The sequence below is a fragment of the Thermobia domestica genome, chromosome 4 (assembly GCF_964235325.1).
Source record: "Thermobia domestica chromosome 4, izTheDome1.hap1.1, whole genome shotgun sequence".
In the NCBI taxonomy this organism is placed as follows: domain Eukaryota; kingdom Metazoa; phylum Arthropoda; class Insecta; order Zygentoma; family Lepismatidae; genus Thermobia; species Thermobia domestica.
The window spans coordinates 220,805,047-220,877,135 of NC_137457.1; the positions used below are offsets into that span (position 1 = coordinate 220,805,047).

The 72,089-nt window shown below is 35.7% G+C and overlaps 1 protein-coding gene across 1 annotated transcript; it reads right to left on the reverse strand.

The window, feature by feature from the left end:
* Positions 1-368: 368 nt before the first annotated feature.
* On the reverse strand, positions 369-40,971 carry LOC145683446 (dehydrogenase/reductase SDR family member 11-like). Its single transcript, XM_081754785.1, has 6 exons — positions 40,799-40,971; positions 26,823-26,994; positions 25,478-25,607; positions 19,553-19,682; positions 8,868-9,020; positions 369-538 (listed from the first exon to the last, which is right to left on the reverse strand). Exons 1-6 carry the CDS (start codon positions 40,928-40,930, stop codon positions 497-499), a joined length of 759 nt encoding a protein of 252 aa, XP_081610911.1. The 5' UTR covers positions 40,931-40,971; the 3' UTR covers positions 369-496.
* Positions 40,972-72,089: the final 31,118 nt, after the last annotated feature.

Below are 72,089 nucleotides of genomic sequence, written 5' to 3' on the forward strand. Positions count from 1 at the left end.
ATTAATCCGTTGTCTTTTATATATTTTCTGTTTTATTTAATCTTTTAACTTAAGACCGTTTTTTATTTTTTCTAGCGTTTGCTGTGTTATTTTATTACATTGAGCTGAATTGACAATTCTTAGAAGCTTCGTTTTAACTACTATATTATTTGAAAGACGATTTTTATGGAAAGGATGTGTTAGTCATTGGCGTTTTCGTGACGGAAATAAATAGCCTGGGAGGTGACTAGGTCAATCATTAAAAAAAAAGTAGTTTTGTAAAGAAAATAAGTTAATTTTCATCATCCTCGGGGTCTTCTTTCACATAACTTTAGGAATTAGTTTCTATACATAAGAATTAAACTAAAAGAAATGAAAATTTGTAATTGACAAATTTATTAAATCTAGCAAGATAGAGAAGTACATCAAAATATTTTTACACACAAGTCTTGCAAGTAAGCTCTTTAATTTCTTAATCTCTATCGTACAAAATTTGGTATTTATTTTGATGCAGCAATTACATTGCATCACATGTTGGACGGACAATTATGTCATGAACCTGTAAATAAAATAAATATAATAAATATATACGGTACAGTATATATAAAGAATTAATTTCCATCTAATAGCATTACTGTAAAAACAATAACCAGAATCTGAAATATTTTTTCAATGTTTCTTAGCTATAATCTCTATGTGTAATAGAAGCCTGACTTACTGCCTGATCAACGGCCAGGCCAAGTCACTTAAACTAGAAACTTGAAATCTAGACAATATTTAAAATTTGAGAAGTAAAGTACTACTACTAAAGAAAGATTTTTGGAAATTCGACGAGAAAGAGGTTGAAATGGAGTTAGGAATTATTGTATTAAAATGTTCAAATCCCTGAATCTCTAAAGGGTAGCGGAATGAAACTTGGTATATGGACTTCTCATTTAGACTCGAATTAGACATGTGTTTGAGCGTTTACTGATATTTGACTTACAAGGGAAGAAAAGGGGTTTAACGGAAAAGGGAAGGAGATTACAAAATAAAATGTCAATATCTCCGGATGTCTCAAAATCAGAAACAAGATATTTAATATTTGAACATAACGTTTAAAGTAATTAGACACACTTTTTTTTTAAATATATTTTTGACGTGTAAAGGAAGGAAATGGTGAAGAAAAAGATATTGTAGTTACATGCATAATAATACGTCTACATCTTCGGATTCTCTGAAAATTATGGCCAAAAAATTTAGGATTTGGACTTCACTTTTAAAATTATTAAATACATTTTAGTTTATTTTCATTTTTGGTCAAGAAGGATGGAAAAGAAAGAGGGAAGAAAAGGATTGCAATTATTATAATAAGAAACCATAACTTGAAAATTGTGGAAGTTAGAAACAAAATTTAGGAAGTTACAAAATTTAGTATTTCGACTTATTCAAAATAATAAGATATGTGTTTCAGTTGTTTTTGATATTTTCCCTAGAAGGAAAGAAAAATCCGGTAGGAAAAAGGATTGAGGGATTACAAGATATTTCTGTAAATAAAAGATGAAGTCCTGATTGACTGACTAACTGATTGATCAACACGCAGGTCAAACATCAAACTTGAAACTTGAAGTTTTGACAGTATATAAGTTTTGTGATGTTAGGTACTCTAGGAACTGTTTTGGGAATTGGACGAGAAAGGGTGAAATAGGAGTAGCAATTATTATTATGGATATTTATCTGCCCATATCTAAGATTACAGACATTAAATTTGGTATATGGACTGGCAATATTGTTTCAATCTTACATCATAGCAGAAAAACGGGTAAATATTTTGAAATGAATTTTTGAACAGTGGTAGTACCTACCTTGGGCTGAGTTTTATCATGTCACTTAAAAAAAAAAGAAAGAAAAAAGAAAAGAAAGAAAACTGTGTATTTGAAGTAGGGCAGTTCAAAATGTATGTCAAAAATAGAATATCTCAGAAACTACCCAAGTTAGAGACACGAAACTCGATATAAAAACTTATTTAAAATAAGCGCAAACATGTCACAGCATTTTGGAAGATTCAGCTTTTAAGAAGACGAATATAATATTTGTATTTTTTCTACTTTATCTGTTGAATTCGACATTGTCTCATTATCTCGGAAAAACTGGCCAAATGGTTTGGAACAATTGTGATCATAGTTAGCCTGTCCTTCGGCCGAATTTTATTATGATACTTTATTAAAGTGTGTATCTTAAAAGGAGGGAGGAGCTTCAAATTGTACATCAAAAATAAAGTACGTACATCTCACGAGCCCCTTATGCTATAGAGATACCGGTACAGCTTCCTATACACTTCTCATTGAAAGCAACTGGACACCTGCTTGCAATATTTTTGAAGATTTTATTTGAAGGGAAGAGTTATATGAACAATTTATATGTTGTTTCTCAATATACATAAAACTGCAACATCACAGAAAAAAGTGAATCGTTTAAAATAAATTTGTGAACATAGCTAATACTCAGCTCAAGACTGTTTTTTATTGTTACTTTCATTAAAGTCAGGGGCGGATCCAAGGCGATCGTCCCTCCCCCTAGAAGAGGAAACTTTCTTGTTTTATATATAAATGAAACCCATCCCAGAGCTTGAAGCTCTTAAAAGTGGCTCTAAGTAGCAGTATTACAACCGACCTCCCCCCTCCCAGAAATTCGTCCTGGATCCGCCCATGACTAAAGTGCATGTCCAAGGGGGCAATAAGGATTGAAAATGTACGCCAAAATAGAAACTTTTATGTTAGGAAGACGAAACTGGTATATAAACTCGTCATTAAAAATGCGTAACCATTTATTCCATTATTTTCGAAAATTCTGTCTCTGCTCTGCGAGGGGCTAATTTCTAAAATATCTTATTTTCTCATTTTGTTTTCATCATTTGAAGTGAATTCGACCGTAGTTAGCACTTCAGTCGATCTGGGATTTTATAATTTCACTTTCTGTGAAATGTGTATCCTGAACTGAAAGGGATTCAAATTTCTTGAAATAATAATTAAGTAAAAATGCATTCTCCTGTGCAAAGAACAGGTAATTTAGCTAGTTTTATATATAAATATGAGTGTTTGTTTGTACACAAATACAAATTGTTCACCTGACATATCGTCGACAGCGTCACAAACTGTCGTATCTCTGTTTTCTTAACTTTTCAGAAGAGCGATTTTTAGACTTTTACACAACTTTGAACAGCCATAACGCAAAATCTATTTTACCGAAAGGAGTGAAAATTTACTAAGTTGTAACTTAAATCATAAGAAATCATTGTAGAAAGTTTTGTGAAATTTGTCTGTAAAACCTTGCGGAAAATTTGGCGGGAAAAAGATACGACAGTTTGTGACGATGATAATCATCTCTTGTATGAAAGATACGACGCATATTTTTTGTACTGAGAAATACATTAATAGATGAACAATCGGAATATGCTGCACTTTTATTGAAAAAAACTTCATGTTTATTACACAAAATAACTTAACAAACGCTTCCTGAGATTCTTGAGGGTAAAACGAAATTCCTGAGAACACACAAGGAACACAAAATTAAGAGCGTACTAACCACAACATAAAATAACGCTATCAAGTTATTGCCAGAATACAAAATCTTGCAAAATCTTGCATATTACACGCTTTGATATCGCACTTGACAACGATGACTAATGTGGTAAGTTTCTGTAAAATTGAACATGTTCAGGGTTTCGAATGATTGGAGTTTAGCCCAGACACAATTATAACAAATCCTCGTAGTTCTCTGGAGATAATTTTTGGGAAGTCTGCAAAGTAGGAACTTCTATCTTGATGGATTCGATCTGCGTTCTTTTCAGAAGAATAGTTCTGTAAGTGTCCTCCAAGTGACTTCTCTTAAACTGAATGCAGTTTGGAGAGTCTTTGTGCACTTTCACTTCGCGTATTTCCGTCCAATTGATTGGATATCCATTTTCGTCACGTCTATCTGACAGAATACGGAGACATTGGGACAGAGATCTAAAGTCTCGTAAATCGCTTCTGTCAACACAATGAACGGTATATGGGTTATTATTCCTTGCCAGTTTAACAATCGGTTGAAGTTGCGAAGGTACATAAATACTGCCACAGTGCTTAATAGATGTGCTTATAGCACTGCGGACTGAATCTCCCTCATTTTGTCCATGCCGAGATTCAAAGAATCGGAGAGAGATTTCTCTGATGTTCTTACGTGTTTGCACTGCATACCGCTTCATAACAACCAAAAAGAACTTCTACTAGGTCCATTCTGTATTTCTCTTAACTCATTCGTTACCGATTTTAACGCGCCTGCCGTATAAAGACTTCTAATATTACATGTTCCAAATTTCATGTCCATTTTCTTTTGCTGAAGTCGTGACAAGCTATCAGTCCTGGTCCGAGGCTTTTGTAAATGTTTCTGAACAAGTGTCTTTTTCTTACAGGATGAGGTTGTTAGCCTCACCCAAACCCCCAAGCTGGAGGGCCACTCCTTGTCTGTCCGCGACTGCTTATTCAGTATCTTCGCAACTAAACTCTATATCTAAAGACCTTTTTCTCGATCCGCAACCTGAGGACGCCCCATGCCGTGTATATATATATATATATATATATATATATATATATATATATATATATATATATATATATATATATATATATATACATGGCGGCCCAAAAGTAGATATACCTCCTCCCCTCTGCATTGACCAAGTATAACATTCTAGCTTATAAGTTTATTTGCTTCGGCTGTTCCGAGCTTCAGATATAAGTAAAAATAGATTAAGAACAAATGATAAAGAAACTAAGTCTACCTGATGGATAACAATAAGAAATAATATCATAAGCAATAAGTTGATCTGTACGGGACTACCTACTTTTGGACCACCTTGTATATATAAACAGATTGCTTTGAATATAGACGTATCTGTCCAGTTGCGAAAGATTTGTTGCTCACAAACTGTCGTGACTAAAGATACGAATGCTTGTAAAAATGGTTTATATGCTTCATCTTGAGATACAACACAGTGACGTCATCACTACCGTCAAAACAACGCATATTACAGGTGTGTCGTTTTGTGAAATTGTAGGAGTCAGTGTATGCAAGTACATAGTAAAATATCTCAAATTTCGTTTTTTTTTTTTTTTTGTTTTTTTTTGTGTGTGTGTAGATACGACACTTTGTGACTCTGTCGACGATATTTTCATAACTTCAGGGAAAAGATCGTAAACTTTTTAGAATTTTGTTATGCATATCCTAATGGTTTCACAATTTATGTGAAAAATTTACTACCGGTATATCAGAAGTTTCTCAAATTATGTAGATGAAACTCAACATATAAATTATACATTATAAATAATTGGATATGTGTCTTAGCGTTTTCCAAAATTCTGCTTTTGAAGCGGTAATGGAGGGAACAATTTCTATACTTTTTCTCCACATCATCATCGGAAGACGGATGAATCGTTTGAATGTAATTTTGTACAATACTTAGCACGTCAATGAAGCTGACTTATTATCATTTTCAATTTCATTGAAATACACATCCTTAAAGGGAAAAGGCGGTTCAAATATAGGCCTACCTTTCAAATATTTTCCATAAACCTGATTGTTTCTGTGTAAAGTTGGAAGTTAGTGTAACCATAAATGTTATATTTATACAAACAAAATATCTCATATTAGGTGTTCGGCTGTAGTGCACTTAACTTTTTCCCTCGTGGTGTGAAAATTACTTTCATTCCGTTCATCAATTTTTAATTTTAATTTTTCTCTTCCTTTGTTTTGGCTTCGTTATACATTTTGAAAACCATTTTCTTTTCTCGAATAGTCTTCCAAATGTTTTTATTTTTCTTTTTTAATTATTAATCATATTGATATTCATCTTCTTTCCCATTTCTGAAACACTATTGTCTTATTGCCTTTCCAAAGATCCGAGAACACTTTACTACTCTTTACCTCTTTTACTATCTATAGGAACAAATTCTGATCAAATCCTTCTTCAATACTTTTTCTCAGCAAAAGAAAACTAGTTAAAAACAACACATTTATCGCCATGTAACTATTCAGTAAATAAGACTATGCTACTCGTTACAATTATTAGGTTGGGACGAATGAAGTGTTTATCCCGAAGCATGTAACTTCCAAAGCACAAAAGTAAAAAGTAAAAGCAATACCTGGTTAATAATAATACAGTAGAGCGTCGATTATCCGAACGTCGGTCAACCGAACGACCGCTTAACCGGACTGTGTACTCGCTCGCCCCTGTTACTCTCCCACCCTACCGTCCATCATTCCCCTCACTCCCAAACCAAGTTTTCCACAGTAATCGCCGCACTGAGCCATCGCTGGCGGAACATTGCTTTTAATGGGGCCTTCATAAGGCGCTGCTGACCTGCCAAGCCGCCAGTCACAGTGTTTCAACAATCAGAACACTTCTTTTTATGAATAAATTTACTGTACAGTACTTCTTTTTGGCAAATAAACATGTACAGTTCGATTATCCGAACAAACCAGTTTTCCGAACATGTCCCCCAATTACTTCGGATAATCGACGCTCTACTGTAGTTACGTTCTGCAACCAAATATTTTGCCATTCCTCAGCCAATGATTGGATTCCGTGGCTAAAGAAATCCACAATCTGCGATGCGAAGAAATCTGGAGCCGCAGATTGCACCGGCAGATCACCAGAATTCAGAGATGGTATTTCACCCCCAAGAAGTGATCGAGAAACTGGAGGAGATTGTAGCAGTGGGAGAACACTGTGGGTAAGGAAAGTTTCATACTGCAACTCATGGACAGTTTGTATGTAACTATCTTTGAGCAACATTTAGGCATGAACTTGTGTAGCCTCTTCCAAAGAACTCTTTAGGTGACGTATGCACAGCCGCACGAGTGACATCACACTACAGACTGGCAACACTGCTACCCAGTCGAAGAGCCTACTAAGCAGTGATAATGTACGAGCAGCAGGAGCGACTTGTTCACTTTGAACTCTACGACAGAAGGAGGAATTTCTCCTACCATGGGAAAAAAAACAAACACAGACACATGTGCTTCATTGCTTGATATACGTATAAGAATATTTATTTTGAAAGAACAGTGGATGATTATTTAAGCAATCTTCATACTGAATATACTTGGTATTTGTAAATAAGTATTGAGCCTCAGCCAAATAAATATTATCAATTTTAATTCAATGGTTTTGACTTATCCACTTAGTTTATTATTGCATGGCGTTAGTTGTTAGCTTTCCTTGCAGATGGTTTATCTGTATTTCTCAGTAAGTTACGAGGAAGCGCATTCATGCTATCTGCTACCTTGGCTGACAACGGGTGGAATTTTGACTTGTTATGAGGGTTTGTTCGTCCCCGTATCGTTTAATTTCTGCTGTTATTTTATGATCCTTTTAATTAAATGAATTGGTGAATACACACTGTCGGTCAACATGAAGATCTCAAGTCTTTTCAAACATTTCTGTATATTTGCGGGTAAAGTTCCAGTGCATTTCATGGAATTCAGCATTGAAACGATCCGAAGTGATGGTCTCACCTCGACGGAGAAAGACATGACGGATCATTCCCATCATAGTTAACCATACCAGCAACAATATCCTCTTAAGCTTACAGAAACAGTCCTGGGCTTTGACAAAGATCCAACCACTGTCCTGACTCCTTACAGTTGTTTAAGTAAATATATTTTTTTTAAATAATCAAACCTCTCCCAGTTGTGTGTTGTGCATGGTACATGTATATTTTCATACGACCCTGTTCAATAAAGTACTGCCTCCTAACTGTCGGGTACCCCAGCTTGTTTGCTGGGCATGTACAAAGCTGTGACTTGGAGGCATGGCACGAGTTCATCCCTGTGTTATGTTTCTGAAGTGAGTTTACCACCAGAAATAAAAGGAACTATTCATTCACATCAATTATATATTTTTACGAGGTCATATATATTGAGTTGTGTAATGTTTTCCCTTGCAAGTGGACCTTCAGACGACAAAACAGGAAGAAATCCAAAGAAGCCAAGTACGGACTATAGGGAGGCTGAGGAACGACTTATCATCCTCTTTTTATAATTTTCTGGTGTGTTATCATGGCTGTGTGAGGTTTGGAATTATCATGATGAAGTTTGATGGAATTAATTGTCTTGGCGCCGTCATGGTTAGAGCTTGATGGCGATAATTTTGTTGGCGTCATCAAGGAACGAACATACAGTACATTTTTTGTTACTATTTGTTTAATTCCTCATATCTCATTTGATTTTAAGTTTACAATTTCACTACCATTCACAAAAAATACACGACTATAATTAAAGTTCATGTTTTACCTTGTTCCTTAGTTTAAATTCATTACATTTCCTTTCGAATATTTTCCAGACATAGTTCTGTATGACCCACAAGAATATGATGAAGGGGTAAATACTGTGAAGGAAACATGACTTACTCTTAAGGAAGAAAAAGTTGTATGGTGAAACTACCACAACAGACTTTCGTTGGTCTGTATAGGCCAGCTGATTACAGAGTTATAGCACTGAATACGACGACAGACCCACTCTGAAGAAAAAAGATGTGATTTTTAGGGTGAGGTGGCGAAGGCAGCCACCATCAGTATGATCATACACACTGGTGAGTCAATATTAAGTCAACGATGCATGTTTATAGGTGTATGTTTTTCTTTTACTCAAAACTACAAATTTACTAATAAGAAACTATCAGACAGTTGCATATTTGTTGTTTACAACTTGAATTAAGTTTTCAGAAATTTCTACATTGAATTACACTAAAATGTAATAGCTACGAGTGTATTATATAGAAGAGGTAATCGCCGAACACTCTGATCTTTAGAATAATAATACTTATTAACAATAGTAACTTCGTTGTAATTGACTTTAATATCATTTACCTGGACTCTAGAATGAACTGATAGTACGTAAATTACAGAATCTGCCATATCTTGTGCTTCCATCGGATGCATTTTTGCATTTAGAGCTGGATCTGGCAATTCTTTCATGAATTCATCTGCCATTTCTGTTCTAACAAGCCCTGGACTGATCAACTGCAAATAGAAAGGTTGTATGTTAACACAGTGTCCAAGGTTTTAGGTTTAATACGCGTTTGATGCCAAGTGCCTTAAGTTGAAAATAATAATAAAAAAAATAACGAAAAAGTAAACTAATGCCTTTATTCACTTCTATATATGAATATATTTTTATTTTTATTTTATTTATTCTACTTTTTTGGTAAACAATAAGATATAAGACAAACTACATACTTATGGTTTTAGTTACCAATATAAGAGAAATATGAATTGTTTATGAGATCTTGAATTTCAAATTACTCTCCTGGAAATTGCTCCAAAAATCCCATTTTTTTCAGATGGCAAGATAATAAACTAATTTCATTGTTTACAAGTAATGTCAAGCATAAGACAGGATTGTCAGAACTCTGCTTTTATGTTTAAAAAAATCTGGAGTGCACGGATTTTTCAAGGATGTAAAGGGAATAAGTCGCAGACCAATCATTTTTATACTTTAATTCGCTTTGAGTAGAATATGTAATAACGTTTATTGTGGGATTCAATTTTAAACTACCCAGCCTTCCCGCTGTTCTAGCGGTATCTCACTTATGGTGCACGTGATTCCTGGTTCCTTTTCCGATGGGAGATCATTAATAGACCCTATTTGAACTTAACCCTCGGAAGACCAAGCTACTGCGCGTTTCACGTTGGACCAAAGGGGGGGGGGGTAAAATGTGCACTGTAATTTTCTTTTGAATCGTGGTTTTATTGGCTTGAAAATTTGTTTTATTAAGAAATAATTATAAATACAGCGTTTCAAATATACGGTATATATATATATATATATATATATATATATATATATATATATATATATATATATATATATATATATATATATATATATATATATATATATAAAGGTTGTTCCAATTACATTGATAGTAGTCAATATTACAGAAAACGTAAAATTCATATAAGTTTTGCAATAAGATACTATAGGGAGGGGGATAAAGTCCTAGGTATTTCGTAGCATCACCAGATGTACAGTGGTACCAACCCAATATAAAGTTATGTTTTTAACGGCACTAGGTCAGATCATTATGTATTTCAAATCAGCATCAGCATGTCAAACGAAAACTTAAAATACCACATTTATGTTCAGTGTTCTAAACTAAAGACGTTGTAGTATCACAAAGATCCAAAATTTGGAAGCGTCTATCACACATACAGCACAACAGCGATGTACAGGGTAGTGCACGTCGAAAGTACCTTAGCGTTGAATTCCATGGTCATGGTATGACTTGTTTTGATTGAACAGGAACGAAGTTACAAGGTCATGAAAATCAGATTTTTTTGTAAGGTCTTTTTTCTGAAAACTGCTTAGATAGGTATAATATTTAGTTACTTGTATCGTTTGCAATTGGTAAACAAATCATTTTGCCGTTCGATGTCTCAACCTGATTCGGAGATATGATAAACATTGATAAAGTTTGCGGCACTGCTCAAATTATGTAACTGTGACAACTTATCGTAATTACAGCTACTAAAAGTTATTGCAATAATGCTGTAAAAGAGAATGAAAACAACAATCATTTGAAATTGTCACGCCTCGTCACCTCGTGAGCCGGTTACGCCCCGTCAGTCCTCGATGAGTTCATCTTCGAGACGTGTGACTCCGAACTAGTCTGGAGGACGACAGTGTAGAATTGCGCAACGATGTATTTCTTAAATGAGGGTCGCCACCGGAGATATTCCGGAAAATCTTCTAGAGTAAAAAAAATGCATCTGGTTCGTGAGAACGAGTGAATGCAAGCGTAAGAAGACGCGATCTAGTTGATTTCTTATTAAGAATATAGACATAGTAAATCCAAAATACCTTAAACAACTGTAATAATTACAATGTTTGCCAATAAATAACAGTAGGATAATTTAGGTTAATCATTTATGTTATAAAACACAACAGGTACATAAACGAACAGAAGTTAACACAATCTATTAAATTCGCAATGTATATATATATATATATATATATATATATATATATATATATATATATATATATATATATATCGTTACTGTATATCCATATTATCCAACATTAAACGAAGCTTACAACTCTATCCAGGCATCTAGATGTACATGCACATGCTAATCCAGCATAATGAACGTGGAACTAGAAATGTAAACCAGTAGCTTCAAGTATATGTGATAGAAGTAAGCTCAGCATGCATTAGAACATTTATAAATAAAGTAGATTAGGTTTCGTAGGTATAACACACAGCGTTTGGTAACTAGTTGGGATGTAACAAATCAACCTATTATTCGCCGTAAGCGATGTTCTAAATATAAGCAGCATAAATAGTACGTGAATATATATATATATATAGTTTATTATTAGCTTAAGCTTTGTAATTAAATATTATATTTATTATTTGTCACTCACGTTTCTACTTATTTATCCTCCACTTATTTGTTTAATTATAATTGTTTACTTCGTAACTCATATTTTTATAATCACCGTAATTATATATATATCTTTTCCTTTATTTATTCATAACATTTCATTTGCATCCATAATTGATGATGAATTCATTTCGAAGATTTGCTTTAGCTAACTGATTGTATTCACGTGAAAAGGAGTTACCGTATTTTGCTTATATAGAACATTGACCAGGGTTAAAGTTCATGCATGGAATGGCTATATCTGCAACTTTATTTTACGTAAGATTTGATTGCTGAGACAATTATGCATGATCTACTAAGGATTAATGTTATCTGACACGTTCACTAATATTAATATGCATTAATATGAAGGTTATAACTGTGAATAATATGGACACAACGTTTTCCAACATAATTCAAGGTGTAAGAACTAGAATTTTGAAGATAATTTAGGTTAGTTTAAATTACGGTGCAACACATGTTCGCTGAATTGTCACAGGGGATCAACCCCTGAATTGATTTATGCAGAATTTCATTGTTCCATTATTCAGTAACCTCTTAAAACACAAAAGTACTATTAGGCTTAAGAAGAAGTAAATATAATTTTACCTTGTTGTAATTTCTTAGCCTGTTAACTTACGTAGTGTAATTTTCAGATAAAATATTATTTAATAAAATTGGTTTTGAGATTTGTTTTACTAATTTACCAAATTGGAATTCAAATTAAACATATTTACACAGATAATATCACTAAACAGCGAACTCGTTGTTCATCGATTCAGAGAATTTGTTTTCGTTATTTTTCTGTTTCAGAATAAATTTAAAATCTTTACGGTCCAGACCAAACTTCCAAGTTGACTATATACGTCCATATACTGTGTACTTGTGCAGGTTAATTATGATACATACATAACATTATGAAACATACATGAAGATGTAAAAGAAACATTATTTTAATTTATACAACAATAAACAAGAAACTAACAAACCATTACGAGTACTGTAATGCAAATTATAGAGGAGCATTACAAAATATTTTCCACAAATATGCCATTTTTAGCAGTGTTGCGAACTTCTGGCTTCAGTACAGGTCGTTCACATATATCTAATATTTTGTTTTGTTCCTCGTGCGGGAGTATGAACCTTCCATATACACGTGCTACCTTAATATTGTTCACAGTTGGAATATCACTACCGTTTGACATTATCCATTCCGAGTCACTCGTATTGTAAACTTCACCATCACAACCGACAATGTGCTCAGTGTCAAATACGTTCCTCTCAGTTTCACGTACCGCTTCTTCGAAGCTAGTTTCTTCTTTGCCTTCACTCAAATCAGACAGTTCATCTGCTATTTCTCTTTATGACAAGTATTTACTCATTCTTTTGCTATATAACGCACTCAAAAGTTCTCAAAACTACTCGCGGCCTGCAAAACTGTTCTACAAGCTAGTATTATTCTTCCAAAGCTAACAGCAAAGATGTAGAGAGTCATTTGTCACTTACATATCAAAACATTTGCCACCTAAAGGTTAAAACTAAACAAAAAAAGTCATAAAATTCAAGGTCCGTAGTTGGACCGAGGAGGGGTCATTTTGTGTCCATCGACGGATTTCCACTTTATATTCAGAAATACAACGGTAAGAAAAATATTTAGCCCATGAAAAGTAATATTTAAAATACTCACTGACACAAAATACAAGTATGGGGAAATGGGTCCCAAAATTAAAGATTTAAATACTCAAATTTAAAAAGTGTGGATATTTTATATCCCACTCCTGGTCTTCCGAAGGTTAATGCAGTTGTTACGATTCCGCCTTAAACTGTAGGTCTATCTCCCGTATAGCTTCGGCGCTGGAAAGTGATACTAAATTTCATTAACAAAAGCAAGTAAAACCATCCAGATGGCTGGCTAAATTGATGTCTTACATGCACTGGCCAAAATGGTTTGCGAAGGAATCACAACACTCAAAAACGATAGAGGAACTTTGAAATTTCCGATGTATTTAGTTCTGAGGTTCTTATTTTTATCATCACAACGCTTCTATGGTGAGTCGTCCGCACAAACAAGCGCAGGAGTGACGTCGCGCTACACGAGGCGCAACTTGCAACAAGACTTCAAATCATCTTGTCGTTTGGGAATGCTAGTAATATGGCTTTAACGGCCAGTGAGTGGAGATGGGCTGCTGTGGTGTATTTATAGTATTGAATAGGAACAATGGGAATACAACAAAATTTAGCTATATGTATCTATTGGTAAAAATATACTCATATTTACATTTATTTATCAGGGAAAACCCAAAGAAAGTATATATGTATTCATTATAATACATTTTTTAAATAAAGTACAAATTAACGTCGTTGTTTTTTATATGTAGCATGTAGCATGAAGAGCCATAAGCAGGATGAGGAACACAACATGCAGTAGCTGAACCTTTCGGTGTAACTCGCAGTGTCGTTTACAGACTCTAGAAACGCTTTCAAAAGACAAAAACAATACGTATGGTGCAAGGACAACATCAGCAAGAGCCGACCGTTACTTGTTATTATAACACAACCAGCGAACGAGTGCGGGCGGCCGATTTTGGAACTAAAATGCAAGCAGCAGTGTTTCTAACCGGACTACTTGTAATCAATCTATCACAGTTCTTTCTGTCTTGTTCGTAATAAACCACTTCACGCATATGCTCAAGTCAGGGGCGGAGCGATCGGGGTCTTGAGTAAGAAAATTTTTTTGCATTGACATCATATTCGGATGTACTTCAAAAGTTTGGTGAGAGAGAGAACTGATAATCTTTCACCGCCACACTCCTATAATTAAAAAAAAATATTTCTGCCACATTTTGAAAACTTTCAAATAAAGTTTTCAAAATGTGGCAGAAATATCGTTTTTTAAAAAATACTAAACCATGCTAAATAATGACAGGGATTAGACAAAGTTATTTTTATGTATAATCTCAATCAGGGGTGGACCCAGGACCCCTGGGGAGACAGTTAGAAGTGTTGAATTGACGGCGGAGGGGGAGCGATTAAAATGGGGTGCCTGATAATTGAAGGTTCCTTATAACTCCAGTAAAATTCAGACAAAATCTCTGAATTAAGTAAAAAAGAAAACATACAAAATACATTTTCAGAGTAACTCTTACAGCCATTACGTTATTCTAAGATTAATGTTACTTCTGAAATTGATCAGAGCGAATATGTATTTGAATAACAAAACCACTTTCATAAGTTTTTCAAAGTGTCAAGTTTGAAAAGAACGAGGTTTATCTTCCATTGTTATCTCATTGCTCAAAGATACCGGTGATGAAGTAATTGGCTGGAAATCAATCGGCCGTTCCTTACATCAATTTATAAAGAAGATGAGTGCCAATGTTAGATATGTCAGTTCAGTATTTTTTTTAAAAAGCCACCCAATCTCTTGCAACCATGCGTAGCGCATTTTAATACTTACACTTGAAATAAAAATACAACTGAATAAAGACGATTGACTTTGCCTTTGAATTTCATATGTGAATAACAAAATAGGACTTTTAAGATAGAGGACAGGGAGGAGCAGGTTTTATTAAACAAGACCGTACATCTGATATGTTTGAACTATAGGCAACTTGTGTTTACGGGCTAAACTCAGTCCTCTGAAGTCAATCGACAAATACCTTTAAGATGTTCAACAGAATAACGTATCACCATAAAACAAATATAACACTAGGCTCCAAAGTTTCAAAATTATATTGTGTGTGAAAACAGTTAGTAGATTTAATTCTTTGTAACCTGATATCTAAAACCTGAGAGAAATACAGAGTTAGTCCAGAGGTAATTTCTTTCCTCATAAATAAAATTTATTGTGTGCTGAAGCAATGATACTTACTCTTACACTACCCATACGCTGATGTTTTATCAATACTTTTATTCGAACTCTACCAAAGGGTTGGATTTCTATAATGATCCTAAAAGAAGGGTGCACTGAACCAAATTGTGCAAATCAATCCCTAAAGGCAAGCTATCCAATTCAATAAATCTTTAAAAAATGAAAGAAAAATTTCTTCACCTCCTTTTCCCTCTAAGGGTTCACATTTCTCGAACAAAAAAAATGAAATTTCTTTATTTTAGCGTCCCATGATTAGCTATGTTGTTTATGCTAGAGGAGACAGTTGATTAATGAAAGGAAAGGATTGTAAAATTAAATTCTGTTCTCTCAGTGGGAATCAAACCCAGAACCACATACAATAAAAGCACATGCGCTGGCCAATAGACCAGCGGAAAGGACTTTCACAGTTCTCGAGAGGAAACGTTTCGAGATTCCTCCCTGGCTAAAACTCGAAAAAATAATTTATTTGTCAATCGATAAACATACACTTAAACAGCAGCATCATGAGCCTTAACCTTAGCTTGATTTAAACTTACAGTTACAAGATATTGTGCAAAACTCTACGCTATTAACCCAAAATTAATCTTTTAGTCACTGACATTGTCATTCCTGCGTTTTACAGGCTGCTACTGTTTTATAATGAAATCGAATAAAACGTAATCATTTTTTATACAATCTGCTTAATACACGGTAGAAGCTCACTGAATTTCAACTGTGCTATGTTGTTCTTAAATTGGTAATTTCCATTCATAAATTACTATTCACAATACATCTGCATTACTTCAGGAATGGTTCACTACAATACATACATAAGTTGCGACGTTTTTTATTAAGCGTAAAGAGATTAGACTATGCATAACATCTAAACTGCAACTTTAAAAAACCGTTGGATACACTGCAAAGTGAAACTCTCCGCTCCCCTGTCCCACCGCGCTTGCCAAGAAACTGATGTAAACACAAAAGCAGCGCCATCCTCCCAAAACCGCACAGCTATCCTGGTCAGGTTATACCGACTCGCAGAAAGAGGTAGCGAAGTTCAACCGATTTCCAACGTGGGCTTGTAGTGGACACAGGACCAGAGTGTCAACCCAAACCACGAATAATTGGCTGGGGAAAGGAGGTCTTTATAAGCGAAGTTGATGGTGTGTGTCCCTTTGGTAACCCAACAGTGTAGAAATAGAAATTGGTATGTTGAACATCATGAATGAGGCACGTAGAGCGGACTACTATTCAGCTCACAATCAGGCGATCAAAGCATTCTTATCTAGAGGGAACGTTGATCTCGAAATTATCCATATGTGAAGGAGATATTCGCAATATAGAGGTGGTGGAAAGATAGTGTAGACAGGAATCAGTACCGGATGACGCACATCACTGCAGATTATACGGAACAGTACTTTAGCAGCCTCAGATCTCACGTTATTTCTATGCCTGCTGCAATTGGCAATTGTTTCATTATTATGGACAATAGTGCAAGACTTCAACAAGCATGCAAATATGATGCTGCACGCAAAGGATATCGAACCAGCGTCTTCTCCAAACCAAGTTCCATTGAACGCTTGTGGGACACACTCGACAAAAATATTGCTGTTATACCAGTACCGCCTGCGACTCTGCAACATTGGAAATGTCCCTACTGGAAGGGTGGAGATATGTCTCACAGGCTAGTATCGACAACCTAATCTAATCCACGCCAAACATATGCACAGCAGTTGTAGCGGTTCGGGGAGGTCACATACTTTATTACAGGCATGTTTTGTTATGCAAATGTCCATTTCTTTCATGTTACTGTGATGCTTTTTATTATTATTATTCAAAGTATAAATCGCTCCTAGAGCTCATTTGTGTTGAGTCTCCAGCTCAGGTGCATTGCAGTGATCACGGCAACAATTCCAATAATCCTCACAATCAAATATCAACAATTTTCATTTCCCTCTGTCGTTTTTGTATTTACTGGCTTGTTCTCTTAATTGTTTTATAACAGAGCCTTGAAGCAATAACATTAATATATCTGTACATCTACACGACATTTTTCTTCTCTATATACTTACAATACTTTTAGAACTTTTATATTGCACACACCAACCCTGATCATGCGAAAATGATCTCAATCGTTAGTACATCGTTGGTGCACGTTTATGCAACGAAAAATCTCGTTTGTGTATAAAAGGGAGTGAGATATTTTGGCGTATCTCTTTTGGGCGCCGGCTTCCGATTGTCCGCGATAGGTCTCGGTTGGATTTTAGGCTTTTGGAAGGACTGACACGGTTGGAGACACTTACAATATCCATAGCTCTTTAGCCTACAATTAAAAACCCAAAAGTATAAACTTACCTATTGACGTATACAAAGAGGAATAGGGGACATACTTCAAGATTTGTCATAATGAAACATAAGTTACAGCAGTGTCTCTCTATGAAACTCTGAAAAATGACATGATATTTCAATTCTTTTCCAATTTGGCGAGAGCAAATGCGGCATATTTTAAGGCTAGACCCAAGAGCAGAGAAACTAATCGAAACAATTTTGGTACCAATCAGTAGATTTGGGGAAGCTGCTGCCTGAATAGAGATACGCAAAAATTACACACTCCATTTCGTACACAAACGATGTAACAACAATTTAACGCCATTGGTGTTGTGGGCGGCTGGCATGTAAACTAGATACTCCAATATCTCACACTTCCTGTTGTTTACAAATGTTCACAAAGGATACACTAATGATTGAGACAACTACTTTGTGCTCAAATGCCAGTTTTACTTATACTATTTTGGTTAAATTCGGAAGATGTGGGGGGATTGTTTAAATTAACGTTGAGTGAATCTGTCCTTTAATTCCATTAAAGTAAATTCTTTCCCTTTCAGAGATTCGATAATTCCTTCCAATGAAGGATTTGTTCTTTTGGAACGAATAGTTCTGGAATTAGCCATCACCAGGGCCGGATCCAGGATTGTCTGAGGAGGATGCACCAATAACAATCAAAATAACCAATCATACTGAAACACTTCAAAGTGACATGTGACAATATTCTTTACTCCTAACAACGCTGATAACATAGAACGGGGTGGGGGTTGGGTAAAGATGGTCGCAAGTGGAATGGAGGACAAAAATTTTCTCCTCTGCTCCAGCCTTCTGTTTTCTTTCCTACTTTAAAAATGTTACATTGTTTTGCTTGGTGAATCCTTTTGCTTCAAGTAAATCAACTCTGCAAAGCTCTGCTTTCTTTTAAGCCCCAAACGGAAACATGATGGCAGAAAGTTTCATAATGTGTTGCTATTTCCACTGCTAGCTTCTCATTTTAGATAGTGTATATTTACAACGAAGGGGGGTGCACGTGCACCTTTGCAACCCCCCTAAATCCGGCTCTGGCCATCACCATCACTATTGCGGTGTGCGACAGCTTGCCGAGACCCTAGCTGAAAATTCAGAGGTGAGAAAGAGGTGCGACCTTGATTATCATTCTGGGGTATAACATTCATGTTTCTACGAAAGTGCCAAAGGTCATTAACTGTAGCAAAGAAATGACACTACTGTGCAACTATAGCAGGCTCCATTGAAGAGAAAGACCGAATGAACCTAGCGATCAAGAAAACATAGAACGTTTCGTACGTGTGGTGGTACATTATCTTGTTTGAAAGCAGCGCCATGGAGGACTTGCAGTAAAAAAGCCTCATCTACGTACCATTGATTGGTCAAAGAATATAAGTCATAGGCCTATTAGACACAAACTGGCACGGATTCAATCGTTCTTAATGCCGAGTGCCCTCACGCCTTGGATACGAAACAAACGAATGGATCGAATAACATTATAAACAATAGGTTCAGCTTCGGCGCTGGAAAGAGATCATAAACTCAAATTAACCATCGAGCTTCATGTTTACTGTTTCCAGTTATGTATTACTAAAATTTTTAGTAGGTATAAGCTTGATCGCTTTCAAAACTATAACGTATATCCATCCTTGAATCCTAAATTACAATCCCGATTTAACGCGACTATGTGCGATTTTTACTACGTGAGTCCATTACAATCCCGATGTAACGTGAGTCGAATTTTAACTACAAAAATATTACGTGGGTATATACCGCATACCCTCGTATACATTCCATCGCATTTCTGTTGTTGACTGAAGTACGAAGATATGTAAAATCTCATGAAAATACACAAAGTTTCATGTACTGCAAGTATTTAAATATCATTTTGTTTATTTATACTGATCTATGTTGAACTGTGATTGCGATTGCAACTTCAATTACTTACTGTGACTCTAATATGACTTCCCATAGCTGCAAGTTCTTGCCGCAATCCTTCTGTAAGAGCCTGAAGAGCATGCTTTGTTCCTGTATAAAAGTGGCCAGCTGCAAATGGGAATACATAGTGTCCTGCTATACTGTAATTAGGACAAAAAAGAAATTTCATGTTAAAATTATTAAACATTAAGTTTTTTATTTACAGTATAATAGTTCAACTACCTGTGACTAATTTTGGTATCTTTGTTTTTTGTTCATTTTCTCTTGGGTTTGAAACAAGTATCAGTGTCTCATGTACATCACGTGAAGGAGTTTGGTTTGTATGGTGTGACTTTTTCTCAGTAAATATTAATTAGACTTCTACCACTTTCGGTTATTTAAATAGAGATTGGAGTGAAGATGAAGCATGTTTTGGGATGCATAATTGTTTGTAGAAAACTTCTTCTCGCTATCTATTATTGTTTTCTCTCTATAGAAATCAACGCAAAAATTGAAAATCATTTGTACCACTTTCAGCGGATTGATCACCGCCTTCAGCGTATTCGATTCCTGACTTTTATCCCTTTATATCCTGCCTTATATTGATAGTGAACCATCAAGTAGTTCTTGAGATTTTTGTCTCCCGGACGGACGGACACACTCACACTCATGGACAAACAGCATAAATATATAAAGAGCTTTGGTAAATAAAACTCCAGAGTCGGCTTTAGGATTTTAATTTTGGGTAGGCCCGCTCCCTCGCTTATGGATACATATACACATTTGACTGGTTAATGACAGTAGGAAATTACTTTTACAGTAGTGGTTTATGCTATTTGTTGAATAATTATCTACAATTAAAATAAATAGTGGAAAATATATTTACTCTTTATTGTGTCTTTTAGCGTTTACCAAAATTTTTGGGCAGGCTCGTGCCTACCCGACCTACCCACTAAAGCCGCCACTATAAAACTCCTTAAAAATTGCTCGAGATCAAGTCGTTGATCTACATTTGTCGAAGCATATTCCTGTCAATTACAAACTAAACACTACTAAATTATATATATAAACATTCCTTATACTACAAGTATGTTCACATATTACGTTTTTTTTACGAATTTTTACCCCCTCTTCCGCTTGTTTCATCTCGTAACGAAAGATGAACCCCCTCCCGCTGTACAAGTAACGCTTTTTGATTTTTTTAAACCAATTTTGCTGATTTTGAGGATTATTACAACAAAAATCTAATTTAATGACAGAACTTTTTATTACAAAATGCTTGTATTTAGAATAAATGTGTAGTTAAATAATTTATCCTTTGTTGAGCATAGTACATACTTATTTATTAAAATTAAAATATTTATATATTTATTTATTTATAGAGAATACTACAGGTAAAATTACTCATTTACAATATTCATAACAACAGATAAACATGTAACAGAAGGATAAGCACACAAGTGATAATTTTAATGATTGGTTAATCACTAATTCTGTCACTTAGAGAATTTACTGCTTGCTTAAATTTAGTGAAGGGCATTCTGTGTATATCAATACTTGGATCAACCATACAAAGTTTGTTGTAACGGTTACACATGCTTCAAATAGGTAAGTTTTTCATTATATTGATTTTTAATCTTCTAAAATAAGCCAGGTTTTGGATGTCTTTTGACGTTGGGAACTTTAAATTTCAGAAGTTTAAGTAATTGCAACACTTGATTTTGTTGTTTTTAATTTTTTATAGAAAGCAGAATAACTGAACTTTAATTCTGTTGTCAAGCTAGACAATTCAGTTCTTTAATCAAAGATTGGTATGTTTCAAATTCAGTATACTGTATATGCCTGTTTCCTTTCAAACTAAGTACTTTGCGAATTTTGATCCTATCATTACTATTTTGTGGCTATATTTTTTGCTTGCAGAGTTCCAGATTTCGGCAGCGTATTCAACTTTCAATTTAACGATTGCATTATGTATCGTCTTTAATGTGTCTTGTTCCTTGAAATCCCTTCCAGTTCTTTTGTATACCACAGGTTTCTATGACCTAACAGTTTCATATTAAGTATCAAATATCACAATAATAATTTAATGTTATGAAGATATTTCTCCTAGTTAACACGTGATGAAGATAACGTTAAGTTATTGAAACTGTTACTTTGTTAATTTTAATAAATAAGTATATACTCTGGTCAGAACAGTATTAATTATTTAAGTAGTATTTCCAGAGTCAAGCTGGATAAGTTAAATTTTTAGTAGTATTTAGCCAACAAATCAATTAGAAAAGGGTCATAATATTTTAACTCCGTAAGGTTGTGTAATTAATTACTATTAATTCTTCGAAATTTCATACTGTCGTTCCCCCTAGGAGATCGCACTGATTCTTTTCGGTCACTAATGATTGGCAAGGAGGAAGTACTGCCAGAAGATGCAGGTGAAACAAGATCTAAACAACTGACAGCGACCTTTTCTTTCGGAACCAAGATTCTTCCTATATTTGAAGTTCACCAGGGTCGACGATACAAAGAAGTTCTCTTCCTCCATGTTAGAGAGTGTTCTTGTTCTATGTTAGAGAGATTCATACCTTATATGTCATGGATTTCCATATTAGTGAAAGGATTTTCAATCCAACCATTTCCAGGTCGTGGGACAAGGAAATATTCTCGAAAACTTGCAGCTAATGCTTTCAACTGTCCCACAAGTGTTTTGTGCATTTCAGCAGAGTTTTTCACCTGAAAAATCAATGAAATCCTTGAACACTGGAAATGATAGTTATTGTCTTGCACTCGTACTCCCCACAGGTGCAGTTTCTTAATCTTAACAATACTTCTTGCATAACAGCTGTGAGTTCCGTTTTATTACATCACATTTAAAATTTTAGGCTTCGCGGACCCTACTTTGAGAACCACTAATCTAAAGTATATGCAGAGCGTGTGTTGAAGCAGCCAGGCTATGATTACGTAGAATCGAAAATCACCCTGAGTATCAAGGAGATCGAATTATGGTTGCGCTTTCAGTTGACGTAAGTATATCAAAGGTGATCAGTGTTAAAGTTGGTGACGATCTACAATACTAATATCAGCAAAGAGTAATAGTGAAGGGGATCACAGAGCATAAAAAGGACTGGTATCAAGCGCCGTCTGTTGTTATTAGAATGCAATCTTCAAACAATTCATCACTGCCAACAACTTTTAAGCCGAAAAAAATTGTCATTTGTTGGCATGTAAGGGATTCATAATTTTGGACTCCTCTTTTACTTTTGTGTATATAACATGGACTAAATTTTTCGTCTGTTTTGGCCATATAGATTTAGGTATAAAACTAATTTCTACTCAAATAAATATAATAAGTACAGGGTGTGGCACGTAAAGCCGGCCCATCGTAATAATCTGGTATATTGTGTTTTTGGCAACACTTAAATAATCTACCTTCCTACCAAGAGATGGCGTGTCGAGGTCGGGTCGACTTACGTGACCTGCAGCAGTCACGTGCAGCCGCAGCCAGTGAAACTTGTCGAAACCAGTTGAGAAAAAGGCCTCGTTGTGTTAAGCCGGGTGAGTGTCAGTGTGTGATAATGTCGTATTCGATACCCGAGCGTGTTGCCATTGTTGAAGGGTTCATTCTCACTGGATCTTTTGTGAAAACAAAGAATTTGTTTCGGGAGAAATTTCCAGGACGTTCTGTGCCAGCAAAAAGCACCATTCAGGAATTGATTGAAAAATGGCGGCGTATAGGATCGGTTCAAAATGCTCCCAGGAACAGACGACCATCTGTCTGCACACCTGAATTAAAGATGCAGGTGGAGGAGATAATGACAAGAAGTCCTCGAAAGTCAACCAGGAGATTGAGTCAACAGGTTCATGCGAGTGAGAGAAGTTGCAGACGTGTTTTAAGGGGACTGAAGTTAAAACCGTACCGGATAAGTGTTGTGCAAGAACTGAAGGAGCCTGACCTGCAGAAGAGGGTGCATTTCTGTTCATGGCTGTTGAGCAATGTTGCCAGTGGTTTCTTGGATCCACTAATGCCCATCATGAGTGACGAGGCGTGGTTCCACCTGTCTGGGTACGTAAATTCCCAAAACAACCGGTATTGGTCGACAGAAAATCCACACGCAATCCACCAGGTACCCTTGCATGATGAGAAGATTGGTGTTTAATGTGCCATTTCCGCCACACGCGTTATTGGGCCCATATTCTTTGAGACGACAGTGAACAGTGGCGTGTATATGGGAATCCTGGAGGAGTTTTATACACACTTGACCGAAGAGGAGCGTCAGTTAGGGGAACGTGGGGCATAACGGGGTAGGGGGCATAACGGGGTATCGGTATTTTTTGAACTGTAGTTAACTGCAATCTAGCGATAAATACCTAAATAAGATTCTCAAGGACGAAGGGCTGTTGCGCTTGAGCAGCGTTCTTATCAGTTGAAAAGGAACAGTGCTGTGTGTCAGTTCTTTGTTTTCGTGCTATGGCATATAACGATTGGGATTTTACTTCTGTCAAGGTAAGGCAAGTTATTTATTACACACTTTTAAACTATTGATATGTTGAAAGAATATTTCTTCTGTGTTTGTTGTGTGTTTTTGAGGTTTACGGACTGTAAGTTATAACAGAGATACTCGTTGATTTAACACTACAACTCATCTGGGGCAAAACGGGGTGGGGCAAAACGGTATTGCAATCACCCCATATTGCCCCATTACCCCATTATGCCCCGTAAGAGTATCGATTGTGTAGTTTACTATCCAGCTCGAAACATTTCTTGTTAATGCTGGGATTGCATTTGCGCAGTTTTGTTTAAGTTCTTCATGCTGAATTTTCAAAATTTGGTTATGCTGATTTGATGTCAGGAAATATTAAGATTTAACTTACAATAATTCGATGTAATCTGCATAAACTTTGTAGTACAATTCCCAATGATCACATTTTTTCTTTTTCTTAATAATGCCTAATTCAGAATGTACCTTTTGAAGTAATTATCAACATTATTTTTTTTTAAAAAAAAGAGTACTCATCTTTTGTTATATTTGATTATTGGGTCTAATAAATATTTCATAAAATTCAAGTTGTGTTGTATAATAGTAATCATATATTGTTGTTTTATGATAAGTCTATATTAGAGCTGGATATTATAGATGTAATAGTGTACGGGGCAGTATGGGGTAGGGGCATAATGGGGTTGACTGAAATCCAATGTTCAATTATGCCCCACGTAGGGGGCATAATGGGGAAAAGAGCCATTTTTGGAATAAGCTAAGCAAAAAGGTCCAAAACAATATTTTTGAAAGGATTTGCTGGTTGAAATAAATGTCCAACGTGTCTACAGAAGAAAAATTACTGCAATTGAGATATTGGTTACCAATTTAGAAAGGGAAATATCTTAGCTTCCCCATTATGCCCCACGTTCCCCTATGTTACTTTCAGCAAGACAGTGCAACATGCCACACATCAGCTGCATCATTGTCCCTTGTGCATGAGATGTTTACACCAGAGATGACAATCAGCAAAGGCTTGTGGCCTCCTCGGTCACCAGACTTGTCCATGTGTGACTTTTACTTATGGGGACTGTTAAAGGGAAGAGTATACGAAACAAATCCACACACAATTGAAGAACTCAAGACCAGGATCCAGGATGTCACCAATAGCATTACAACACAGGAACTGACAAGGATATATATGAATCTCCTCAATCGTGCTCACATGTGTGTTGAAGTAGGCGGAGGACACTTTCAGCACCTGCTGTGAAGGCTGCTGTGAAGGTGAGTAGTCATATTCAATACATTACATTTCATTTATGTGTTGTAGTTAATCATATTCAATACATTACATTTCATTTTATGTGTTCACTTTACGAGCCGGTTTTACGTGCCGCACCCTGTAGTTTCTGTTGTATTTTTACCTTGAGATTTACAAACCTACTCTGTCATATTACCTTTCGAAACAACAATGTTGTATTGCTTACCTACTGATGTTAATAATATGTCCATCGTCCACGTTTTTCTCTTTCATAGATTTAATGGCTTCTCTGGAGCATATGCTGGGAGCCAAAACGTTTACATTTAACATATTTCTCCATTTCTCCGTCTTTCCACCTAAAAAAAAGTCAGATTCGTCAAGTTATATTTAAATATACATAAAAAAATAAACCTCTTATAATCAGTAGCGAATCGTACCGTGAAAAATTAGGTATCCGAGACGAAAAAAGCAAATATGCAAAAGTACTGACCTCTGTCTCAGGGATGGTTGTAAGCATCTGAAGAATTATAGCTCCAAGACAGAATTACCAGAAAGCACATTTGTTGAACACAAATTTCACTTCAAACTATACGCGTTATCACACAGACACAAATAATATTTTCATTTTAAAAAATTTTAAAAAATGACTCGAATCCATCAATTTATTATATGTATTTATTTTATATGAAGCTTTTTTACATGTGCATACCTATGATCTTACACATGAGCGCGTACAAAATCTTCCTATGAAATAAATACATAGCAAATTGAGAATACATTCAGTATGGTGACTTCAGGTGACCACTCAACGACAACCATTCAGCTTTCTACAAGTGTCCGTCGGTAATCGCGACTTAATGTATGTGTCAGTCTCTTTTCCGCCCCCTTATAAAAAGAATCCTGTAAGAGATTCTGGCAATATTTTGAATTCGCTATGTAAAATGAATGTTTCGAAAATTTCTTTGAAGTTTAGCATTCCCTTTCAGCAACGAGACTATATAAGACTTGGAGCTTTGAATTAAGGTACAATTGGAACCATCGAAGTGCTTTCAAATTTTTAGCGCTCCCAATGAGAACGGAACCCGAGACCACGTGAATCAAGGCATACGCACTAACCACAGTATCAGCAGGGAAAACTGTTTCGAAGATTTTGTTAGCGGCTCATTTAAAGGCACTATTGCTGCAACTCAATGGATGGATTTAATAGGTGTAGATTCATGCCTCATATAGTCTCGCTGCTGAAGGGATGCTAAACTAGAGTATAATCAAAATCAGAAGTAAGCTTAACTGGTTCCTACAGAATCATTTATTCTAATTTTCAGTCTCTCTACGTTCCCAGAAGACAGGTTATTATTTTCTCGAATTTCGATCAAGCATGTCAAACTCTCTTCGCTTCTTAAAGTGTCAACATTTCGAGAGCCCCAGTGATATATATATATATATATATATATATATATATATATATATATATATATATATATATAAACATGAAGAAGCTCATTCAAAGGGAAATTATTTTATATAAAATATTATGTGGATTCCTTTTATTGTAGATGATTTCTTATACGTACCTACGAGTGAATCCTTCACATCGACCACACCTGCGTTGTTGATACAAATATCCACTCCTGCAAACATCTCCTTTACCCATTTGAAGACGGAAAGTATATCTTCTTCCTTTGATACGTCGCATTTCAATGGGAATAATTCACCAGGTTGTCCCTTCAACTCATTGGCAATAGCCTATAATAATAATAATAATAATAATAATAATAATAATAATAATAATAATAATAATAATAATAATAATAATAATAATAATAATAATAATAATAATATTGTTTCGGTACTTCACACATATGAGTAAAATTATGTCTTTTTATAATATGAGAATACATCATAGGCAACAACATAAATAAACACACAGTACGGATAAAAATTAAACAAACAGATTAAATCCTTTCTCAAAAATTATGCTTTCTAGATTAAGACTCATTGATTTACAAAAAAAAAAAAAAAAAAAAAAAAATCTGAACGAAGACATTATACAGTGCGTGAATTGCAAGAATTTTCTTCCTAAAACTGAGAATTATAGTACTGGTAAAGTACTCTACCGCAATGAAGAATATGGTGTTTTATGGTCTTATATTTGGATGTTAAGTATTAACTCACTTAGAGAGATTTTCATTGACTGATATACTTATTTATTTATTTATTTATTGAACAAATTCCTAGATACAGTATAATTGTGCCATTTTACACAGGGAAATGTCAACAAGCGGGGTAAAAAAAGAAAAAAAAGAAAAAGAATTTTAAAAAATAAACAACAACAATAACATCAATAGTATTAACAAAGAGTGCACAAGTAATATTATTTAGCCAGCACGCGTTTTATTGCTCTTTCAAACACCGGGTATCTCGAAAAAAATGTCCATCTTACTTGTTAGATTATTATAATAGTCGGGTACTCGGTGAAAAAGAGACCTCTGTATAATTGTCAACCTAGGGCGTGCAAGATGGAATAAGTGGGTATTCCGGGTTTTGCGGGAAGGGACATGTAAGGATAGTTGTTGAATTAGGGTTTCTGATCTTAGGTTCCCATTTAGAATCTTATGAAGAAACTTCAAATCAGAGTTATTTCTGCGTACTTCCGGCGTCTGGATATTAAGATATCGCAAAATCTCCTCAATATTCGAAGTGCGGGAACACGAAAACGTACTATTGCAATAAAGAAATTGAGAACAGACTCAAGTCTAGAGAGATGTGTAGGTGCGGCCATGGCCCATATGGGAGAGCAGTATTCGATCTTGGGTGCTATTAGAGTTTTATAGAATATTGTTAATGATGCCACAGTACGTAGTTCAGTGAATCGGTAAAGAAGCCCCAGCATACGCATTGATTTCTTAACTATTGAGGAGATATGGTCAGAGAACGAGAGTTTCGAATCAAAGATGACACCAAGATCATTATGACTGGCAGAATGTGTTATAGGGGAATCGTTAATAGGGTATTTGGAGGGAACAGGAGACTTTTTCAGAGTAATTGTAATAGCGTCACATTTCTTACTGTTAAGTTTCAATTGCCATATTTCACACCACTCTACAAGATAGTTTATGTCTTTCTGTAGGGCAATTATGTCATGGAAATATGATATTTGTTTGTCTCTAAATTGAACAAGGTGATTTCACCTCTGGGTTTGTAATATTGGTTTTGTAAGTTACGTATTCACAAATTTGTAGCGTTCTTTTATAGATGTTTCGTATTCACCCAAGTAGAATACAAATATCTTCATTGAACGATATTTCTTGTTTAATTGAAATTGAGTAAAAACATTGATAATTTCACCAATGTGCTTGCATGGTATCAAAAAATTGGAACTATAATGATAATTCTTGACTACACTGAGTATTTACTGCTTTCAAAAGAAAGCCAAAGGATTGCATTTTAACAAGGCGAAATGTCATTAAATAAACCTGTTCGGCCGCATTTCATTATTCTTTTGTTTTGTATTTGGCAACACTGGAGAATTTATAGTTCTTTATAAGTGTCAACGTGGCGTGTGTGACTGCATAGTGTGTAGTTGCTTATGCATAGCAATTAGTGTATTTAGTTGTGTGTTTACAATATAATAAATAGTATATTGTACAACGAACTCTTGTGTTCAAAATAATACAGTCCACGAACATTAAAGTGGTCCTTACCGACCGGATTTTGTTCCAGTTGTGCATGTGCGTGGTTTGCGAACTTGTGGCGCAGTATCTTCATTTTGTAGTGCATTGTCAAAGTGGTGCAGAATTATAACAATGGAAGAACTCATAGGTAAGAAAACTGTACTTAAACGTGAAGTGACAAGGTTAATACATAAAGTGAACGAGAATAAAGACAAGCCTAACTTCAGTATGAAGCTGTACACTGAACGTGCTACGCAATTACATGGCGATTGCACAGGGCTCATTACAAAGTTCATTTCTGTGGGTGGTGAAAGTGAGTTTGCAAAATATGACGGAGAATTTAATGAAGTGCAAAATAAGTTGGACTCTATCTTAGAAATTTTGTACAATATGCAGTCACCTAATACTGAACAGGTAAATACATCTAATAAACAGTGCACAGATGTGAAGTTGCCAGACTTAGAACTCCCTACATTTTGTGGTAGAGTGCAAGATTGGCTATCGTTTCGTGACTTATTTGTTGCTGCTGTTCATAATAACAATCGGTTAGGAAATGCTCAAAAGTTGCAGTATTTGAAGACAGCTGTATCAGGAGAACCTGCTGTATTGTTGCAGTCTATTTCCATATCTGATGATAACTATAAAGTAGCATGGGAGTTACTTAAATCAAGATATGAAGACGTGAGGGAGCTAGCAAATCATATTTTGAGCAAGTTGATTACTCAAACAGCTGTGAAGAATGAGTCATCAGGTGAGTTACGAAGATTGGTTGACAATAGTGTTCAGTGTGTGTGTGAACTTAAATCCTTGGGCCTTCCAGTGGAACATTGGGATGTGATTTTAATTTACCATGTGGGTGAGAAGCTAGATAAGAACACCAGAAAACAATGGGAGCTTTCATTGAAGAAAAACGAACAACCAACTTTCGACCAGCTGAAAGAGTTCATTTTACAACGTGCCAAAGCCTTAGCTGCAGTGAGTGCAAGGTCACCGGCAGACACGTCTGCTTTAAAAACAAACAAAAAGAGCAACACGTTAGTGCATCATTCAAGTCCAATTGTGTCATGTATCATGTGTAAAAATAACCACAAGCTATATAAATGTCAAAAGTTCATAAATATGTCAGTGAATGATAGGCATAGTTTTGTGAAAAAGAATTCGCTTTGTTTCAATTGTTTGACCTTAAATTGTTCCGTGAATAAGTGTAGTGTGAAGCAGGGTTGCCACACTTGCAACAAAAAACATCATACTTTATTGCATTTTGAAAAGAAGGATAAAGTAGATCAAGTAAATTGTTCTCATTCTATAAATCAAAAACTAATTCCTCAGGTGTTGTTGTCCACCGCTGTTATAAATATCAAAGATAATGCAAATAAGTTGATACAATTTCGTGCACTTATCGACTGTGGTAGTGAATTATCGTTTGTAACTGAACGCTGCGTCCAGAAATTACGCATAAACAAAGAGAAAATAAACATGAGCATATCAGGTGTTACTGGTTCTAACGTTGGAAATTCTCATGCAATAGTTGATTTGTGTTTTCAGTCATTGTACAGTAATAATAATATTCATACTAAAGCAATAGTAGTCCCAAGAATCACAAGTAACTTACCCAGAGTAACTATTCAAAATATAGGTAATTGGGAAATTGTGAAACAAGTAAACTTAGCAGATCCACAGTTTAATAAAAGCGGCCCTATTGATGTGTTGTTAGGTGCTGATGTTTTCCCATTATTGTTGCTCAGTGGGAGACATGTAGGTACGAATGGAGCTCCGTCTGCCATTGAAACGGTGTTAGGTTGGGTATTGTGTGGTCAGATTAACTTAACGAATAACACATCAAGTGTTCAGTCATATTTTGTTTCTGTTGATCTCAATAAAACATTGCAAAGATTCTGGGAAGTAGAGGAGTTGCCAACTGTACAACATTTATCCGTTGAAGAGCAAAAATGTGAGCAGTATTTTGCTGAAACTTACAAACGTGATGTTGATGGTAAATACATTGTAAAATTGCCTTTTAGAGAAAATGTTGAGCCTCTAGGTGTATCACGGGACACAGCAGTAAAGCGATTATGCCAGATGGAACGTAAGTTACAGAAAGATCCTGATTTATGTAAACAATATTGTGATTTCATGAAGGAGTACTTAGTCTTAGGTCACATGGAAAAAGTTCCTGATGTAGAACTTGATAAGCTTGTATCTGAATCTTATTATCTGCCGCATCATTGTGTCTTAAATGAAAGTAGTTCTACCACTAAATTGCGAGTTGTATTTGATGGTAGTGCTAAAACTAGCAGTGGAGTATCTCTCAATGACAACTTAATGGTAGGTCCAAAATTACAAGATGATATTATCCCATTAATATTAAGGTTCAGAACTCATCCAATTGCATTGTGTGCTGACATAGCAAAAATGTACAGACAAGTTAAGGTAGATGAAACTGATTCTGATTACCTGAGAATAGTATGGAGAGAAACAGTTGACCAACCTATTAGTGATTTTAGATTGTTAACTGTTACTTATGGAACCAGTTCGGCTCCATATCTGGCTGTAAAGTGTTTGCAACAGTTAGCTGTAGATGAAGGTTATTGTTATCCCAGAGCTGCAGAATTAGTCATGAATGATTTCTTTGTTGACAATTTAGTTTCAGGTGCAGCTGATAGTAGTGAGGCAATGGTATTGTACTCAGAATTAACAGCATTATTACACAAAGGTGGTTTCGAATTAAGAAAATGGTCTACTAACGACATGAATGTGCTAAATAGTATACCTTCTCACTTAAGAGAAACTCAGTCGTTAATTTGTTTTAATGAAGATGAGAATGTAAAAGCTTTAGGTATACAGTGGAATCCATCAAGTGATTCATTTTCATTTTCTATTGTTGTTCCCACTTATAAGTCAATAATGACAAAACGAATGTTACTAGCTGATATTGCAAAATTGTATGATCCGCTTGGTTGGTTATCTCCAGTATCCATTGTTGCAAAATTGTTGCTACAATCATTATGGAAATTAAAAATTGAATGGGATGACGTACTTCCGAATGATATTGCTCGCTCGTGGGAAGTATATTGTCAAGAATTGCCATTGTTGAGACAGATTAAGATCAAAAGGTGTATTTCTTCTGAAAATATTGTGAAATATGATCTAATTGGGTTCTCAGATGCTAGTGAAAAGGCGTATGCTGCAGTAGCATATGTACGTTGTATAGATACATTTGGAAATGTGCAAGTATACCTGATTGCTGCAAAGACCAAAGTTGCCCCTATAAAGCAAATATCAATACCTAGGTTAGAATTGTGTGCTGCAGTATTGTTATGTAGATTAGTCAATACGGTCATTAAGGCAATGTTAATCAAGTTTGAACAGGTTGTCTGTTACACAGATTCTACTATTGTGTTAGCATGGCTTTTTTCATGTCCGAGTAAATGGAAAACATTTGTGGCTAACCGAGTATCTGAGATCCAACAATCAATTTTTATTAAATGGGCGCACACATCGAGCAAAGACAACCCAGCTGATTGTAGTTCTCGTGGTTTGAATCCGTCACAATTAGAGTCTTATTCACTATGGTGGAATGGGCCAAAGTGGTTGATGGAATCAGAATTACCTATTGTAAATATTAATTGCAAAAATCTAGATTCTGTTCAATGTGAGCAAAAGTCTTCAACTGTTAACATGCACATTAAGGTTGACTGTACAATAGTAGATAAATTTTCATCATTATCTAGGTTAGTTCGTGTTACTGCTTGGTGTAAAAGATTTATTAGGAATAGTAAAAGTAAACAGGAGTTAAGATGTAGTGGACCATTAACTACAAAGGAGTTGTCAAATGCATTAATACATTGGATAAAACAAGCTCAAGAATCTGAATATCCACTTGAGATAAAATACTTACGTATGAAAAAACCTTTGCCTTATAATAGCAAACTATTGTGTTTAAATCCATTTCTTGATGAAAATGATGTCATGAGAGTTGGAGGTCGCTTGCAAAATGCTAATGTAACATATGATTTCAAATATCCTATCTTACTTCCAAAATATGCTAGAATTACAGAACTTCTTGTAAAATCTGAACATATAAAGCATCTTCATGCAGGTTCACAGTTACTTTTATCGGTTTTGCAACAAAAGTTTTGGATTATTGGTGGTCGTGACTTTGTAAGGAAAATTGTAAAAAGTTGTGTAATATGTCACAAGCAGTCAAGTGTAACAGCCTCCCAATTAATGGGTCAACTTCCTGTTGGTAGAGTAACACCAACTCGTCCATTTTTGCATTGCGGTTTAGATTATGCTGGTCCACTAATGTTAAAAAATATGAAAAGTCGAAATTCAAAATTGTTCAAAGGTTATGTAGCACTCTTCATTTGTTTCAGTGTCAAAGCAATCCATTTAGAATTGGTAAGTGATGCTTCAACAGAGTCATTTATTGCAGCTTTGAAACGTTTTATAGCTAGAAGGGGAAAACCTACTGATATTTACAGTGATTGTGGTTCAAATTTCATAGGTGCAAACAAAGAATTAAAATCCTTACTGAAACTTGTAACGAATGGTGATTCAAAAGAGTCTGTATGTAATTACCTCAGTATGCAATCTATAAATTGGCATTTTAATCCACCATCCTCACCTCACTTTGGAGGCATATGGGAAGCTGGTGTAAAGTCTGTCAAGTACCACTTGAGACGTGTAGTTGGTAACACTATACTCACATTTGAAGAAATGTATACAGTTTTGTGTCAGATTGAAGCCTGTTTAAATTCTAGACCATTAACTGCTCTATCTTCTGATCCTAATGACTATCAGGTATTAACTCCTGGTCATTTTTTAATTCATGATGCATTAGTAGCAATACCTGAACCAAATTTGTGTGAATTAAAAATCAATCATTTGTCACGCTGGCAATTAACTCAAAGATTGGTCCAACATTTTTGGAACCGTTGGCAAACAGAATATTTGTCTCGGCTGCAACAAAGGCCAAAATGGTGGTGTAAACATGCTAATATCAAAGTCAATGATTTAGTATTAGTGAAGGAAGATAAGACATCTCCTCAGCATTGGAATTTAGCAAGAGTAGTTGCTGTTCATCCTGGTGTAGATAATATTGTTAGAACTGTTACTGTTAAAACTAGCAAAGGTGTCTTCAAACGACCAATTGTAAAAATTTCTCCTCTTCCATTTAATGAAGAATAAATAATATGTAGAATGTGTATTGTAGAGTAATGTGTAGAATTATATGTAGTGTTGAAATGATATTTCAAGGTGGGCGGTATGTTCGGCCGCATTTCATTATTCTTTTGTTTTGTATTTGGCAACACTGGAGAATTTATAGTTCTTTATAAATGTCAACGTGGCGTGTGTGACTGCATAGTGTGTAGTTGCTTATGCATAGCAATTAGTGTATTTAGTTGTGTGTTTACAATATAATAAATAGTATATTGTACAACGAACTCTTGTGTTCAAAATAATACAGTCCACGAACAAACCCCCCCCCCTAATCTTAGGAGATATTAGAATGGGAATTTTGAAAATGAAAAAAAAATGGGCCAAAGTATATCCAGTTTACGGTATTAGAATTGGTCACTCCTAGCGAACTACTTTCAGTACATGATACCAAATGCGGTTTGGGGGTGGGGTATTTCCATCTATTCCAAATACGCAAAATATATTATTAATCAACTTTCTTGGACGAAGGAAGGAGGTCGGTACCGGAATTGGTCACTTTCAGCCAACTGCTTCCGGTTCACGGTACCTAACACCCATTTTCTGAGAATGGGACATTCCCAACGATTGCTTACATGCAACATATATATCAATGAACTCGTCTTGACGAAGAAAAGCGTTCGTACCGGAATTAGTCGGTTCCGACCAACTATTTCCGGTACACAGTATCTAATAGTTTCCGGGGTTGAGGTGTTTCTTACGATTGCACAAATGCAACATTCATATCATTTAACTCATCTTAACAAAGAAAAGCGATCGGTACCGGAATTGGTTAGTTCCGGTGAACCACATCTGGTAAGCGATGAAAATCTTGTCAATATCGCCATAGTATATGGACTATCTCGCAAACATATGGGCTTTCTTTCTTCAGTGTTGCAATGTTTACTATTCATGAAACGAAGAAATTCCGTCATGAAAAACTCGGAGGTACGAGAAAGTGAAGTATTTTTCAGTGAACATGCACGTATCTATACTTTTACGATAATCTTTTCAACCTCATCCAATTAGGAAATATACCTCACTCCCACCCAACCTCACCATCGAAAACTGTAAAAGATAACCTATACCGGAAGTGGTTGACCAGATGTGACCGAATCCAGTTCCGATCTTTTTCTTCCGTCCACACGAGTTTATAAACCTGGAAACACCGCACCCCGGTAACTGTACTAGGTACCGTGTATCAGAAGTAGTGATGGGCAATGGGAATATTCCCAGCAGGAAGGGAAATAAAAATGGGAATATTCCGGTTTTCCCTTGGCATATAAATTCCGGAAGGGAATTTATTTCCATTTCTTTACTTTATTTTCCAAATTTTAAGAACCATGTGAGTAATTACATTATTTTAATTTATTATAATTTACTTCTAGGCTTTACGTAATTTGGATGTTAGAAAATTAAAATTCGCTGACTGTACTTTATATAACTAATTAATTATATATTTTAAGTTCAATTTTCATTTGCACAAAAAAGTAGCAAAGTATTAATTTACAAATGATTAAAAGGAACCAGTTTGTAAAGTAATGTAAAAATTCTGTAAATAGAAATGAAATACTATCAATACACTTCGAACCACCGTTGGTATCTAATAGATGTCGGTCTGTCTACTGTCTCTGACTCGAATTTTTGAATAGGTACTCGGACTTCTCTTACATATGTGAATTAACACATGAAATTTCGGGAAATGGGTAGAAAGAAAGGTCGTGTGTGGCAATGTTACGTGCAAAATTCTAAAAATAAGTCAATATCTTGCAAATATTATGGACATAAATATGTTTGCACAAATGTTGAAAAATGGTGAGACAAGTGTTTTCTGGCAGTTACCCAACCTAATTTGTTTCTAACATTTAAAATTTAATATATTTATAATATTGATAGTAGGGTCAAGTTTAGAAAATCCACTTACATATGAATTTAAACTGTTTACCGGTGTAAAAGTATGTGGACTTCCTATACCAAATGTTTTTTTCCAACATATTTACTCGTATGAAAGGTATTATAAGTAAATAAACATTTATGCATACTCCCTGAATATAATAAAAAACGTGATACCGTTCAGCATATGCATTTTGAAGAATCCTCTGAAGACAACAATAATAAATATACTGTGATAAAAAAACGAAATTTAATTCTGAAATCATAATATAGTAATAGAATGCAATCTTTTTTGTTTGTATATAAATTGCCGGAATATTTCCATTTTGGGGAATCTTTCCGGGAATATTCCCAGAAATTTTTCCCGTGAATTTGCCCATCATTAACCAGAAGAAAAAATTTCCGGTACAGTTTGCTTTCCTTCGCCAAGACGAGTTGATTAATATACGTATATATTGCATGCGTGCAATCGCTGGAAATAACTAATATTCTAGCACGTCTTGATATAGTTTAAGGAATTGCAAAATAACGTCTTCCATCTTTTCTTCTTCATAGGCTGCGTGACTAGAATTTAAACTTCAGCCTAGGAACGTTTTGACACGTCTCCCTCGTTCAGAGAGGTTTACTTAACTTGTTATTGAGTTAAAGAAGGGAATACTGAGTAGCTCAGCTCAAGATCATTTATTTCTTAGTACATGCTGTAATACCTGGACTAGTCTTACATAAAAGGATTTCAACTAGCTAACAGTTTTTGTATAGCATCAAGTAAGTTATCGACATAGGCAAATGATTACTGCATTGGATTCCTAGCCAGGTGGCCCAGGTTCGAGTTCTTGCATGTTCGAAATTTTCAACACGCTTCAATTTCAATTTCAATCCATACTCAGTATGATATGCAAGATCTTATATAGAGAACTGAAGAGCTGTTCGAATGATGAGATTGACTGGGAATTGGAATAGGTCCATGCATGAAGACAAATTTATTTTCTTCAATTTTTCCAGATGTAATATTTTCAGTTAATTTCAATCATTTTCCAGTCATATATATATATATATATATATATATATATATATATATATATATATATATATATATATATATATATATATATATATATATATATATATATATGTATATAATCAGTGTTTTTATTACATGCAGTATATAATTAAATAATACATTACACAAAAAGATTTATAACGCCATTGATGTATGGCACTCATAGGATAGCACGTTCCAAACAACGGAGATTAAACTTAAATTGGAGACATTTTCCGTGCATCAACTGCACAACAAATGCCTGTTTCAGTGCTCCATCGATTTACCGACTGTCGTCTCCCAGTTGAAATGTATGACGTAAGTTGGTGTGCAACTGTCCAGGCGTTTGTGATACTAGCAAAACTGAACTAATGGAGTTAAAGTTTTTAGGGGGAGATACTTTTGCTGTTGTCTGTACTAGCTTTCGTATGTTGCTGCAATACGTGGCATATATTCTGAAATATTTGTGAGCAGTGTTTACGATTAGTGATATTCATATCTCCCTGTGAAAATATCCAGTTAACATACTGACTGCACATACACAAGCAAAGAACACTATCAACTATCAGATTGTAGATACAGGGTGACCGCGTGACTATGTTACAAAATTTAAGGGATGATTCCTGACACGGAAACAAGAAAAAAAGTTCAAATAAACTTTTGTCCGACGTACATAATTTCGGAGCTACAAGGTGCCGAAAGCGTGGGAAAATGACATTCAAAGCACTATAGCTCGACTATGGTGAATGATAGAGCTAATGCGGCATGGTCACGTCAAAGACACCGAAGCTGCTGTATTCAAAAATGCTTAGATCGAGATCGTGCAATTCGTGCACAAGGGATTCCCCAAAGGAGCGTAGGGATTCCCGGATAATCTGTCAAGAAAGATGGGTCGAAAAGGATACGGATGAATAGCTGTCCCAACTGCTAGCAATAATGCGTCTGTACTAAGTCGATATCTCGCATAAGCACAAAATGGCGAACAGTTTTATACGTGCCATGTGTGGTTGCATAACGCGCACTAAATAAGAGTGGGAAACATGAAAGGAAAATGTGAATATTTTGATACAAATGGCAAATACATGATATTACGCTGTCCTATCATTGTACAGACGCTTTTAATAAAAGGTAATAGTCATGAAACGTACTAAAATGCTGTACAAACATCACACTAACATTGTTTTCTTCCATGTAGTTTTGTCATTGAAAGCAAGTAAAACTAAAGAGAAAAACCGGGGGATATGGATGCTTTCTTTCAGGCAGAAATCTTATTTTATTTGATGATACGAGCCGAGGATACTTTTTACGAGAGGGGGATATTTCCGTCATCCCATGTTAATGTGACCACTGCCAGAGAACAACAGTAAAATATCCGTTTCTTATCATTAGCCGTAATGTGCGTTACCCGAACATTGAAAAAGAACAAGGAAAAACAATTTATCAGGACGTTTGTTTTAGTCGCTGCTTCCGATGTTTTGCAGGACTGATTCCGAGATGTCTAGAATGCTTAACATGTAATATTGTTATCGTTTAGAAGATATTTTGTTTTCACAGACGGTGTTATCACCTGAAGTACGCCACAGTTTGCAGGTTCGATCACAAGCATTTGTTCTTCCTTCTGTCGTAGAAAACAATCGAAGGTAAGGAAAGTATAAGACAACCCTACTAGAAGGCGTTGTGGAAGGTGGAAGGTCATTCTTCATGTGGTTTGTTCGTAGCGTACGAGTTCCTTAGTGCAGTTTGTGCTTTGCTTGTTCGAATGTGAGATCAAATGGAGTATTCGATAGCAGAACTTGCGGACATGATATTTGTATACGGTCAAGCAAATGGCAACAGTCGAGAAGCTGATAGGTTATATCGACTGAAGTATTCACAAAGAAGACATCCAACCCATACTATGTTTGCCAGACTTTTTCAACGCTTACGAAACACGGGGAATTTACAACCTCAACACTACGACCAAGGAAGACGAAGAACCACGAGGACTCCGAACTTTGAAGAACAAGTGCTTGATCGTTTCGCCCAAGACCCAACAGTAAGTACCCGGAAAGTAGCACGTGAAAGGGGAGTAGCACAAGATACTGTTTGGAAAGTAGTACACGAGCAACAGTTACACCCCTATCATCCGCAGAGGGTTCAGGCCTTACGTTCAACTGACTTTCAACCTCGCGTTCGGTTTTGTGAGTGGTTTCTCCAACGCTCTGTAATTGATCCGCAGTTTGCTTCCTACGTGCTTTTCACCGACGAAGCTTGTTTTACGAAAGACGGGATATTTAATAGTCACAATAGTCATGTATGGGCAGACGAAAATCCTTATGCAATTGTGAAAAGGGGCCACCAAGACCGATTCGCCATAAATATGTGGGCGGGTATTATCAGTAATCAGATAATAGGTCCATATTTACTACCACCACGATTAACTGCACCAGTGTATACGAGATTCCTGCGAGACATACTCCCAGAGTTATTAGAGGATGTCCCTCTCGGTGTTCGTCAACGGATGTGGTTTCAACATGATGGCGCCCCATCCCACTTTTCAGCTAGTGCTCGAGAATACTTGAATCAAACGTTTCGTGACAGATGGATTGGAAGAGGCGGTCCTTGTAATTGACCTGCACGTTCCTCAGATTTGCCTCCACTTGATTTTTTCTTGTGGGGTCATGTCAAAACACTTGTCTATGAAACGCCTATAGACAACGCAGAAGAACCATTAGCACGAATACTCGCTGCCTGTGATACTATAAGAACAGCTCCTGGGTTATTACAGCAGATGCGTCAGAACTTACTGCGACGCTGTAACACGCCTGTGTTGAAGTAGAGGGACGTCATGTCCATCACCTGTTGTAGGATAATTGGGAGATTTGTCTCGTTTACAGGTAATTGATGATGTTCTTGGATGCATTCAATCCTGCTGTAAAATGTTGATTGAAGACATTATTTCCATTCTTGTGACTTTTGTTTTTAGGAAACAACCTCTTTTGCATTATGGTTGTTTCGCTCAATTTTGTTTATTTGTTTTCAATGACAACAATACATGGAAGAAAGACTTTAATAGTGTGATCCTTTTACAACATTTTAGTACGTTTCATGACCATATGTATCATGTATTTACCATTTGTACCAAATTATTCACATTTTCTTTCGTTTCCCATTCTTATTTAGTGCGCGTTATGCAACCACACATGGCACGTATAAAACTGTTCGCCATTTTGTGCTTATGCGAGATATCGACTTAGTACAGACGCATTATTGCTAGCAGTTGGGACAGCTATTCATCCGTATCCTTTTCGACCCATCTTTCTTGACAGATTATCCGGGAATCCCTACGCTCCTTTGGGGAATCCCTTGTGCACGAATTGCACGATCTCGATCTAAGCATTTTTGAATACAGCAGCTTCGGTGTCTTTGACGTGACCATGCCGCATTAGCTCTATCATTCACCATAGTCGAGCTATAGAGCTTTGAATGTCATTTTCCCACGCTTTCGGCACCTTGTAGCTCCGAAATTATGTACGTTGGACAAAAGTTTATTTGAACTTTTTTTCTTGTTTCCGTGTCAGGAATCATCCCTTAAATTTTGTAACATAGTCACGCGGTCACCCTGTATATATTGTTGCTTGTTTGTTCCTAATGATGACACTACTTCTCTATACACGTATTATTGTTATTAAGTATTCTTCCTTTTGACCTAATGAACTAATACCTCGCACATATTACTTGTAAAATAGAAATAACTAAATTTTACCTGAACTCTGTCAAGTCTTCTTGCACAACCAACAACCTTGAGTCCATGCTTAACTAATTCTCTGACTGTTGCAGCTCCTATACCGGAACTAGCACCTGTAACCAAAGCCACTCGACCCTTCCAACGATCCATCTCAACGATGACTACAGACGACGTTCAATACAAATAGTTGCTCTGTTAAAAAAGAAAAAAAATGGACAAGTCATGTTTAATATTACGTAACCCTCTTCTTAAAGAATGATTTCCTGTTTAAATTCTGATGCCTTGAAAACAGCGAAGTGTATGTTTGTAAATGGTTCGTGAGATAAGAACACTTATGTAGACCAATGCAATAAATAAATGAGATGTTTACAATTTTCAAGGTTCATAACAAGAGGGTTATAATGAAGATAATGACTTGCTATAAATTACTATCAATATAATGAATGATATTGAATTTTCTTGGATAATTTTTAGCAATTGCACTAGGTTCGTGCGGAAGCGGAATTTTGTTACTGATCAAATAATAGAAGCCATGGTGGATCTGTGGTAGAGCGCTCACCTCTTGTGCGTGGAGTCTCTGGTTGGATTCTATCCCGCGCCAAGTAGAATTTGTGGCGGGGAAACATTCTGTGAGTGGGTTTTCTTTGGGTTCTCCTTTTCTTGATACTTTCATCTTTCCACCATAATCACTAGGGTGGAGTGTTTTGCACTTTTGTTGGTAATTCGATGACGGCAAGTGCGGAAAAGGTGCCATAAGTGGCACCGAGCTTACTGATTTTTTTTTTTTTTTTTTGGACAACCCCTTACTCAACCCCAACGGACTTAAAGTTCTTTAAGTAATTGGTTAGGTAATACGCACAACACCCATGACAGAAAAACTACTTGTGGTCGCTTGAGGTCGACCTGATGACTATAATACAATTAGTTTATTAAAAGAAACTTGTAGCAATGCCAGTAAATAATTTTAAAATGTTTATGAGTCAAAGTACAGCTATATTAGCTCACTAGGGAAGTACGCCGGGATCTGCATGTGTTATATATCGTTGGAAAGGTCACACCGAGTATACATCACATATGAACTGTCTCGCTTGAATGGGGCCTGTAGAAGGCATGGCGGGCATTTAAAGATCAGAACAAGGCTCGCTCTGAAAAAACAGAAAACGTGGATAAAATAAGAAGGTATGGCGTAATTGTTTTGAGACGTGGTATATATAGGTTTGAAAGGTAGCTGAATACGAATCTGATACCAAATGTTTACAAATCAAAATGGCAGATCCAACATGGCGGACACAAATTACAAAGAAACATCCTATGAATCTGAAATCAGATATATGGAGATATTCGACGTCGCTGTGTATGAATCGGATGCTAAAAGTGTAAAATTCAATATGGCGGACAAAACGTAAAACACTGCTGGAACTGAAAGCAGATATGTACTGTAGAGTTTTTCGTGGTCGCGGTATAAAAATTCAAAAAGCAAGGGTCTACCTGCTTTCAGTTCCATAGCAGTATTTTACATTTTGTCCGCCATCTTGGATCCGCCATTTTGAATTTTACATTTTTAGCATCTGATTCATACACAGCGACTTCGAGTATCTCTATATACCTGATTTCAGATGCATAGCATGTTTCTTTGTAATTTGTGTCCGCCATGTTGGATCTGCCATTTTGATTTGTAAACATTTGATGTCAGATTCGTATTCAGCTACCTTTCAAACCTATATATATATCACGTCTCAAAACAACGTCTTTATGTCACAGCTTCTTATTTTATCCACGTTTTTTGGTGTTTCGGAGCGAGCCTTGTTCTGTATCTTTAAACGGTCGTCACGTCCCCTACAGGCCCCATTCAAGCGAGATATTTCACATGTGATGTATACTCGGTGTGACCTTTCCAACGATATACAGGGTTATTCAAAAAGAAAGAACAGATTTCAAACATTTATTTCTTCCAAACTACAAAACATAAAAACATGATTAGAACGTTATATGATTAAGAAAAGTTTATAATTTATTGTTAGTAATTATGGTGTGCATTCAATCTGAGCACCGTGTGTTGCACGACAAATGTCAAAACGATGGCTCATTTCTTGCCACACACGAATCAGCTGGTCTCTAGTTATCGAATTCACAGCTTCAACAATTCGATGTCGTAAACCTTCAAGATTGTCAGGTATAGGAGGGATAAAAACACAGTCTTTTACGTAACCCCATAGATAAAAATACCCGGAGTGAGATCTGGAGACCTGAGAGGCCACCGGCGATAAAGTTGATCTTCTGCTTCTTCTCTTCTAATCCAACGTCCTCGAATGGTGTCATTCAAGTAACGTCGAACGTGGTTAGAGAAATGAGGCGGGGAACCATCTTGCATGAAGATGAAATCATCTGAATCATCTTCAAGTTGGGGAAATAACCAGTTTTGAAGCATGTTTAGATAGGTTAATCCTGTCACAGTTTTCTCCATGAAGAAAAAAGGCCCATAAACTTTGGTTACAGATATTGCACAGAAAACGTTCATCTTTGGTAAATCTCTTTCATGTTGAATACCTGCCGCAGGATTTTCACTTGCCCAAATTCTAACGTTATGGCGATTAACTTTACCAGAAAGATGAAAAGTGGATTCATCGGAAAAAAATAATCGTTGAGCAAAATTGTCTTCTTCCATATCATCTAACATGTTAATGCAAAATTCGTACCTTTTGTTGTGGTCGTCATGATGCAATGCTCGCAATAACTGCAGTTTGTATGGCTTCATATGCAGACGATGTTTAAGAACTCGCCATACCGTTGGCTGAGGAATGTTAAGTTATTTGCTTTCTCGTGGTGTGGATTTCTTTGGACTCCTTTCGTAAAGTGTACGGATACGCTCGACATTCTCGTTCGATGTGCGTGGACGTCCCGTGCTTTTCCCTTTGAGATGCAACCATCTACTACGAATTTTCGATGCCAGTCGTAAATTTGCTTATGGTGCGGCGGTTGTTTATTAAATTGACGGCGAAACGCTCGCTGAACTGCAACAATGGACTCAAGTTTTGCCAATTGTAGCACACAAAAAGACTTCTCCTGTGGTGACGCCGCCATTTCACTACAGACAAACACCAACAAACAACAGCGCCAATGCGGCCGTGATTGGAACTTCTATCCAAACAACAGCGCCAATGCGGCCGTGATTGAAACTTCTATCCGGGCTGTTTAAATTGTAAACTTTTCTTAATGAAGTAACGTTCGAATCATGTTTCTATCTTTTGTAGTTTGGAAGAAATACATGTTTGAAATCTGTTCTTTCTTTTTGAATAACCCTGTATAACACATGCAGATCCCCCCGTACCACTTCCCTGGTAAGCTGTTGGAATTAATATCCATATTTTGTTTGGAATGCCCCGTTAACATAGGCATAGCTCTTGATATAGCAGGCTTTTTTTTGGCAAATCTTCCCTTGTTAAGTATACCGGCAGCAAATGCCATCTAGCGGCAGGCTACACAACTTCGTGGTTGCTTACTTTGGCCACGCTCTTCGAGCGTCGTCGCAACGTCCGGCTCCGTCCAGAAGATTCACGCACCTCTCGCTCGCCTCGTTGGCTCCAGAACCTACGCCGACGTTTCTAGAATATTCTCGCTCGAAATTCGGCGGTGGTATAAATATTCCGTACTTCGGCCAACCAATCCAATAGACCAGTTTATTGCAGCTTAAACTTTAATGGTTTTAGTTCGCTACTCCTTCTGTTAAGACACAGAGTTTGTGCATTGTACCTAAAGTTACAGTCTTCTTAGTGCGATACGATTCAGAGACATTTTGTATACTTTGGTTTCCAAGTTCGGAAGCAATGGAAAGCAAGATGAAAAAAAGCCTCATAGCAGACCAACGCGGGAAAGTGTGAAACGAAGCTTATTGGGATCTCCAAGTCAAATGAGTGAAGTGCAGTTACCCATGTACGCTGACGTTGTACGACATTATCATTGGTTTCGAAGTGGTTTAAGTGGTGACGAAAGTGTAACTAAATTACCAGTGACTGACATATGTAAACTAGTTGGATAAAGAGTTGTATATATTTGGCGAAAAGCAAGTATTCCTGTGGTTTCAGAAAAGAGAGTTTCTAACATGCTGAAAACATTTTATAATAAGTGTCGCGCCAAGGAAAAGCACTTTAGTCGACAAGGACAAGAAGCAACACTCCGTGCAGGTTTTGTTGCACACGCGGAAAAGTTGCGTCTTGCAAATGTTAAACCACCGAAGATTGCCACTGTGAGAAGACACGCAAGATTCCAAAACGAGAATTAAGTTTCTTTTGGACCAGAGAACATCACGGAAAATAAGCATTGGTAACATTGATGTCCGAACAAGCAAATCTCTGTCAAAGATGTATTCCCGTAAAGTGAGCAGATTTAAGGGGCAGACAACCAAGAAAGACGCCAATTGTTGAAGGAAGTTCATCAACGAGTGGGATTAGGCATAAGCACAGGTCAAAGATACTGGAATTGTCAGGGGAATCCAGCGAAGATGTTGAATCGGGAAGCACATCGGGATCTGACTTCGAGGCGACACCAAGAAGGAAACATAGCCTAAAGCGCATCTGTCTTCAAAATACAGCGGAGGTTTAGAACTGGAGCTTCAGACAGACAGGTTGCTTTGAACGCTTCTGCCGTACTTCAGGACACGAGACTCATCACGCCAGAGGACAAAAATCTTGTTGTTGACAGATCTAAGGTGCAAAGGGGAAAAGATGAAGTAAGTGAGAAGATCCAGAAAGAAAAGGCTCACCTAGGCCGGGCGATTACAAGTATCTACATCGACGGAAAAAATGATGCAACTCTTGTGAAAAAAAAAAATTAATGGCAAACTACGAAGACGCGAGGTTACAGAAATGCATATCACAGTTCTATCACAGCACTGTTCAGAATACTTGGGTCATGTCTAGAGATGCAAAAAAGCCGGCTTTTTTGAATCGATGGTTTTTTTCACATAAAAAGCCGGCTTTTTTGGGAAAAAAACGAGAATTTTGGAAATTTTGGCTTTTTTCATTTTCATGATTTTTCAATCTAAATACTTTCTTATAGTATATTCTATAGTTAGATAAGAATTCCATGACCTAAATGCGATATTTTGCTCTGAAATTCACCATCAAGATGGATGGAGCACATGTTTTACGAATTAAAGCTAACATGAAGAATGTAGTATTTGAGGGCAATTTTAGAGGCTATTTAACTTTATTTTAACTTTTGAGTTATCGACATCTTTTTTCTTCTCTAGATCATTTTAGTTTGTCATTCGTGTTTCATTTCTAAGAGCTTTTAGTACTCTAGCTTGTAGCGCAAAAGTTAAACTTACCCGTTTTTCTATTTATCCGTCAAAGCGTACGTTTTTCAATATATCTGCCTAACCGTACTCCCACATTTCTGATATACTGTAGCTGTGCAACGATTTAGCAATAATTTTCCGCGGATACAACCTTGAATACTAATGTATACAAATAATCAGTAGCGCATTTAGAAACGTACTTTGGGGCGGGTTTTTCTGATTGTTTCGTTTCCTAAAAAGTCCTAATTTTATTTGGGAGATGCTTGAGGTTTATGAGTACAGGCATAACTAATATTTCGTTTCGTTTATATGTTTAGCAATAATCTTCCGGATACAACCTTAAAAATCATTTTATACTGAGAATCAGTGGCGGATTTAGAAAAGTATTTTGGGAAGGGTTTTTCTTAGTAATGTTTAGTTTTTCTAAACATTCGTAATTTTTATTTGACGGAAGCTTAAAGTTTATGAGTAAAGGCATAACTAATAGATATTTCGTTTGTTGCAGACATTCCGTAACTTTGGGGAACGGGCTTCAGTCCGAAAGACCGCCCCCCTAACCTTCGCAAAACCGTCACTGCTGGTAATTAGTAATAATAACGATTTGCAAACAATAAGAAAGGAAGTCGGACAACTCACTGTACACGCACTATTTTTACATTCACATATGGAATGAAGAAAAACTTTGTCAGAATGGTCGAATGCTGGTTGAATCCCGGACTTACCGATAGAAGCGCAAAAGCTAATCACTCAATCATGTTTGTTGTGCAGTTGTATTTATCTTAAATATATTCCGTAGTTCTTTTTTTCTGGTAGGGGGGAGTTCCGTAATGATATGTTGAATCCCTCTTGTTAAAAAGTCAGGAAACTTGGGGTAAACCGTGATGATGGTTATATAAAACTTAACTGTAGAATTTCAAGAATATACAGAACCAAAAGCTCTAGATGTGCAGCCTTTAAGTGTATCATATAAATCTAAATATTTCTCTTATGTTTTATTTTAATTTTATTTTGTTTCAAAAAGAAGGTATGGAATATTTTGAAGTAAAAATACTACATACTATTTTGCTAGTTATTTGTGTAGTTTTTTAAAAATAAGTGTTTACTTTTAGGGTTGGCTTGGCTGGCTTACACCAACTTTTATTTTTTAATAACTGGTTTCAACCAAAAAAATAAAAAGAATGAAAAATGCGAATCATGTGAACTTCATGGTGATGTTTTCAGATATCAAACCACCTGCAATAGTTTTATTTCTCTTTCACCTTTTAATCAAGGTGTCCCATGTTCAATTTTCGGTCGAACCACAACCCTTCAAGTAGCGGTTCATGCGTAAACCAAGTAGCGGTTCGGATGTCAGTTTAAGCGAGTCTTCTTGATAACCTCGGTATTTCTTAAGGATGTTAAGCCTAAACATACGAAACAAACCAAATTGTATATTTCTGCATGCCTAAATGCCTGTTGTTTTATAAAGAAGCCAAGATTGCTTTAAAATATTGATAGAAATTGGCAAAATTTATCGATTGCCTACGTAGCTTCCAGCATTAGCTTGGATTGGACTTTCAATGATATCTACGTACTAGATTTGTAATTTAATACCTCAGTTTTAGCGTACTGATTATGATACGTTGACCTTTAAATTTTACATGCAAAGCAATAACAGGATTTTCCCGTTATTGTCTTACATTTCAAGTAATGACGGGATTTTCCCGATGGCTAGGGCGGGATATTCTCAATTTAAGAAATTTACTGACCGGACTTCTTGAAGCTTATGGGAGTTGTTCCGGCATAACCCCGCTGTTGCATAATAACACCAAGGCGAAACAAACTTATTTCTGTGAATATGTAATATAAATACATAAAGCAAAAAATCTAAATCAAAAAAGCCTGGTTTAAACCAAAAAAGCCTGGTTTAAACATCCCCCAAAAAACGGGGTTTTGGCATTTTCAAAAACAATCATGGTTCTTGCCAACTCTGCTTACTTTTATATATAGGAGGTTAAAAAATTCTTATTATATACATTGGTTAATCCTGTGGAATTCATAATGTAAATATGTCGAAGAAAAATTGTTTGAAATATCTTTTCGAAATTCATAGTTTATTTTCGAGGTTTTATATTATTATCAGCATCAACCACTAATTAAATGATTTTTTGTGTTATAGAGAAGCGAAACAAAGTCTGCTTTATCAATTTATAGCAGAATTTTGAGAAAAGCCCAAAATTTCCCAAGCAAAAAAGCGAAGCAGAAAAAACCGAGTTTTTTTTCCAAAAAAGCCGTTTTTTTCCGAGCCCTTGCATCTCTAGTCATGTCACACCTAAGTCAGGCACTGGCAAGGATATTGCCGACTCTAAATTGGAGCTTTTAGAGAAGAACCAGTATGACTTGTCAAGTCTTGAGGCAGTCGGCAGCGATGGTGAAGCCATGAACACAGGATGGGATAAGGCGTGATAAGTCAGATACAAAGATCCTAGGGAAGGAGCTGCAGCATCTCATTTGTCTTCTTCATACCAACGAGTTGCCCTTTCGACACCTGGTTACCGAATTGGATGGTGGGAGAACCGGACCCAACGCTTTTTTCCGGCCACATCGGAAAGAAATTAAAGGACTGTGAAGTTTCACCGATCGTTTCCTTTACACCCATTCAGGCTGAATGGGTATCTGAAATGGAGAAACCAGATGGTTTAAGCAGCGACCAGAATTATCTTTTTGAAATTTGTAAGGCTGTTGTTACAGGAATATGTACTACCGATCTAACACACAGAAAACCAGGACCATTATCATATTCACGATGGCTTACATTGGCCTGTAGGATGCTTCGCCACTACATCAGTACTGATAAATCTAGTTTGCCAGTACATTGTTAAAGTATACGCTCCAGTCTGGTTTTCAATACGGCGAAATCCTTCGTGCGAAATGGGCGCCATGAATCTGTTTAGCATAGTTATGCTATCATGTTTTCTGCCAGAAAATCTACAACACATAGTTCATTCTGTTCTACAAACAAACGGATACTACGCTCATCATAGAAACCTGCTGATAGCGATGACAGCAGATGAAAATCCGCATATTCGAACGTTAGGCTGGAGAAGGATAAAAAAAGTGCCGCAGCCATAAGACTCCGAGATCATCCGCCTACGTGACTTCATTGTTCCGAAATTAAACTTTACAGATGAAAATTACTACGACATGATTAATTGGCCTAAATGTCTAACAGAGCCGCAAATCACACGAAACATAACGGATCAGCAGGTTGAAGAAAACATCTGACCTTCAGCTACTCTAACAACAACATTCCCTTGCCATTGTAAAGCTCGTGTCCGATGCAGTGTCGAAATAGTGCGGCCAGAACGCAAGAGATATCTACGTTAGAGCCAAACTGAAGTCTAGAACAAGAATGCCCCGCTTCGAGACCAAGAAGAACGACGTGCCCTAAGGTCAACTGTCAACGTATGTCTACTGGGTGGGTGGGTGGGTGGGCGGAACTCGATGTGCAACCACCTCCCCGTGGTGAGATCTGGGTTATTTTGCGTACAGAGCAAAATAAGCGAAGAGTTGCACAAAGAAAATCGTGTTATATCAAGGGCTATGCCTATAATCATGGTTAACGTGGCTTTCCAAACAAAATCTGGACATTAATTCCAACAACTGAGCTAATATTGCTGTACTTTGACTCATAAACATTTTAAAATTATTTACTGGCTTTGCTACAAGCTTCTTTCAATAAAATAATTGTATTATAGCCATCAGGTAACTCTAAAAAAGACCTGTCCAAGTAGCTCTTCTGTCATTGGTGTTGTGCGTGTTGCCTTACCAAACACTTGAAAAACTTTAAGTCCATTGGGGCAGGGTAAGGGGTTGTCCAAAAAAATAGGCACATTTTCCGCACTAGCTAATTGTATCACTTTTGGCACCTTTTCCGCACTAGCCGTCACCGAATTTCCAACAAAAGTGCAAAACGCTCCACCCTAACAATCACGCATCTCATCATCACAGTCTCCCTTTGCCCCAGTGTTCAATCCTGCGATCTTAAAGTTTTTTTTTTAAGGAACATTATATTACTTACTGAAATTAAATGCTACCTTTAGACCTCCTAGCTGTCTAGTGGCTTCTAATTGAGCATTCGGTGCATTTGGTCCCGTGCTCTATTCCCGGTGAGAGATTAATTGAGTTATACATATTTCTGGCCTCTAACGGGATGTATGGTCTTAAGCCCATCACGTTTGAGAGATGGCGCACACTATCTGGGAAGGAAGGAAGCAGTAGCGTAAGACCTGTATCATAAATACCATCCCAGTAATTGCCTGATATGAATGAGGGAAGCCCAGAAGAAACCTCGCTCAGGATGGTTGGCTTGAAAAAGCTGTTACACCTTTTCGACTAAATATCCCGGTGGAATAGCATTAAAATTTGAACGCCTTTGAACACGGTTCGAATTCCACCACAAACTGTAGGTCCATGTTCCATATTGTCGCATGAGAACCAGAGGAAAGTAACTCCAAAAATGCGGTTTTCGTTTTCTTCATTTTTGGACACAATTTTGAAAGCCCCATTTGGTGTAAAGGGAACGTAACACCATCTGTTCTTCTTGTCGATCATCTGTTGTAATGTAGCTCAGTTACGAATTCGAATTCGAAAGTGTTGCGAATTCGGTGGTGTTCATTGAACGTACTGGTCCGAAATACATTATAAGAGTAACAAACGCAGTAGGTATTGTAGGAAATACGCGTAGCTTCCATTCCAGAATACTAATTTAAACTGAACAAAAAAAATTGAATACGTGCTATTTTTCTGCTAGATTTTTATCAGAAAAAGCCAATATTGGAAGTCCAAATTGTATCATAATGAAAAGTTACAAATATTCAAAAGGAAATGTGAATATTCCTTATAGACGTAGCAGTCTTTGCATGTTTCAGATTTCAACGGTAACTTAAACACATTGAATTATAGAATGTTGAGATCGGGTACAGAATGGAAACGTATTTTGTGTCAAACTAATATAAATAAAAGCTTCTGTTGAAATAACCGAAAAAAGGGGCTATTTTCTAATCATTTCTGAAGATTTATCTATTCAGAACATTTACTCTCGATTTCTCTTATTGCAAATATAACGTTCTAATTCGCACAGAGAATTAACCCATCAGAGGTGATATGAGTCATCGAGTCAGTCGGGTATTGTGGGGTAGGTTATGGCCTGCCACTGAGTCCAGGATTCGATTGAGACTCGCTAACCCAGAGGACAAAGAAGAGATTTTACTTATTGCCTTCCGTTCAAACACTTCTTTCAAAGGGTACCAGGATTGGAGATCTTCAGAGCACGAATAATACGACGCCGAAATTTCCAGTTAATTAGATTTTTCAGACCGGGTCAATCGGGTCTTTCGAGTCAAGTTTTGGACAGGAACGCTTCTATTTGGGTTAGGGCTAGTCACCAAACTATCAAAAGTGGCTTGGTTTTAACTTTGGAACATGCATACGCACAAAATATGTATGTGTATGGGAGAGAGAGAGAGAGAGAGAGAAACAATAAGTAAGAGACGAAGATAAAAACGACTAGAGAAAGAAGAAGTGAAAGAGCCACAAACATGATGACGAAACGTCAAGAAAAACATACAGACAGAGAGAAAGAGAGAGAGAGGGAGACGAATATAAATATGAAAGATGCTGATCATTACGCTGTATGGTAAAGAACGCACACACTGTTGACAATAAGTTGGATTACAACTGGTATTCGTAATTCCAAACGAAATTTAATTAAGTATGCTAAACTGCTTAATGATACAAATGTTTCTGATGTATTCAGAAATTACGTTAAAAAATATAAGATAACATATAAGAAAGTTATTAAGACAGCAAAGCAAATGCATAATTCGAAAATGATTAATAACTCCAGAAATAAAATTAAAACTATGTAGAATATTATTCAGCAGTCGGTAGGACTACATACAAAGAAGGGTAATATTGCTACAAAGAAGGGTAATTTGAATCACGTCATTTTTGACAATAAAAGAATTACAAACCCTGCTGAAATTGCAAATAAATTTAATAATTATTTTATAACTTCTCCTCAGGTAGCTCTTGGTGCTCTACCCCACCAAGCTGGTACAAGTGGTTCTTCAAATATGCCTTCTTATCCAAAATGTATTTTTGTTAACCCGGTAACTATTGATGAAATATTAGCAATTATAGGAAAGATGAGAAATAGCAGTTCTGCAGGTCTTGATGAAGTACCGTCCACTATTATAAAACAATCTGCTTCGATAATTGCTTCTCACCTGACTCATGTAATAAATTTTTCCCTTCAATCAGGCATTTTCCCACAACGGTTAAAAGTGGCTAAAGTGATTCCCTTGTTCAAAAAAGGCAGTCGTTACGATATTAAGAATTATCGCCCTATCTCAGTTTTATCTGTATTTTCAAAAATTTTTGAGACGGTAATGTCAAATAGGATAAGGAATTACTTACGTTCCAATAATCTAATATCATTATCTAAACATGGGTTTTTAACTGGCAAATCTACTGATTCTGCGATTTTCGATTTTCTTAGTACTGTTATGCATGCAATAAATAATAAAAAATGGGCAATTGGAATCTTTGTTGATCTTACTAAAGCATTTGACACTGTAAATCATGATCTCTTACTCAAAAAATTAAGCTTTTATGGTATAAGAGGAACTGCCAATAAATGGATCGAGTCTTACTTGAAGGATAGGTATCAGATAGTTCAAATTACGAACGAAAATAATGGCGAAATGCGTAAGTTTAGTAGTTATAAAGGTACAATACTAACTGGTGTACCTCAAGGATCAGTGCTTGGTCCATTGCTCTTTCTTATTTACATCAATGATTTGACATATGAAATGTTGCCTAATAAATGTGTTTTATTTGCTGATGACACCAATGTTATTATTACAGGTAACTCACGACATGATATTGAATATAATCTAAACACTGCGTTTTCACGATTAAGTAACTGGTTAAGTAACAATAAGTTAGTTCTAAACAATGATAAAACTTCCTTGCTAAATTTTTATTATCCTCTTCAAAATAAATTTATTCCTTACGTAATGGTAAATAACAAAAATGTCGACTTTTCTATTTCAACTAAATTTCTTGGTGTCACCATAAGTTCGAAACTAACTTGGAATGAGCATATTTCTCAACTCAACAAAAAATTAAGTAGTATTTGTTTCGGCCTCCGTAGACTAAGAGGTAATGTCACAACAGAGGCCTTAGTTTCGGTGTACTATGCAAAATTCCATTCTTTAATAACTAACGGTATTATTTTTTGGGGTTATTCTACTGAATGTATTAGCACGTTTCGCTTACAAAAGAAAGCACTAAGGGTTGTGTTTGGATTGTCACCAAAATCTTCTTGCAAGCCCATCTTTCGAGGACAAAAAATATTACCATTACCTTGTGCGTATCTATATAAAGTTATCTTGTTTACCGTAAGTAACAAACACTTATTTATTGAAAAAAAGTAACGTCCATAAATACAATACTCGATTCGTTAATAATTTGCATGTTATCCCACAAAATTTCTCGTTTTTTCAAAAAAGTGTATATATTAACTGTACAAAAATTTTCAATAAGTTACCTGACTTTCTAAAACAAAACAAATCATATTCTATGTTTAAATCGGATCTTCACGAGTTCTTAGTACATAAATGTTACTACTCGGTAAATGAGTTTTTTGAAGATAATGTATAAATGTTTTTTTTCCTTGTTAATTATATTATGATTGTATAAGCTTATAAAAGTCATAGTTATGTATGTATTATTTTACCTAAGTTTTTTCTATACCATATATGTAATTATTTTGTAATTTTGACAACTGTATGCGTGCTCGAGAATACTCTCATTTGTATGCAAAACAGGCAAATAAATAAATAAATAAATAAATAGATTCTTGTCAGTGATACCTTGTAATTTCTCCAACCGCAGATGAATCCCTGTTTGCAGCCTTAGTTTAAGCGAAAAAGATACTACCTGGTGGAGGAACCGGACTGAAATTTTCCAGTTGAATGTCAAGCACGATAGAGATTCTTTCTTTCTGACTTTTAGTGTCCCTTTTTTCAAATCCGTTCATTTAAAAAAAGAAGTTTTATTATTTTTTATTTATAATACATGTCTCAAGTCAGTTATCTTTCTTTTAACAATATTTTATTTTCGCTTTTTATTCGATTTCAAAGTTCTCCTTTATTTTATTTATTTTAATTTTCCATTTCCCAATAGTTTAGTTAGATTCCTAAACTGAAGATTGGACACCAACTCTCTACAAAATGAGTCTTCCTACGATACATGTGTGAAAAAATGCGTAATAATGATCAAATTATTGTTTTTTTTAAATTATTATTATAGGCGATAACTTTCCTTGAGAGTAACTCATTACCTTATTGAAAACCAAACAAAGTATTCTTAAATGTAGTTAGCCTTTTGCGCAGAAGATGATGTTAGTGTCCCAAATTGCAACATATATCATTCCCTGCACGTCTAGCGTAACGTCAGGTGACAGTTGATAGTTAAGGCTAGTAAATAAATAAAAAGTGTTGGAATTCTCAGAATCAACTGTGGGTATTGCACTGCAAAGTTGAGTGAACTTTTGGCAAAACTGCACTATTTTACAATTGTATTTCGATAAAAGTGCAAATTGTCTTATGCAATCTTCGTCAAATTATTGCTGCTGTGACATAATACACTCATTCAATTCAAAGTGAAATTTGGCTAGACACGTTTACTTACAAACTACTAAAGGAAATGTGTATTCTTTAGTAATTAATTTCCTTCATTTTTCAGTAACTACATTGTACTGGACAAAATATTGAATCATCCTTGTACTTCTGCTAGACGGTACGTCTTTGTGCTGCAATAATCCGAGTGATGCGGATTGTGTGCATTTTGGTAATTCATTAGTTCGCTAACTGTTGTAGTATATCTCCACATCGATGTAGATTCCTTTTATTATAATACTACAACAGTAACGTATGTTGGAAGTACTGAAGAATATCGAAACGTTGGAAACGTTTGAAGTGTTGGCCCATTAGGCAGCAGTCGCTATCCCATGTTAAATTCCTGAAAGTTCGAAGTGATACGAAGAACGATTCCTTGGAGAAGTAAAATTTGAACAACGTGATATATTATGACATTGCATCACACAATATAGAATCTGTGCTACCATATACATACTGTATATATATATATATATATATATATATATATATATATATATATATATATATATATATATATATATATATATATCCTAGAGTAAAACAGAAAATCATATCTACCAAGTAAAATTGGCATAGATAAATTATCATTTAAAATTAGAACATATAGCAGGTAAGTACAATTTTCTTTATTTATTGCCTGTTTCCAAATTATTACAGTCAGCGTATTATTGTCGCCGATAAATACCTATGTTGTTAAATAAATGCTTATATATATACAGTGGCGTATTTAGGAGGGAGGCTTCCGGGCTTAAGCCCCTCCCCCCCGAAATCTTACTTAGTATAGTAAAGTAAATGAAATATCTTGCAGAATTTTCACATTTCCAGGCAGCTCCCCCCCCCGAAAGTTAACAAAGCCCCTCCCGAAACAAAATCGTAAATACGCCACTGTATATATATATATATATATATATATATATATATATATATATATATATATATATATATATATATATATCGGGTGTTCTAAAAATGGCACCCACTGACCACAGAGTACTATTCTACACGTCAAAATAAAGCAGAAAAATATATAATTGTATACTTTTCTGATTGAAAACGTGATTTGCACTATGTGTCAACATCGCATTGGAGCTAATCTTCCATCAAATAGTTACATCAATCCTTTCCAGATGGCAGTTAAAAATGATAACGTAGATACTAGCACCATCTATTAGCGTCGGCACAAAACCCAGTTCACTTGCGAACAGAAGAGCAAACATTTACAAAGTTAACTCAAGTAGTTTCTACAAAAATGCCTATATTCTAGCTAAATTAGTGTAATTTTATTGTTTTGTAATGAATCGAAAATAAGCAATTGTTTAGAAAATAAAATGACTCAGATCAGAAGACTTTATAAATTCAAATAATAAAGTCTGCTTCGATACTCAGATGTCATGTTTTCATAATGGCTCACCGCAATCTAGTGAAATCTCAAAATATAAGTCTATACATAAATATTTAGTATTCTTTCTAAAAAAGACATAATTATATGATATAGATATTTGAAATGAATACATTAATGATACAATTAGATCATAGGAAGTAAAAATAAAATGTAGAACATAGTGGGATTTGAACCAGGTAAAATTGATCTCTCAAATTTACAAAATAAATGTCAAGAAAACGTACCTTAGCACGTTTGGCTACCGAGCAAATTGTAAAATTTAATGTTACAGTATATTCTATATAATCCCTACGACCATCTTCAGCTCTTTCGTGCATTACTGATTTGACAAACATAATATTTTGTTCTCAGTTAGCTCAGCAAAGATTTAGTAATATATTTGGAAGATAATTTAAACATATTTTATATAGTGACAGAATATTTGACATTACAAACTTTGAAATAATGGAATGTTTGTTAGTGTGTTTGAAACGTACAATGTACTTTAAAATTTAGAAAAATAAATTATTATAATGTTGTTGTTATTCAGATACCTTCACGTTAACTTGTTTTTAAAATATGATTTCCATAAATTACGAGCTCATGCATTAACAGCAGGTAACATTTATTGTGGCGTACTTTTTGTGGAAGAATAACGTGTAATTTATATTCTTAAGTGTAAGAAAGTGACACTAAGTTTTCAACTTGTATTTATTTATTTACAGTTTTAAGAGTAAGAGGAGACTATCGTTCTTGATCACCACTTAATAGCATGATGTGCAGTTTTATGAGCTATGATGGTATTTTATTTCATTTTCCTTTTTTAAAATAATACCTTAATCCATTCCAGAGTGTTATTATCATGGTGCAGGTCCAAATAATAGTACATATTAATAATATGCTTGCAAACTGTTACGCCTTAAAAAGATTATTGATGCGAAAACATGCACCAACTGTACTATAATTGTACGTACATTCACTCTGGACCAAACTTGCTAGGTTGGTTACGTAGGGAACTGGCGGGAAGCGACGGTGGTGGGGGTATAAGTATAAACGAAGATGCTTTGAAAACTACAGTAGCTACTCATATTATAACTTAAAAGCTCTAACCTCTCTACTAAAGCCGGAAGTATTATAAATCTACTACCATTTCCAGTTTCAATATTGAGAAAATATATAATGCCATGTAAACAAACTCTTTGATGGGATGTACTCGTAATACTGTTACTTGTTTTTAATCATAGTGTGTTACATTATAGTCTTTTGTTGTTTGTCTTAGGTAAGCGTAATTTTAGCTTCGTTTCTCAGTATGTCACAAAGTTTTGGCGTTAATCCAGCACCTTCAATAATTGGAGATATACTGAAGTTAAACCTACACGACTTAATTACAATTTGAAATTTTGATACAAGGGCAAAAAGAATCGTACCATGACTACATAAATGCAGCTAAATGTTGTCGAGGAGGATATTTGTTATGATGCAGGGATGGAAAAATCCGGAATTGTGATCCTGATGATGAAAAGATAGCAAATATAATTTTCACTATATTTTTTTTTCTCGACAAAGTGGAGATTCCTTTAAATGACAAATTGAACTATAATTATTCAGGCATATTATATCACAAACCGCAGGTGTTGATAATAGCGTAGGGAAAACTAAGGTTGGGGTTTGACTCTTAGAAAATCCCTAGTTATATCGCCATAGTCTCATTCAAGAATACATATTTTTCACTGTGAAAAAAAAGAAAAACATGAAAAACACTATTCATTCAAAAATACCTAAAATTGCATTTTTAGGAGGGCCAATTTCCAGAATTATGCGGAAAGGGACCTCCTATAAGTCTAAGTGGTATCCATTTCCGGTCTTGAACAATTACTTATGAAAGGATACCTACTGATTAAAAAAACAAAAACAACACCGATTCTGCATCGAAATATTCATGAGGATTGGCATTTTTTGTTTCTGTCTCACAGAAGGTATTATTCTCATAATACTAATGTAGAAATAATAAAAATATGTTTTCTTCAATTACACTTTTCCTTCAATTTTTGCTATTATACTTAACATGGCAATTTTTTTTACTGCTATAAGTATCTACAAATGCATTTTAATGTTATCAAGTTAAATAAGTTAGTAACACGAGACTTGTTTTTGTATCAATCCGATGCGTAAGATGTGTAACACACACACACACACATAGATAGATATCAATTACTCTAGTTGTGACTTTTCTTAGACCATGATATAACGCTACCAAGTTAAAAGATTGCGTTTGTATCAACGTCTATCAGACTAAAGAAAAGTACGAGCAATGACAAACTATTATGTAATTGAGAAAGTATTAGCCAATAAAAAACGCTGAAACAGACGACAAGCCAATCAGTATATTGTTATTACCGACAGTTATCCTCAACATTACTCTTTGAAATATATCATATAATTTCCATTTACTCTGCGCCTGTCAGCTATAACTCAATCTGGCGATAATCGATGTAACTATGTGAAGAGTCCGTAGAGTAACTCCTAATGTTTCAAAGTTAATCTACAATGTTGCCATATTGTAAATTTTCAGTTCTCCGTAGCGGCTGAAGGAGGCCACGGAGGGTACTTCGTCATATAGGCCTAGCATTTTCGCTTTATTTCGACCTGTAGAATAGTGTTCTGTGGTCCGTGGGCGCCATTTTTAGAACACCCGATATATATTAATAAATCTCTCTTCTTTATTTTAGGTATACGACGATCTACATCTCTTCCCATTGGATCCAATTCAATATGAAGTGGTAAGTATATAATTTCTTTTCTCTCTTTTCTTCTTCCTAGTATATATATATATATATATATATATATATATATATATATATATATATATATATATATATATATATATATAGGCTATATTTTATTTATTATCATTCATTCTTACTTTACTTTAAATCTATATTATTATTATATCCATTATATATATCTCTTTGCCCATTCTTAGATTACTCTAATATATATTTTTCTTTTCTTTTCAGATTCATAACCTCCACTTCGCTATAGTTACATTCCGATCATGAACAAGAGATGCATATATAGAACTTACCTGTATTATTCCAGTTGAAGATCATTCCTATTATAAATTGTTAGCTGATGATCCATGCTCATAGCTGTACTTATGTTAGATTATTAATGATTCATTATGAAATCTATGTAGAATAATTCCAAAACAGCCATTAAATTTTATTAACACTGAAAATTTAGAATCATTTCCTTTAAATTTTGTAATATTATTTACCTCATTGTAGATATGGTAATAGACATTGAGGGACAGAAAATCCTGGCCTCCCCACCATCACGCAATTCTTCGAAAACAATTTCAATCGTTTGTACTTCGTTTGCTCCCATTTGCTCCGCAGTTTCTCCGTTTGCTCCCCTATCGTTCCCGAAAAAATAGAAATTTAAAGTGGGGGGGCAGAACATGGTCCCAGCCCCCCCACCCAATAGCAGAGAGGAACGAGTGCTGGCATTCGTTTGTACTTCGTTTGCTCCTATTTGCTCTGCAGTAGCTCCGTTTGCTCCCTTCCCGTTCCTGAGAAAATTGAACCTTAAAGTGGGAGGTGCAGAACAACGTCGTCCCAGCCCCTCCACCTAACTAAAAATAATCGCTGAGAAGAACAGATGGTTGCAGTCATTTGTACTTCGTTTGCTCCCATTTGCTCCGCAGTTTCTACGTTTGCTCCCCTACCGTTACCGAAAAAATAGAAATTTAAAGTGGGGGCAGACTAACATGGTTCCAGCCCCCCCCCCAATCAATAGCAGATAGGAACGCTATTGATTGTGGCATTCGCTTGTACTTCATTTGCTCCCATTTGCACCGCAGTTCCTAAGTTTGCATCCTTACCGTTCCCAAGAAAATGGAACTTTAAATTGTGAGGGGCCAGAAAAAAGGAGCCCAGGAACTTTGAGGGACAAGAAAAAAGTGATCTCAGCCCCAGGAATTAAAAAAGTCACAGAGAGGAATAGATGGTCGCATTCGCTTGTATTTCCTTTGCTCTCATTTGATCCGCAGTTTGTCCATTTGCTCCCCTACCGTTCGCGAGAAAATAGAATTTCCCAGGGGGAGCCAGAACAACATGGTTTTAGCCCCCCCACCCAAATTGTAGAGAGGAACGGATGGTGGCATTCGCTTCTACTTCATTTGCTCCCATTTCCTCCGTAGTTTCTCAATTTGCTCCCCTGCTGTTCCCGAGAAAATAGAACATTATACTGGTGGTTCAGGAAAACGTAGTCCCAGCACCTCGAATTGAAAATAATTTCAATGAGGAACGGATGGCGGCATTCGTTTGTTTTTGGGTTGGTTCGCGTAGCTACGTTTACTCCCTTACTATTCCCGAGGAAATGGAACCTTAAAGTGGAGACTAGAACAAAATTGTCTCAGCATTCCACTCAAATAAACATAGTGTCATAGGGAAGCGGATGGTGGTGTAACGGTATCATTTTACCCCCGGGACAGGTTTGCCCCCGGTAAAACTGTACTAGGGGGTAAAGATATCCCGGCTATAACGCGGGACCAGATTACCCCCGGGATCAGATTATCCCCCAAATAAAACACAAGAAAATGAAATAATACTTGAAATATTGTACCATATTTAAGTTAAACACCTTACAACACTAATTAGTTGCCCCACCACTTTAGTCCTTTCTCTAATTATACCCCTCCCACAAGAAAAGCGGCAAAATAGCACTCACAAAGGAAAAATCGACGCTATTAATGCTGGTTTCACTTAAAGCACATCTAAGACATTAGTACATATACCTCAATACTAACAATTGTCAGAACACGAAATTCAGCAATTAACATAGGAAATAATGGAGGGGGGTAATCGTGCCCGGGATCAGATTACCCCCCTTAAAAAACAAACAAATCAAGTGATATTCGAAATGTTGTTCCATATTTAAGTTAAACACCTTACAACACTAACTAGTTGCCCCACCAGTTTAGTCCTTTCTCTAATTATACCCCTCCCACAAGAAAAGCGGCAAAATAGCACTCACAAAGGAAAAATCGACGCTATTAATGCTGGTTTCACTTAAAGCGTATCTAAGACATTAATACATATACCTCAATACTAACAATTGTCAGAACACGATATTCAGCAATTAACATAGGAAATAATGGAGGGGGTAATCGTGTCCCGGGATCAGATTACCCCCCTAAAAAAACAAACAAATCAAGTGATATTCGAAATGTTGTTCCATACTTAAGTTAACCACCTTACAACACTAATTAGTTGCCCCACCACTTTAGTCCTTTCTCTAATTATACCCCTCCCACAAGAAAAGCGGCAAAATAGCACTCACAAAGGAAAAATCGACGCTATTAATGCTGGTTTCACTTAAAGCGTATCTACGGCATTAGTATATATACCTCAATACTAACAATCGTCAGAACACGAAATTCATCAATTAACATAGGAAATAATGGAGGGGGGAATCGTGTCCCGGAATTAGATTACCCCCCCTAAAAAAAGAAGCAAATCAAGTGATATTCGAAATGTTGTTCCATACTTAAGTTAAACACCTTACAACACTAACTAGTTGCCCCACCACTTTAGTCCTTTCTCTAATTATACCCTCCCCCACAAGAAAAGCGGCAAAATAGCACTCACAAAGGAAAAATCGACGCTATTAATGCTGGTTTCACTTAAAGCACATCTAAGACATTAGTACATACACCTCAACACTAACAATTGTCAGAACACGAAATTCAGCAATTAACATAGGAAATAATGGAGGGGGGTAATCGTGTCCCGGGATCAGATTACCCCCCCCCCCTAAAAACAAGCAAATCAAGTTATATTCGAAATGTTGTTCCATATTTAAGTTAAACACCTTACAACACTAACTAGTTGCCCCACCAGTTTAGTCCTTTCTCTAATTATACCCCTCCCACAAGAAAAGCGGCAAAATAGCACTCACAAAGGAAAAATCGACGCTATTAATGCTGGTTTCACTTAAAGCACATCTAAGACATTAGTACATATACCTCAATACTAACAATTGTCAGAGCACGAAATTCATTAATTAACATAGGAAATAATGGAGGGGGGTAATCGTGTCCCGGGATCAGATTACCACCCTAAAAACAAGCAAATCAAGTGATATACGAAATGTTGTTCCATATTTAAGTTAAACATCTTACAACACTAACTAGTTTCCCCACCAGTTTAGTCCTTTCTCTAATTATACCCTCCCCCACAAGAAAAGCGGCAAAATAGCACTCACAAAGGAAAAATCGACGTTATTAATGCTGGTTTCACTTAAAGCACATCTAAGACATTAGTACATATACCTCAATACTAACAATTGTCAGAACACGAAATTCAGCAATTAACATAGGAAATAATGGAGGGGGGTAATCGTGTCCCGGGATCAGATTATCCCCCTAAAAAAACAAGCAAATCAAGTGATATACGAAATGTTGTTCCAGATTTACGTGAAACACCTTACAAGACTAATTAGTTGCCCCACCACTTTAGTCCTTTCTCTTATTGTACCCCTCCCACAAGAAAAAGCGGCAAAACAGCACTCACAAAGGAAAAATCAACGCTATTAATGCTGGTTTCACTTAAAGCATATCTTCGTCATTGGTACACATACCTGTATATTAACCCTAGGAACACCAAGGTACTTTTGGGTTACGTGGATAAGCAACGGAAAGTGGGAGTCTCTGATTCCTACAGCATAGAAGTCATCATTTGTCACGAAAAGTAATTTATTTTGACTGATGCGAATTTGAGATGTGTAAGACTTCATATATTTTTATTCTGTATTATTACGAGGTTTCTAAGTACAGTGTTGCAAACTGTATATTTGGAATTGTTTTAGTTACCAATTTTTATTTATGTCGGTAAGTATGACCTACTTACTTTACTTGTTTTTGTAGAAAAAGTATCACAGATCAATAGCAACTTAGTACAGTGTAGTGTTTGTACAAAGGCGGCTTCTAAAAGCAATTTGGTGGTGGTGCAGAAAAGTGGGGAAGAAGGGGGAAGAGTGGGGAATACTTCAGTATTCCAATGAATTCAGGATTAATCTTTTATAATTCCATCCCGATTATCCTTGGAATTGCGATTTTTTTTTCAAATTTTGTTTCCGCGAAAAGATAGACATTGTGAGGGACGTTTATTGAACACTATAGGGAATCTCACCAGTAAAGCAGTGTTGCCAACACAATAATTGTTACAGTTTTTCTAGTAGCACAACGTCAGGGTTTTGCACCTATTGAATGAATATGTAAAACGTAAGCAAACAAGCTACGACTTCTCTGTCAGGTTTGTAAACTAACACACTACATCATGAATATTACAAGGGATACATTGCAAGAAACGTACCACTGATTCCATTTGTTCAATTTGCATTATCAAAATGGTTCAAATCACTGTCCTAAGCATCAAAATCAGAAAGTGTTATTTCCACCTTGCTATATTCGAGCTAGTGATGGGCGAAAGACCGGAAAAATATCTTTAGGTTTTTCCCTGAGTTTAAAGCCGGTTTTCCCCCATTTCGGGAAAATATAGGGTTTTTTATATAACGACGAGAAAAAAAAATATTTTTATCTATAATTATTTTTGTTTATAAGTGTAGCTATCTCTCTTGACATAGAGAAAATTGCATGTTCTCTCGCAATATAATAATACAGTTCTCATAAGTTTTACTATTATATGAGGTGGTACATGAATTTTTATGTCTGATGTTACCCCAACATGTTTTGCATTAGTTCTTAAGAAAATCCGTAGATATTTGTGCAGAAATGAAGAATATGTTTCTATTTCTGGTCATATCCGACAATCCAAACTTACAGACAACTTGAAGATGTCTGAAGAAAAGATTAACAGAAGAAAGAGATTAAAAAGAGTGGATACTACTAGATAGGCAAATAAAAACGATGCTTTAAGAACTGTGTTGTCCTGTTTTGATGTGATACAAATTCTTTACAATCCGAGTATAGACATAGATCCATATGGCGATACTAAAGCTACATGTAAAGGTTTGCTCAAACAACTTATTATGATGTTGTTGGTGCAGTGCATATCTCTACTAAGATATTTAAAGTTCTTAATCCTGTGATGGTTTGTCTTCAAGGCACAATAGTTGATTATAGAATAGTTTATTCAGTGATTGATGGAATGAAAAAAGAAGCTTAGATCACTAAGTAATAATGAATCGTGGAATAATATATGTTCAAAAATAGGTACATTTGGTGATTGTATCTATCATTTGGCATTGGTACTGTATATTAACAACTGTCGGAATACTAAATTCAGTAATAAACATAAGAAGTAATGAAGGAGGTAATCGTGTTCCTGGATCAGATTACCCCCATATAAAAAAACAAGCAAATCAAGTGATATTTGAAACGTTGTTCCGTATAAAGTTAAATACCTCAGAACAGTAATTAGTTCGTCCACCGGTTTAGTCCTTTCTCTTACTATAACCCTCCCCCAAACAAGAAGGGGCATAATAGCACTCACAAGGGAAAAATCAACGTGATTAGTGAAGGGTTCTTTTAACGCATATCTCCAACATTAGTGCTCATAAATGTATACTAACAATGCGGAAGAGTAAATTCGGTAATCAACATAGGAAATAATGAAGTTGGGTTTCCTGGTCCCGGGATCGAATTATGCCACACAAAACGTAATCAAATAAAGTGATATTCGAAATGTTGTTCTCTGCTAAGTTAAACACCTCGAGACTGTAATCAGTTTACCCGACGCTTTATTCCTTTGTCTCATTATATTCCTCTGAAGGAAAGCCAGTAAAGGAACCCTGAGGCGATTACTATCCACCATAATGTGTTATTCTGCATTGCTGCTCACTTCTTTCAGATACTGATATTTGTAATAATGTATAGGTACGTTCTTTTAAGGGGAGTTTAAAGTAGATTCCCCAAGAGATGACTGGAAATTTTCCCAAGTATTAGAGTATATTTTTGTAGAAAGATACATTATTAAAAAATAAGTCAAACAGGTTCAACAGATCAATATTAAAACTTTGCTCATAACCAATTGAATCTCCAATAAGAATAATTCGTGCAGTTATCTGATAGTTCGTTTCTTTTCTTTGTCAAAGAGGTAAATTTTTAATAAAGTATACGGACCACCACACTAAACGTCCTCGCTCCAATTTCTTAAAATAAGTGGTGATATTGTGGAGATGTTTAACATTTATTTGGAAAATAGAATAAAAGAATATACTTGTGCAGAACTTCATTTGAGGAAATTTTCCGTCCCAAAACTTTTTCCATATTGTATATTAGAGTTAGTTATGAAATATTACTAGGGTAACTGAAAGTAAGTTCACCATTGAAATGCAATTTATTTCTAATGAGTTTGGTTTACAAAAGTAACTCATTTATATATTTACTATGTCCGTGTGTGTATGTATGTATGTGTGTCCGTCTGGGAGACAAAAATCTCAAGAACTCATGGATCAGAAACAATTTTGGCCAAAATATAAAGGATCAAAAGTTATGAGACTAGTTTGTTATTTTCTCAACTATCTACTCAAATCGGAAGTGCTTCAAATATACCATTTTCAGTTTTACTGTTGATCACCCTATAACAAAAACGGTAAATAGATAATGAGATGTGGTTTTCTGCAATCGATTAAGCGCCTCAAGAACATACTTCAGGTCCATCCACATTTTTCTACTAAAACCGAAAGTGGTTCAAATTCCCTATAATTTCCGGTTTCAATAAAAATGGAATTACATAGAGCAGAAACGGTAAAAGAAAGAAGCGTTTTTCTCCAGTCCATTAAGCGTCTCAAGGAATAGCTTTCATCTAATTCGTTAATCTTGAACTAAAACTGGAAGTGGTAGAAATTAACCCCAATTCTGGTTTCAATACTTATCTCAAAACAATAGAAATTGTAACATATAGCAAGAACACATCTCGAGAGCTACTTGATGGATCATCACCAATTTTATCCTAAATATAAAGGATCAAATGTTAAAACTCGTTTGTTATCAGAACCATGTATTCAAGCCGGAAGTGGTTCAAACAAACCATCTCCGGTTTTAACATTGATCGCCATACAACAAAAACGGTAATAGAGAGAGAGAAGTAGTTTTCTCCAACCAATTAAGCGCCTCAAGAATATATTTCAATTTCACCCGCAACTTTCTACTAAAACCAAAAGTGGTTCAAATTCACTACAACCTCCGGTTTCAATAAAAGGTGGTTTCAGATTTACTCCGGGGAAAGACTTACAATTCCGGAGGATGAAAACAGTACTGTAAAAGTACTGGATACCTACCTGATGGACCTATTTCTAATGAGCAAGCTGCTATGAACAAGGTAACAGAATTAAATCTTGTTGGCGCTAGTGGCGTTCACTTATATTTCAACAATGCAGAGGATTGCAATATAGCAGCTATATTGGATTTCAAGTATGGATGGAAAAATATTTTTACAATCACTACATGATAGTCTTCATAATGATTATTGTTTATAGCTGACACAAATAGTCATATATATACAAAACCCTTCATTTGGTTAGGGGGTTTGCTCCAGACGCCTATAATTTTGCTGGACCTACCGCTTCGCCCCTCATTGAAATACCAACTTTCATGTCTCTAACCTTTCGGAATTCTATAATATACCAAATTTTAACTCATGTACATTCATGTCCAAACTGATTGTCGCATATCTATAACTGTCTTCTTGTAAGAATACAATTTGATAATGATTTAGCAGGGTACTTTTGATACTATTACTATGTTTATAATCGGGAAATGTATATTTTTGGTAAAGTTCATAGGAAAAGAATTATAAATACAAAAATTAGAATGAGTAATACAAAATATTGGTAAATGGACAAGAAAGTTTTATTTTCGTTTTATTGTTCTTATTTACTATTCTTTTGACATGCAATTTGCCACATACACCTGTACATGTCTTTTCCGATTATACACCTACCAACATTACAAGAAATAATGGGCGAATTCCTTATCAAATAATATTCCCACAACAACATATTTATAGAGACATGCGACAATAATTTTGGACATGAGTGTACCAGGGACCGGCACCCCCAATTTAACCTCAAATTCTACGTTTGTTCGGCCTACGGCCTCGCACTTCATAAACTTCTAAGCAGTTCAAATAAGAATCTTCATGTCTACCTTACGGGATCCCAAGATATAAACATCTTATTACAATAATTATAGTCCTTATCCTTTCCCCCTCCTTTTCTTCCTTTCTAGGACACATATCAAAAACGGTGAAATACGTATCAAATAATTTTAAATCAGGAATCGAAATATCAAATTACGTGTTTCTAAACTTCACAAATTCCGACATATCGAGATTTCATTATAATAATTCTAATCCCCATCCCCAAGATATTAAAGTCTAATTATAATAATTACACAGTAAAAATTGGTTGTGTTAATTCAACTCAATTTTAACACATGGCAGTGGTTCCAGCGTGACTATCACTATGCGGTGTTAGTTCAACACATACCCCGCGGTGTTGGCGTTTAACACATGGGATGTGTTACGTTTTTAACACATAACCGGTGTTGAGCCGTGCCGTAAGCGTTAATGAACCACAAAATTACTCCCTCAAAATATGTTAAATCGCCTATATGCGTAATGTGTTTACATTATGATGAGTCTAAAAAAAAAAACATTTAAACAAGTAAAAAAATATTGCAGTGGCGGGGGAAGGGCGCGATCCACCAACCTTTCGATAACTAGCCACGTGCTCTTCCGACTTGGCCACGGGAATCGATGAAGAAAACGTCGCTTGTAGAGGAATAAATTGTTGAGGTCTTTTGAATTTGGCTAATCAGAGTGCTCCTTTAAGCCGTGTATATTCGACGATAACCGTTCGGAATAAGATAGTATAAACTCTGCCCGCCATGTATACCTGGATTTGTTTAAGTATTTCTTTCTACTGTGTTTGTCTGTAGCTTCAATTCATAAGCCTTTATAATTAAATACGGCACTCACGCAGAAAACAACAGCGAAGATTCTACACTTGTGTTAATTTAACACACAGGTTGTGTGTCATTTCAACTACCGACGTTTGACACACAACTCCGAATGGAGAGTTAGTTGTTCTAACCACTTGTTTGTGTTATATTTTAACACAATCGCGTTAACACATAGGCATGTCGTTGAAATAACACAACGATTTTTACAGTGTATAGTTCTCATCTTTTTTCCACCTCTTTTCCTACTTTCTAGTAAGTGTCAAGAAATGCTGAGACGAGTGTCAAATTATTTGAAAACAGATATCCAAGTTACAAATTTCAAGTCCCTAACCTTAAGGAATTCGGAGATCGGATCATATTTTTCAAATACTTGACACCCCATCAACCATCCCACCTTCCCCGTAGAATTTCCAGAAACCTCTTCTTTCGTGGTACGCTTCATCTCAAATGCTGTGTACCAGTAGCGTAGCCAGGATGGGTGTTTGGGGGGGGGGGGCAAGTACTGTTATAGGTACATATAGAAAATTACAAACAAAAAATATATAAACATAAAAATATATAAAAAATTACAAATATCAAAGTACGAAAGTACATTGTCGGACCTCTTTGGGAGTGGCCCGGCTCCTCCGGGCCCCCCTTCCCTACGCCACTGCTATGTACTATCCAAATCTCAAGTTACACTTAACCGGTTTTGCCTTGCGTAGATCAGCCACTCACTCGCTAAGGACCTCGTACATTTTCTATAGACAGTTAAACACACTGTGAAAGCATAAAAATGTATTTGAACATACTATACAATCATGGTTATATTAATGTATACATACTACTTACATAGTACACAAAGACATGTAAAATTCATTTTTAAAAATTCAAAGGACCTCTGAATATTATATCAGCTGTTATTGCACACAAGATTAACTGACCACTTTCTCAAATATAAGTGTTTCAATTACAATGCAAAAGACGGGCAGATATCATATCAAACATGTACTATAGATTATACTGTATTAAACGAATACTTAAAAAATGGATTGAGAACAAGTTATGCAGAGTATTTGTGTAAATACTGCAAATTCAAATTTCATTCAAATACTGAAAAGCAGCTTAAGTAATTCTTGTGCTAATGGTGCAAATAAAAATTGTAAAAATGGCAAAATAAAACCATGGATAACAAAAATGCAACTGAATGTTATTCCGGAAAAGATCGTTTCGTAATAAAGAACCAAAATTATTTAGAATTTCAAGAATTTTACAGTATATATAGTGTTAACTTACATGAATAATAAAAGAACTTTTAAAAAATTGCTACTTGACAGAAATTAAAAGCAACAACAGCAAAATAAGGAAGATAATAATCGACATTATAGATAAAACTGGAAAGAAACATGTAGAATCAGATTTATTACACACTAAAAGGAGTTTGGTAAAGTATACATATAATCTTATGTTAGTAGTCGAAACACTTAATGAACGTTGGTTCAGTGTTAATAGAAAGTAGTTACCATAGAGAAAAATGATAAAATATTTTTTTTTAAATTTAAAGTTACGAACTAAAATGGCTAACTGCATATTTTAACTGCAATTACTGAAAGCTTTATAAATGAATTTACTACAAAAGTGGCATTTGATGTAGATAGGTTATCGACAAGCTTATTAAAACACATAAAGCATAATATATATTAAAACTCTTGCACATCTTTAACCTAAGCTTAGGAACATACGAACTTCCTGATGGGTATGAGATTACTCTGCCGTGTCGTGACAAAACGCTGTAACTTTGGCGAAGAAATTTTGCGAAAATGAGCCTTAAAGTTTTCATCCGAAAATGTGATCTGTATCGTGTAGAACCAGTGTAACTAGGCAATAATGGTCAACCAATCAATTTTCACCAAATTTAATCACACAACATGCATTTACGTAACATTACATGTAACCACGTGTTTCCAAAGTCAAGATACACTATTTCTACACGATACAGATCACATTTTCGGATGAAAACTTTAAGGCTCATTTTCGCAAACTTCTTCGCCAAAGTTACAGCGTTTTGTCACGACACGGCAGTCTGTATTAAAACCAGTCATATATTAAAAGTACAAACGCTGATCCCAGTAATTGTGAACCAATATCAATCTATTTACTATTAACAGAAATAATTTACAATAATTTACAGAATAAAGATTAGTGAGGAGGTTGGAAATACAAATTTTCGCATCCCCTTTTGAATTCTCATGGTTTCACTGTTAAAAATGGTTTCTTAAATTCGAGAAAATATTCCTCGTATTTGAGAACATCCGTTTCTTATGTGTGCACCGAGTAATACATTCTTAAAAGTGAGATTTCGATTTTCTCAAATCATTTTGAGAAATAATGACTCAAATGCGAGGAATTATGTCTCATTTCTGAGGGTGCAAATGCTTTCTCAAATTTGAGAAAAAATGTATTTTTTCTTAAAATTGAGAAAGTAACATTTGAGGAAATGAGACGTATAACCCCAATTTAGAGAAACACATTTCTCAAAAAGATTTGAGAAATATCTCCCTCAAAAGCGAGAAACGGTGCACAGAAACAGGGTTCTCAAATACGAGAAGACGGAAAAGGATATAAACAAAATATAAACCTGCAAAAAAATTCAAACTATTAGTACACCCAGAATTTATATTAAATAAATACCTACAGTTATAGATATTTTTAAATCATAACATTTTAATCTTCACTTCAACTCAAGAAAATTCCACGAATACCACGATGACTTGTATTTTAGGTGCGTTACTTATTCCTACTGTATCAGACAGTTGAACATTTTTCTTTTCATCACTGTCCACTTTCTCAAGACTTTTCTTTTTCATCGACGTGGTTTACTCAAGATTGTCCCGTTTGATCCAACATTATACCAACTTTTTGATAATTCAGATTCAAGAATTATCCGTCTACTTCAGAATAACGGCAACAATTTCTGCTGGAGTGTAACGTCCCACGTTTATGCTACGAAGCTCAGGGACACGTTATGATGATCATGAGCGAAAATGCTGTAATGAAGAAAGTGAGGGAATCCCGAGCAAACATACATAATATGTTTACTCACACTGCCCACTTGACGGAGGTGGAAACAAACTAGGGACCCCATGTTCTACCACTGAGTCATCGCAGTCCAATACGCCTACTTCTCTACCATAAAAAAGTTACCTACATGAGAAACACCGTGTTCGTGGGTTTTTCCAGGATTCTTCAGTTTCCTCCTACAAGAAACGCATGCAGGAATTTATTTCGGAGATGCTCCAAGTTCAATACGAGGACATATTGTATTAAAACATGTAATATTGTACCTAAAATTAGATAAAAGTTACATAAAAATAGCGATTTCGGGGAAGGTCCGGAGAGTAGGAACATGCATCAAACGTCTGGACATTGTGCAATTAGCGCAATGAGTTTTTCTAATTGAACTCATGAAAGAGTATGACGTGTGTAATTGAACTTATGAAAGAGTATGACGTGTGTAATTGAACTTATGAAAGAGTATGACGTGTGTAATTGAAATTATGAAGGGGTATGACGTATGTAATTGAAGTAATTAGTTTTTTTAAATTGAACTCATGAAAGAGTATGACGTGTGTAATTATTTTGGATTGATAACGCGTGGCAGATGGTGCCGCTGGCGCCATAACTGTCTGACCGTAATGCGAGTTTCCTTTATACTTTTTCCGCCCGTTTACTTTGTATATTACCGATTGCCGCACTGTATTGAATGTTAGCTTTTCGCTGGCGCCATTACCGTCACGAGTTTTTTTTGCCCGCCCGCTTTGTATATATGCTGTTCGGTAGCCACGTACGCTAATGGTATTTTTATTTATAGATACCGGCACAGTTTGTATATTTATTTATTATTGTGACTTAAGTAAGAAGAGAAAGTTTACATA

Bases quoted from the DNA above. Each gene is read 5' to 3' on its own strand.
- LOC145683446 (XM_081754785.1), bottom strand. From the start codon at position 40,930: ATGGATCGTTGGAAGGGTCGAGTGGCTTTGGTTACAGGTGCTAGTTCC. The intron at 9,021-19,552 runs GTAAGTAATTGA...TTCTATTTGCAG, and splicing joins GAAGTCATATTAGAGTCACA to TTGATCAGTCCAGGGCTTGT. The intron at 539-8,867 runs GTAAATGATATT...TTTTATTTACAG, and splicing joins CAGTTCATTCTAGAGTCCAG to GTTCATGACATAATTGTCCG.